Raw genomic sequence first — 63,132 nt, 5'->3', positions numbered from 1 at the left:
AAAAAAAAAAGATGTTATAACACATTCCCCCAAAAGGGAAAAAAAGAAAACAAAAATAAAAAAAAAAAGACCAGCCACTCCTTTTATCGTTAAGGAGGACCAACTAAGAGAGAGACAAAAAAAATGTCTACACTCAGAACAAAAATATGGCCATGGGTCCCAGGCGGGGCCCGATGCCGGGAGTGACCGTGCCGGCTGATTGTCGGGAGCGTCGGCAGTAAGCTTCTGCGCTGCTCTGCTCTGCGCAATCAGCAGTCAACACGCTCAATTCAGAGCGGTTCAGAGCCTTCAGAGCAGTTCTTCCTCGATCTTCGTCGATGTTCGTCGATCGTCCTCACCGGCCTCACTACGGCAAAGACAGCTAACGCAGCTACTCTGACGTCACGAAGCAGCAACATCTCTCCAGCAACCGCACCGAGGCAACGGCTCTGTGATCGCAAGTATATAGGCAGCTATTATAGTTTTACGTGGTTGTCTCTTAGAACATCGACATACCACAGGTATTATAAAACGAAGTGATCCAATTTTCTTCTTCTAGAAAAATATTTAAAATTTGTCTTTGAACAATGGAAAATTATTGAAGTTATTATGGTAGAGCAATATATATTTCCCAGACTTCTGGATTCTCTTCCAGCAGTATGATAACGAATGAGATTAGCAACTGTTTTCATTCTCCACACCAAGTCCTAATTTAAGTGGTATTAAGGTATAACTTAATATTTCATTAACAGAATCAACGAATGTGTGAACATTTTTATCCATACTATTCAGTACTACAGAAGATTTTGTGTAATTCTTCAGAAGGTTACCATCAAAAATGTAAGAGAATTAAGTGGGTAGGCAGGAAAGGACTCTTTGACACCAGCCTTCTTTGACCTATTGCATATCTTGTTTCTAAGACCTAGCCCTGAAGCAGTTATGCACCACAAATGTAGTATAGTATTTTGCTTAATAAAGCCTTGTGATAGTCATTTGGTCTCATGAAGTGAGTTCCTAGCAGAAGAAATTCCATTCCGCTAGAATGTCCCAGTCACATAGGACATGTATTTTTTTTCCTTCTTTGTCACGAAACCTTCCAGAAGTGGGACTATTTACCAGTCCCATTTGATTTTTTTACTGCCTAGCAATTTGATATAGAAGTATCCTTGCTGTTGCCATTTTCCCCTCCAAGTATGATCACAGCATCCCTTATTTTGGGATGTTCTCTGATCTGTATCAAATTTGATTTCACTTCATGCAGCAGTTTCAGTATGTGCCAGTATGTCTACCAGCTACGGCCGCACCATAGCTCAAGTGGTTAGTCACTGGCTTCCCACTGCAGAGGCCCGGGTTCAATCCCAGATCTTGTCAAGTGGGATTTGTGGTGGACAATGTGGTGCTGGTGTAGGTTTTCTCCGAGTACTTCGGTTTCCCCTGCCAATCATCATTGCACCAAATTCTCCATCATCATAATCACCCGGGGCAGGTACAATAGACCAATCAGTGGCCGCCGTGCTGAGTGAACCCAACTGGACTCCACCCCCCACTATGCAAAATGTCTAGCAGCTGGAAGAAAGAACAGCTGAGTTACCCATAGAGCATATAAATGACAGTGCAACTGGCAAATACATGGTAATCAGCCAATGCTATTGCAAGGTAGACAGCACTAAACATTTGTATAAGGGATAATAAAATAATGGTGACCAAAAGTGAAAGAATAACTGTGCATATAGAAGCATATGTAGTCTCTTATGTTTTACAGAAATTCATTTTTCTCCCCTGCATCTGATACTGTCTTGTAAAAGAACTGTGTCTGTCTGTTCTTCAGCAATGATGAAAAAAAAATCTCGGCTTTGGTGTCGAAGCCAAAGATGAATTCCACCAGTTCATTCTCTAATTAGGGTACTGATAGAGCATTCAGTCATTCTGTGCTTATAGCGTTCCTCAGTTATGTCTTCACACATTTCAAAGTAGAAAAAACATTGCACCAGTTGTAATGTTTTCAGGGGGGTTGTGATAATTTTGAGGAGTCTTGTTTTTTTACTTAAAATTTGTTTCACACTGTTTTGTCCCAATGAAAATAACAGCAGTTAAACAGATTATGTATCTCTTATAAGAGCTGCATGTCCATACAAATTCTGATCACATTCCTTACTTATTTTCTTCCCCCCTAGAATTAGGTACTTACTTACTTACTTACTTACAGAGCTGAGCCCTTCTTGAGAAGCCAAATCTGCAGCTACTCATGAATTTCCCAGCATTTTATGGAACCCGAAGGTTTATTACCATGTTCACAAGAGCCCTCCACTGGTCCCTATCCTGAGCCAGATCAATCCAATCCATACCATCCCATCGTATCTCTCTAATATATTGTCCACCCACCTATGCCTTGGTCTTCCCAGTGGTTCTTTCCTTCTGACTTTCCCACCAATATCCTATATGCATTCATCTTCTTACCCATTCGTGCTACATGCCCTGCCCTGCCCACCTCATCTTCCTATATACTGCCATATTTAACTCATTATCAGGGAAGTAACACATATTCTCTAAATGGTTTAACATCATCCAACTTAGTAGAAATCAGGTAACCACCATGTGAAAAACTTGTCCAGAATGTACAGCAGGTGTGTCGTAGCTTCCTCCATACCCTGACCCTAATCATTCTAAGTAACTTTTCTTGGTTTAAGAGCAGGTTGTGTTGTCCTTGTTAAGAGCCACTAATTCATCAGTCCACTCCGAAATATTTGCAATGACAGTGTGGAAAGCAGTGATTGACTTCATAGTTGTACCTACTACAGTTATCTTTGTAGATTTTAGTATGGAATATCTACTCCTTGCAAAATACACATGATTCATTACTGGTTATGGAATTTAAATTAACGCTTCAGCAAGCCTCAGTGCTCTGGTGGCTACAGGTAAGGAACATTGCTTTGTAGTATTATGTTAGTAAGGAAATAGTTCATGACAAAAATTAGGCCAATATTCAAGGGGAGATAACAAAGCCGGGTCTCAGGTATTTATATTGCTGTAGTTATACTGACATGAGTTCTCCATGAGAGACCCAACAGAGTAGGTGTCACCCCCTCACCTGAAGATGGAAACAGATTCAGTTTCTGAAATGTTGTCTCTAGTTTTTAGAATACTGGACAATGGCCAAAACACAAAAAGCCAGTAATTCTGACAGTCAGTACCTCTGTAGCTCTACTTGAGACTGTTGGTGGCAGAGGTGGCCTACTTGAATTCAGTTGGAAAAAGCATACCAGAGTTGCCATTTAACAAGACTGACTTTGAATGGAGTAGGTCTACTGGTAGTTCACTTCAGCACTGATGACTATTAGATTGCACTGCAAATGTTATCACAAAAATATTCCTTGGTGGTGTGAGCAAAGAAGCAGGTTGATGAATGAAGCAGCCATGCAGAGGGGCAGAGAGGAAGATGGAAATTCTGGCATATCAGTAAGTCATTAAGAAAGTAATGCCTCTTTATTTTTGTATCTTGATGTCCTGTCCATTCAAAGTTTACTGTAAATGTGATCAGGCACATAACATAATATCATAACTGTTATACTGGCTCCTGAATTTCAGCAGAGAGGAGATACTGAATTACTGGAAGAATATTTGTGGTAACCATTCATGTGAGCATCATTAGACATCAGATGACATGACAAAAGTGACATTGGTGACAAGCATCTGCATTGTAACAACAAAAAGTACCATACAACCACATGCACATGCTCAAAACTTTTATATTCAGAACTTTATACTCATGTTAACAAGATTAATATTGAATTTAACGACAACAATAATTGAAGTAGTATGAACAGTTGAATTTGTTGGTCTACAGACTGATAACAGTTTCAATTACATAACACAGTGAATACTGAGGTTGATTCTAAAAATGAGTAGTTGGATGCTGAAGTAGTTGTCCTGAACATTTCAAGTCAGTTAAAATGTACTGTCATTCTTACCTATGAACAAACAATTTATTTTATATTGTTGTTATCATTGTCATTCTAAAGGGTTCTGACGATGGTGGATGACACACAGAATTACTGGGGTTTTTTACTTTTTCCATCGTTCAGAAATCTAGGTAAAAAGGACATGACGTTTCGGAAACTGGATCTGTTTATGTCTTCAGGTGAGAATCACTGGGAAACTCCTGTCAGATTTACCCAGCTATTTCAACATATAGGCCTAGGCTAGTTCAGTGGGCAATAACAAGAAATCATAAAATAAAATATGTGATAGAGCATGCACATGCGTGGAACTAGGATAGAAAAGTGTTTGGTCAATATCAATACTTACATACATCAACATCATAATGTCATGAATATAAAATCTGATCCTTTAACATTTACAACAATGTGGATGAATACATTAAAATATTTATAAATTATTACAATTAATCTGTTTACAAATGTGGTTTAAAAAGACTTTGTTAAAATTTAGAACCAATTTGATTTGTGTCCTTTATACTGCTTCTCTTTAAAGGAAGTTGTGTGTCTTCCATCTCGTGGTTCCGTTGTTTGATAAATAGGACTCTTTTATGTCGTGTTGTTTGGGCCACCACAGACTGTAATGCCTCTTGAAGAGGTTGACAGATACCATGTTTGTGTTAGATGTTCTATATGCAATGAAGTTGAGATCCTTTTCAGCTGAATGATAGTTTATATCCAGGTAGTTTCCTGGTCCTCCCACTATAATAATATGATGTTGAACGGTAAGGCCTTTACCAAGGTTCCCAGGTCAACAACCTTTGCAAGAGTAGCACTTGGTTTCATATGCTACATATGTCAAATTGAGTGTCCATGTTTTCTTGATGCTTGGATTCAGTTCTCCTCTTATGACTGCTTCCCAGGAATAAGAGTTTCTTTCATATTTCTTTCTTTCTGACTTCCCTATGTTTACTTTTACTTTCATGTCAGACCTCCTTGTATCCATCTAGGCATGAAATTCCACATTGAGGTTCATAAAATTTATTAACTCTAGATGCTTTAGACATTTCTTTTCAGTCTCAAATATATCATATCATATATAGGGAAATTTGAAAACTGTTTGAACTGTCAAAATTTTCAACATTCAAGATTTTGATTTTTTGAAGAATATTCAAGATCAGTAATAAGTTTTGATTTCTGTAATTTTTCGAATATTTGAAGCTAATTAGGTTTTGATATTTTTTTTAAATATGCAAATTCGTTAATTTTGTAAGTTCTAAATTTTCTTAATTTATAAGAAACTCCTGAGTTTTTATATTTCCAATATAGTATGTTTCGAAGTTCCAAAATTTGTCTAATTTATTGTATTTTTAAATAAATCAACTCACATATCACAGCACAGCTGATCTCACACAAGTCAGTTTGTTTGAATCATATTAAACATTGACCTTGTCTTCTCCAGTCAGGAATAGTTCACAAGAGGCTGTGCTGATTTAGTTGGTTGAGTATTTTAAAAATTGATATTAGTGGATAGATTTACTCTCTTTCAGCTATTCCTCACATTTGTTGAGAGGTCACCAGGAGCAGATACCATGATTTTGATCAAGTGTGTTTTCAATTCACTAATTTGATTATGAAATGCTCACCTGCATTTTAGTATGCATGTATAAACTCCATATACAGTACAAACTTGTATATGCCCATAATGTTGTGTGAGGCAATATCAATTGTGTTGAAGGTCAGAAATACTTTACATATATAAAATCAAATCAGAGGAATGCATTCAGGGTTTTGGTGGGAAAGCCAGGAGGAAAGAGACCACTCGGAAGACCCAGATGTAGGTGGGAGAGTAATATTGTCTCAATTGAGGGGTGTGACTATAGATGGAGTATGGATGGGATATTGGATTTACTGACCACTCAGAACTATACTTTAAAGATCACTGACACGCAGATTGGTGTGCTCAGTCTATTACAGTTCCCCCTAGTTGTTTCCTGGCAACAGATTTAACACAGTAGAAATTCTGCTGTGCTCAGGTCCTCTTATCACAGTCGCCTATGGAGAACTGTCAAGTGACAACTCAACTAACAGGGTCCCAAGATGGCAGTCATTTCACATCAACCTTCTCTTCTCTTCACAGGCTGACTTTCAGCTGACTTGGGGTCCTCACTATATAGCCTCGGGGTGGCCCCAACAGAAAACACCACCTCCAGCAATCCTTCTATTGTCATGGGCAGGTGCCTAGTGATGGACTGGATATCATTTCTGCAGGAACACATTTACTGAACTATTATCAAGCAACACATGTTCCTTCTCACTGTCGTTGCAATGGTACAGCATGTTACAATATTAAAATGTATCTTAGACAAACAGGAGAGGGTGGTATGGACTAGAGTCATTGGGCTGAGTATAGGTACCAGTGGTGGGCTCCTGTGAAGATGGTAATGAACCTTCGGGTTCCATAAAATATGTACAGTTTGCAGATTTTGATGAAACTGATGAAGTGAGCTCCAGCTGGTCTTTGTTGTCAAATACATGTAGTCAGTTTGTACATGCTAACTCCTCCATACTGGAATAATGAACTTGCTGTGCCAGCTATATAATAGACATGTAATTGAGAGTTACTGATCGAGAATTTATTTACACATAATTACTTAAGATTTAACATATGGTTTCTCTTGTGATCAGAACACACAGGAAAGTAAGTTGAAAGGACTATGTTATATAGGATTTGAGTTTCTTGTGGTGGAAGTTATGAAGCAGTCTATCTTCTGGGATCTAATGCCATGTAGTTTGGTGAAAGCTGGCTGATGTTTCAGAGGAACCTGTTCGTTGGCTTTCGTTGGATTACATGGCGTTATATCCTAGAAGACAGAATTTGACCATGTTATTTTGAACAGCATTTCCATACAATCAATACATCACAGTTTCAAGCAACATTTAATTTCAAACTACAAAATGTACCCACATATTTTTAAATATCTTGAGTTTAACATCAGCATATACAATCATCTGTCATTCAGAGCACTTGTTAACGTATCATTTAAGTGCAAATGGTTTCACCAAGTTGACAGAGAATTCCTTCACTTGCTCTACACCTCGCACCTCATGATCCAGAAGTGGTAGCTTAGTAATATGGAAATCTTCATATAGATCTGAAATCTGTAAATACAAATATTTATGAATTTGTAATTATTTAATGATGCTGTCAATGACTGAGACTATATAGCATAGAATGATTGGATGACAGTGAACTGGATTGTATAGGAGGATGGACAAAATAATGGAAACATTAAAAAACCAAGGAATAGAATTTGTCTGTTAGCTACATTGAAAGAACTTCAAATGGCAACACTGAGTGTTCTTCCATTTGTTTACACTCTGTAGTGATTGTGTTGAGGGAAATGGAAGACTTGTCTAATTTTGAAAGAGGACAGACAATTTGTCCACATTTAGCTGGAGTATCTGTGACAAAAACTGACAGATTATTAGGTGTTTCAAGAGTGACAGTTTCTAATGTTATGTTGACATACACAAATCATGGGAAGACAACATAAGTGAAGAGGAACAGTGGGCGAAAATCAACACTGACGGAAAGAGACCTTCATACATTGAGAAGGACTGTTTCGAAAAATCACAGAACTACTGCAGCACAGGTGACAGCAGAACAGAATATTTATCTTGAGGAGCATTTCCACAAAAACTGTCTGACGTGAGCTTCCCAAATCCAACTTCCACAATAGGGCTGCAATTGCTAAACTCCCATTTACCGAAGTAATGCTCAGATGCGTAAACGATGGTGTCACAACCATAAAGCAGGGACATCAGACAACTGTAAATGTGTGTGATGTGGTCAGATGAGTCGTCCTTCAAGCTGTTCCCTACATCAGGGAGAGTTTATGCTTGGAGAACACCAGGAAGTCTACAGTGTGGAATGCCTGGTTCCAACAGTGAAACACAGGAGAGATTATGTGATGGTTGGGGAATATCATGGTATGCTGTTGGTCCTATTATTTACCCTTCATGGATGAATTCGTTCGTTCATTCATTTCATTTCTATTAATCCAGGCTGGTACAACCGTTGGAAATAGAGGAAGTCAAAAAACATGCAGTCATAAAAAGATTTTGTCAAAATTAAATATAAGATTAACAAGCAAATATAAATACTACAAGGTAATAATTTTAAAAAATTATAAATATAGATAATATTTTGAATTACTAAACAGATAAAACAATTCAAATTACAACAAGGGAGTATAAACAGGTTGGGTAATAAGCGCATTCCCATGATCTGGACATTATTTCCAAACAACACTGCAGTTTTCCAGGATGACAATCCCCCACTCACACAGCTGGAACTGTTCAGTCATGGTATGAAGAGCATGAGAGTGAACTTCAACATCTTCCCTGGCCAACATAATCACCAGATTTGAATATCACTGAACTACTCTGGTCACTTTTGGAGATTAGACTGAGGAACAGATTCCCACCTTCAACATCTCTAAAGCAACTTGAAGATGTTCTTCAAGAAAAATGGTATAAAATTCCACTAGAGACTGTTCAAAACTTGTATGGACCAGTCCAAGAAGGATTACAGCTGTATTCATTCATTCATTCATTTACATTCCATGGATCCTTATATGGCTGAAAGACCAGTGGATATAGAAATAGTCAAAGACAACAAGACAAGTCCCATGAATTATATAGATAAAAATTAAATATACTTAATCCATAACAATTACACATGTTATCCAAGACAGATCACAATGAGTAAATCATTAAACAGATATAAAATATATATGTAAAAGCAAGCAATATACTAACGTGAAACAAGACTACAATAATCAAGCATAAAAACATACTACTAGGGATCCAGCGTACAACAGACAAAGATCATTAATTAATATTGAAGTTAAAATATTCTTCCAATGAGTAAAATGAATTTAAAAGTAGAAATATTTTTAAGATAAATCTATATCGTTTCATGTCATGAGCTAAGTTCTTTATGATAGAAGGCAGATTATTAAAAACCTTGATTCCAAAACAGTATGTTCCGTCTTGAAATACTGTTAAATTACATATTGGATAATGAAAACTGTTAAACAGTTTTGTTTTTAACCATAAATAACAAGAGAGAAAATATGTACCGTGATTGAAGAGGCAAAATTTTCAGTTTCATAAATAATTTCCTGCTAGAGTCTCCACTTCTAGAATTAGTAATAATACTAATTACCCTTTTCTGTAGCCTAAAAATATGAATTCTATATTGAGATTTGCCCCAGAATTGTATACCATAAGTCATAACAAAATGGAAATATGAGAAATAAATCATTCTTATTGTTTTTTTGTGACATACATACATACTTGTATAAGGTTTAACAGCCCTTACTGCATAACAGGCCAAACCTAATTTACACATAAGCCAGTCAGCATGTCCTTTCCACGACAATATATTGTTGATAACTAATCTAAGAAATTTGGTATTAGTAGATTTAGCAATCTTATTGTTACCACAGTCAATATGCATGTCCATTGGACATTCTGAGTAAAAAATTGTATAAAATATGTTTTATCAAAATTTAGTGTCAATAAATTAGCTTTAATCCAGTCACTTATGTTTTTAAATATTTGCATTATGTTATTTTCATAATCTAAAGGGTTGGAATTCATAATATTTATGCTCGTGTCATCTGCAAAAAGAACAGGTTTGGATTTACTAATTATAATGTTTGCCAAGTCATCTATATATAAAAGAAACAATAAAGGTCCTAGAATCGATCCCTGGGGAACACCATTATTAACTTTCCACCATCCAGAATGAATGTGCCAGTTATCGATTACAATCCTTTGGTATCTGTCTTTGAGATAGGATTTTACCAATGCATTGGCCTTACCAACTATTTCATAAAATTGTAGTTAGTAAAATATCATGATTGACACAGTCAAAAGCTTTCGTCAGATCACAGAAAATGCCACTGACTAATATTTTGTTATTCAATACATTTCGTATAACATTAATTAATATATATGCGGCCATTTCTGTAGATGAATTACTCCTAAAACCATATTGTTCATTTGCTAATATGTTGGTGCAGTCTTGCATATATAACCTTTTCAAAAACTTTTGAAAATGATGTCAGTAATGATATAGGTCTGTAGTTAGTCATAGTTAGTCGTAGTTTTATCTCTGTTTTTAAATAATGGTTTTATTTCTGAATATTTCAACTGAGTGTGGAAGAGATCTGTTACAAATATAAGTTAATGGGGAGCTAATGAAAGGCACGCTGATTTTTAAAATTCTAACCAGGATTTCATCATAGCCCTTAGAATTGTTTGGTTATAAAGACTTAATTATATTTGCAACTTCTTTAGTAGAGGTATGGCTGAGTTTAATTTTAGGGAAGGAAGTCATGAAAGCTTGAGACAGGTAATTTAAATATTTGTCAGTATCAGACTCTATAATGTGGCCAATGTTTGCATTATTGGTATTAATTTTGTCAGCTATAGCTAGAAAATAATTATTCAAGAATCTGTAATCATATGATAATTATCAGTTATTTCCCATCACGGTTTAAAAACTGTATACCCGCATTATTAATTTTTCCACCTGTGATTGATTTTATAATGCTCCAGGTGCTTTCCATTTTGTTACTAGAATTATAAATTAATCTATTGTAATGAGGACTTATAGCTGCTTGAACAACATTGGCCAAAAATTTGCAGTATGTTTTATAATAATATTTTAGATTTGGATCATTACTATTCCTAAGAGTTAAACAGAGCTCTCTTTTGTGCTAACATGAAATCTCTATACCACCTGTCATCTAGGGATTATATTTTTTTTAATCTTAACTTTTTGGGTGGGCAGAAGTTGGAGTAGAATATTCATAGGTAAGTACTGAGAAAGGAGTTGAATACTGTATCAACATCCTGATCAATGAAAATATTGTCCCAAGTTTCATAATTTCATTGAATCAAAAACTCATTCATAGAGGACTTATTAAATTTCCTGACTAATTGGGTGCAACTGTTATGTTTCTGTAAGTTAATATTATTTATGCATATAATCTGGCCATCAACATCCATAAATTTACTTGGACATCTCCTGATGGGAAGATACACAATCAAATCGACCATATTTTGATAGATAGGAGACAGCATTCAAGTATACTTGATGTCCAATCATTCAGGGCAGCAGATTGTAATACTAACCACTACCTGGTGGTGGCAAAGTTTAGGGAAAGACTGGCAGTGAGCAAACAACGCACAGAGTTCATGTGGAGAGGTTCAATCTAAAGAAATTAAATGAGGTAGAGGGTAAAGAGCGGTATCATGTTGAAATCTCAAATAGGTTTGCGGCCTTGGAAAACTTGGACCCTGAGATGGATGTTAATAAAGCTTGGGATACTATTAGAGAAAATATCAAAATTTCTGCCAAGAAGAGTCTAGGTTATTATGAACTGAAGCATAAGCCAAGGTTCGATAAAGGATGCTCAAAATTACTAGACCAAAGAAAACAAGCCAAACTGCAATGGTTACAGGATCCAAGCAAAATACATAGGGATAATAAGATGTGAAACCAGCAGTCATTTCAGGAATAAAAAGAGGGAATATCTGAAATACAAAACTGATAAGCTTGAAATGAACAGTAAGAACAAGAACATTAGAGACTTGTATAGAGGAATAAATGACTTTAAGAGGGGTCACCAACCAAGAAGTAACATAGTGAAGGATGCAAATGGTGATCTGCTTGCAGATTCCCACAACATTTTGAATAGGTAGAAGAACTACTTCTCTCATTTATTGAAATGTACATAGGATCAGTGATGTTAGGCAGACAGAAATCCATACAGTGAGCCATTAGTACCTGATCCTAGGCTTCTTAAGGTTGAAAGTGCTATTACAAAATTTAAATGGTATAAATTGCCAGGTAGTGATCAAATTCCGGCAGAACTTGATCAAGCAGGAGGCGAAATATTACATTCTAAAATCCATAAGCTAGTTAATTGTATTTGGCATAAGGAAAAATTTCTTGATCAGTGGAAAGAGTATTTTATTGTACCAGTTCACAAGAAGGGTGATAAAACTGACTGTAGTAATTATCGGGGGATATCACTGCTAATGTTTTAAATATTTGGGTAGCTTGTTAACAGATGATGGAAGGTGTACTAGTGAAATTAAATCCAGGATTTGTCCAAAAACATAAAAATTAGAATAAACAAAAACTATAATTTTGCCTGTGGTTCTGTATGGGTGTGAAACTTGGTCTCTCACATTAAGGGAGGAACATAGACTGAGGATATTTGAGAACAGGGCATTGAGGAGAATATCTGGACTGAAGAGGGATGAAGTGACAGGAGGTTGGAGAAAACTGCATAAAGAGGAGCTTCATAACTTGTAATCTTCTCTAAGTATAATTAGAATGATCAAGTCAAGGAGGATGAGGTGGGCAGGGCATGTAGCACGAATGGGGGAGACGCGGAATACATATAAAATATTGGCGGGAAAGCCAGAAGGAAAGAGACCACTGGGAAGACCAAGGTGTAGGTGGTTGGACAATATTAAAATGGATCTTGGAGAGACAGGATGGGATAGTGTGGATTGGACTGATCTCGCTCAGGATAGAGACGAGTGGAGGGCTCTCGTAAACACGGTAATTAACCTTCAGGTTCCATAAAATGCTGGGAAATTCTTGTGTGGCTGCACAATTGGCAGCTTCTCAAGAAGGGCTCAGTTCCATAAGTAAGTAATCTGGCCATCATGATCAGACAGACCATTAGCAAGCAGACTTACAATATAATTTCCACTTCTGTTGATATCAGTAAAAATGTTATCTGTTGTAGAGATCAAATTATTTTGGATTCTAATAGGAAAGTGCATTGTACTAAAAAGGTTAAAAGAAGATAACAAGGTGTCTAATTGTTTTTACTCTTATTGTCAACAAGATAATTTATGTTTATATCGCCACAGATAATGAATTCTAAATTAGTACTATATAGGGATTTTAGAATGGCATCTAAGCCATTTAGGAAATATGAAAACTTACCAGATGAACAGAATACAGACACTGCCAAATGGAAATTTAAGTTTAACTGCACATACTTCTAACCCTTGCTTGCTCTTTGCAAAATTCATTCAACATTTGAGAATTTAAATTTTATATGTACAAAAATACATACTCCACCTTGTCTAAGAGCTTGTCTATAATACTGAGTACCATGATTATAATGCTCTGGGTAATCTAGGTGATGTTCCATTAAACATTACAAATGTGGCAGTTATGGATACCAGGAACTTATAAGCTCATTTGTTTTGCCTTGTGAGCCCCTAATATTCTGATGATATATATTGAGTGACTTACTATCAGAAGAATATAGTAAAAATCTGTTGTTAGCATAGGATTGAGTGTTAATTCTCAAATGATCTTGGTTTGATTCAGTATTTGGTAAGTATTATTCAATCTGTCTAAATTATTATAAGCCGAGCCAGAAGTCCATTTCACCATAAAAAATCCTCATTTCTTGTTTACAGGTGTTCTCCTTTGTCTAGAGGACATTCTATTTTCTACCTCTTTTTGTTGAGTTTGGGTCAGGATTCTGTGAAAGATGAATCAATTTAAATTTATTGGACTTATTACGTCTATGCTGCTTTCCGTTGGAACACAAGTTCATGAGTGGGTCACGATTGCTGGCAATTAACTTATTGTTGGCTGAAGACAATATTCCATCCCCAGCTCCTGTAATAGTTACACTGCTGACCACGGTTGGAATACGGTAAGTTGACTCCTCTTCAGCACACAGCAACTTCACGTGTCCAGCAGCAAATTGTGTTGGATGCACATTTTTGTGTTCATTGTGTTGCTGGTTTGGTGACGTTTCATATTTAGCAACTTTCTTTGATTGAATATGGCAGATCTTAGCTGATGAGGAATAGTTTATGTTTGGAATTACTTGGCTTGGTGAGTTTGCCATTCATGACATCACCATTATTAAGATTTTGAGAATAAATAAATTATAGTGATTAGAAGTTTTAACTGGAACTGGTATATGCCTCAAGGTATTAGCTGTTTTAGTTCCATGCTTTGAATTTACCAAGTTCCAATTGCCATGAATATTTTCTCCTGAAGGCAAAAGATGTCCATTCCATGGATTGCAGCTGTACTGAAGGGAAAAGGTAGTTGAACACCGTATTAATAAAGAAATGTACACAGTATCTGTAGTCTCAGAATTACTGGGTTTTTGGACCTTTTCCATCGTCCTGTATTCTACAGACTAGAAAAGAAGACATTTTGGAAACTGGATCTGTTTCCATCCTCAGATGGGGGGGGGGGAAGACACCCACTCAGTTGGGTCCCTTAGAAAGAGCTAACTTCAATCACTGGACAGCCCTTGTCAGATTCACACATCTATTAATCATCTGATAACCAGGCTAATTCAGCAAGATATAACAAGAAAATATACAATAAAAATTGTGGTAAGCATACACATGTGGAACTAGGATAGAAAATGAGGTATAAATTTGTGCTACAACCCCAACCAACAAAACAAAGTGCATGAGCACCAATGCAAAGAAATGGAAAAAAAAAAATCTGTGAAGACATGTATCTACTGCTAGTGCCACCTGTGGAGTAAAACCTGAACACTCGAGACTGGAACCTTATGGAAACCCATGAAGAATCTGTCATGTCATACATTCTTCTCTGTGAATTAGAAACCTCATTCCTGATGAAGGGGATCCAGATAGGAGAAATGGATTCGTTAAGCATGCCATATGGGCTGATTCCTTGTATTCTCTATACATGTTGTTTCTTTCAATTTTCAAAATCCTAGCATCATCCAGTCTACTCTATGACCCTCTTCATATGCATGTTGGATTATTCTGATTTTTCTAGAACACCCTGTTGGGGATTGTGCCTATGTTCATGGAGCCGCACAGCTATAGGTCTGCCTGTTTCACCAATGTAGCTTCCTCCACACTCACAGGGAATATTGTAGATGCACTGTGCCATCTCTTGCAATCTCTGGCCTTGTTCTCATGAGTGAACTCCTAAGTGTGTGCTTAGTTCTGAAGATCATCCTGATGTTGTATTGAATCCCTATACATTTGAACTTCTCAGAAACACCATTCACATTTGGGATATACACAGAGCCCATGGGCCTTTGTTCTTTATTCAACAACTGCTACCCTTGGAATAAATAACTGACTCAATGAAACCTTGGGCATAACCACTGAGCTGGAGATCACTTCTCAGGAGATGAGGGCCTGGCAAGAAAAGATAGATGCAGAAATGAAAGCCATGCGAGACAGGGGGATGGGAACCGATATGAATGCCTGGAGGGAAGAGATGATGACCTGCCAAGAAATGATGGAGGCCAATCCAGAGAAGACAGAGACAAATCCATGAATGATGCGGTTCACAGGGCAGCATCATGAGGTCTCCAAGGGTGAGGCCATAAGATCTTCTGGAACACTGAAGAAGCAGCACAGGGACTGGCATTTAGCTGCAAGGTGACATGGGAAGCCAAAGGAACTGATCCGAGGAGACTGTGGATCCTTGAGGAATTTGGCTTCTGCCTGCACTGTGCAAAAATGGCATAGCGCAAGGAACGTGGGCTCCAGGGACGCAGTTATGAAGGACCGTCAATCGAACAGGGATGGTGGAAGAATCAGGCCAGGAATAAATTTGCAAGAGGAACGTGGAAAGGGCAGATGCTCGGAAGGAGACACCTGATGCACCCAGAAGGCACTCATGGAACCAGGAACCGAGAATTCAAGGAGCAGCTATGGCTTGGAAGTGAGAGGACATTGAGCAGGATGTACAGGAAGACCATTGGGCTGGAGATCGTGAAGGAAGCAGTAGGGATTTCCAGCCAGTTGTGGAAAATGAGGAACTGGACCTTGTGGAGGATCAGTCCCCTCCAGAGTGGAAAATCAAGGCCTAGGCATGGTAGAGTGGTTGACACCCTCCAAAACGGAAGAACATTCTACTAGCAGCATTAGCATAAGAGAAGCCAGACATATAGGAGCACCGGCCACTCCAGGGGTTATGGCCCACTGTAGGAAAGAGGAAAAAAAATAAGAAAACCTTTGGATGATGGTGATAAATCTGGATCTACTAGCAAATTAGCAGTGATTCACTCAGGGCGAGCAGCCTTGAGGAGGGAGCAATGGGAGTGCTCAGAGAATGAACATCACAGAAAAAAAGAAAAGAACAACTTGCAGGAAGATGTTGTAAGCACAGTCCCCAGAGAGGAAGGAAAGGTGACGCACCATTAGGCTATTTGGGATGAACAGTCTTAAGGAGGTAGCAATGTAACAGATTTGCTCAAAGCGTTTCTAGGTAATGGCTCAGTAAACACTGTTAACGTGCAACAATGGAAGATGTGTCTCAGTGGACAAATGTTATTGCTGTTTGCTAGGCAACAGTCAGCACACCAATGAAGTCACTGGCTAGGAATCACATGATTTGTTTTCTATGTGGTCCATGTGGAGGCTATAATGAAGACCTGTTGCAGCTTAGATTAGAATAGTGCAGAATGCAGTGCAGTGTAGTTAAGAGTTAGTTGCAAGAGTGCAGATATGAAGAGAAGACTTTACATGCAATATTTAGAGTGTGTAATTCAGTGAGACTATTATGGTTCCTGCGTTGAGATTCGATGCCAGAAGACGACTAGTGAAGATGGAGAATCCTAGTATGTGTGCAACGATGAACTGTAACTTGTGTAAATCAGCAATAGTGCTGTATTAAGTGTGATTAAGAGAACTTTTAACTGAAGTGCCAGTAAATCCAATCATCCAAACTAGAATCCATTATTTTCACCACGTGCCACTCTACATGTGACAATACTATTAGAAGTGCATAAAATTAAACAGAACTTAAACATCATAAATCATGGCTGATCGGCTGCATAACAGGAACTACCGTGACTGAAAAAATAAAAGGAAAAATCATTAATTTATGAAGGTTTTAGAAGGCAGATTATTGTAATTTGGCTAAACATGGTACCTTGTATGGCACGGAATGAATATGCTAAAGCCACAGTTGTTTTCTATTGTAATTCGTATACATTTCAAAATGGCATACCATGGAAAATGTTTGATTTTCAAGACTTTCCTTCTCCTTATTTCAGCACAGATCTATATCTCATATGCTAAGGGTGACTACATTTATGAAACAGCAGACAATTCTTACACACATTTGCAACAGGATGAAGGAAGTACCTCTCTGTTTCCGCTTCAGAAGCAAAACACGATATTCTAAAATGCTGACCTGATCCAAATATTTCTCCTGCACACGATGTCTTGCAGCACACATTCGACAAGGCCGTTCATCTTTTCCAGGAAACAGCAGCTGGTTCACAACAATGTTGTGTGTGTCAATACCACATTTTGTGAGTTCTTGTACTAATCTTTCTGTCTCATACAGAGATAGAAATTCAGCAATACAGACACAAACAAATGTTGTCTGCTCCTGTAAAGCAAAGAACCTCCTGTTAGTATCCACATCTCTTAGTTTCAATTCTAACGCATTACACCATTAATAATGGATCTAAACAACTTCCAACATAATCCTGAATTCATACATTCTTGGGTTAGGGAACACCTTCCTTCCAGATTCATATTTATAGAAACCTTCCATGGTAACATATGAGGTCTGCAATAAACATACCAATTCTGCAATAAAATACATAGTCAATGGCCTTTGTTGAGAGTGTACATCTTCAAAGTACTTACCTTCTGACTTTATGCATGCAATCAAATGTCACTATCATGGCTCAAAACATTGCTGAAAATAATTATTCAAATACTCTTTCAGTACTTTCATCACATGATTTCAAATGTCTTCTTCAACCAATTCAAAATGGGACCCTTGCAAGATGACTTTCACTTGTGGGAACATGAAAAGCCACAAAGAAACAAATAAGGTGAGTATGGTAGACATTCCAACTCTGTTATTTGTTTTCTGGCCAAAAATTTCTTCACTGTTAAATAGTATGTGGGATGGTGCATTGTTGTGATACCAAATCTATTTATCTGGCTGAGGATATGGTGTGTTTTTTATGGATGCACTACCATAAGATACAAAAACTTGAAGGTAGAATGTTTGTTTGACTGTTTGTTTTGAAGGAACACATTTTTAAGGATAATTCTTCTGTTATCACAAAATGATGTGCACTGATTTCACCTTTGTTTTCAGCACTTATAACTTTTCCAGGCCTGAGACTCTGTACCTTCATATTAGGGACTATGGCGTTCTGTTTCTGGGTGGGTCATTCTAGAATACCCTGGTCTCATCACAAGTTACTGTTTTTTCCAAAAAATCAGGCTTCCCCAAGACCCATCTGAAAGGTTTGGGCAAATTTTCTCATTATCAGCTAGCCATTGGTATCACTTGGGAACTGATCTTCATGTTCAGACACTTCATCAAAATCAGATCTCTATTCTGCTCCTATGAGTGGTTGGGCAGTCAGTCATATCTCACCATTTCTTATCTTTTTCATATTTTTCCCAGATTTGAAGCTGTTGGATGGAAGGATTGTTCATCTTCTGTCCTGTCTGTCTTCAAATCACTTAACTGTCACAAAATCTTGTGCTTTAATCAATTCCCACTTTACGAACTTTCTATAACATTTTGGTGGCATATCCAATTTCACAAAAAATTTAATGCTAATTTTCTTTTTTAACCATTTGTCACCCATGTACAGGATGGGGCGCAGAAACTTCCTTTTTTGAATGTGAATAAAAGAAAAATTATTGCTGATAAAATTTGTTTAGCTAATGAAAGAACATACTTTAAAGTTTTAAATCATGTAGTTTTGAACAAAATATCTTGAAGGTGGTGGCCACCATTCTCTATGCACTGATGCAACAGTTTTCTGAAGTTCCCCTCTGCACGTTCCAACATGTGCACCGGAATTTGGGCTACTTCCTGCAGAATAATATTCTTCAGCTGAAGCAGGTTTGTGGGGCAACATTTAAAAACTTCTGCCTTGAGGTATCCCCATAAAAAAATCATAGGGTATTAGATCAGGTGAGTGCGCTGCCCTCAGGATGTCACCTCGAAGCGAGCTGAGCCGTCCAGGGAACTTTGCCCTCAAAACTGTCATTGAAGCTTGGGCTTTGTGGGCCATGGCACCATCCTGTTGGAACCAGACATTTCCTAGATGCATTTCTTCAAGAGCTGGTTCGAAAAAGTTTTTAATCATGTCGACATACCACTGTGAATTGACAGTAACTGCATGATTGTCTTCTTCAAAAAAAATAGGGGCCAATGACTCCAATTCTCGACAACGCACACCATATTGTCACCTTATCACTGTGAAGTAGCCTCTCATGGAGCTCTCTGGGATTGTTACCACTCCAATAGCACATATTCTGCTTGTTGACATATCTGGATAGGAGAAAATGTGCCTCATCACTAAAGAAAACAAGTGCGTCAGGGGGTAAAATCTCCAATAATGTTTCGCACACCATTCAGTTCTGGAAATCACGTGGTGACAATTCTTGCAAAACAACCATCTTATAGGGATGGAAATGAAGATGTTTGTGAAGAATTCGGTGCATTGAACAACTGGATATGTCTAGGGCGACTGCATGTTTGCAAGCGGAGCGTCTTGGAGATCTCAAAATCAACTGTCAAACTGCCTCCACATTTTCTGGCGTCGTAACGGTCCGCTGTCGTCCTGATGATTTTTTTACCACTCCCGGTTGTCCTAAAGTTCTCTACCCACAAAACAATCGATTTCTGGTCAGGAACCAGACCTCCGAAGCGAGTACGGAACGCAAACTGCACCGCCACATAGGAATGGTTGTTCGAAAAATAGGCTTCAACAGCAAACACACGCTGCTCACTCGTCCACCTCATGTTTCCTACTGAGGGGTATTTGACAGAAACTTCCGTGACTGCTGCATTTGCCGAGCCTATCCCCACTTTTCTGTGACCTCCCCTCTCTTCACAATGTGTCTTCACAAAAAGAAAGATTCTGTGCCCCACCCTGTCTTTGACAAACCATACAATATGCTATATATAAACACATACTGCAGTTACAAAACAAATTGTCCCTGTAACTGTTTGACACTAAACTGGTGAATAATGTGGTCACATGTTCCAACAAGAGTCAATTCACCAGTGCTGACAGCTGATGCATTACAACATCAGCTCCATAATTTCATTATCAAAGCTAAATTTTCTGCTGTCAAGAAGCCCTGAACAGTTAGAGAAATTATGGTACCATACATGTTTCTTTCATCGTATGAAAAAACCAACCGGACCAAATGGCCTACTTTTGCATGCAGCAGAGATAGAGATTTCAACTGTACAGATTATATAAACATAAACAATTATCAGCCATAAAGCTATCAACGTATCGCCTCCATCTTCAGGGTAGAAGGAAAAATAAAAAAATCTGCAAGCGAAGAGACAGTGAGAACAGGTGCAAACAGACTAATGTCAGAAATAAACTCAGCTATATGAGAGCAGGAGAGGAAGGGGACAAGTCTACGTGAGAAAGCAGTGGAGAGGGAGAGGGGAAGGGTCTGGGGAGCCATAGCAAGTTTAGAGCAGGTATAGGATATTGTGTCGGGGGAGAAAGGCAAGGTTAATGGGAGGGCATTAACCCTTAATCTGGGGGGTTGCTATGCGAGTCGGTCATGGACTGTGTGGCCTTGTGGATCTGGCGGCATGTCCCTGGGGGGTTTCTTAGGGAACAGATGAGAGGCTTCCATGACTTGCTGAGACAGTATCCCATGTGAGTGCGGAAAGGTCTATATAGGGCAGAGAGGCTGCTCTGTGGACATGAGGTTGAAGGGGCATCAGCGGCACATCCGTCTCAAACATCCAGACAAGTCAGCTGTAGCTGAACACAGCATCGATTTCGGACACTGCATTCAGCTTCAGAATACCTCCATCCTCGCCGGATTGCATCATTAGGGAAGTCATTGAGATTGAACTCCATCCCGACAATATGAACAGAGAAGGGGGGTTTTCTCTCAGCAAGTCATCGAGGCCTCTCATCTGTTCCCTAAGAAACCCCCCTGGGAAATGACGCCAGGTCCACAAGGCCACGTAGTCCATGACCGACTCACATAGCAACACCCAAGATTAAATGTTAATGCCCTCCCATTAACCTTACCTTTCTCCCCCCTGACACAATACCCTATACCTGCCCTAACCTTGCTCCTGTCCCAGGCCCTTCCCCCTCTCCCTCTCCACTGTTTTTCCATATAGACTTGTCCCCTTCCTTCCCTGCTCTCATATAGCTGAGTTTATTTCCAACATTAGTCCGCTTGCACCTGTTCTCACCGTCTCTTCACTTGCGGATTTTCTTATTTTTCCTTCTACCTTGAAGATGGAGGCGATACGTTCATCCGTAACATCGGTTAACACATCTACACAGCGCCACATCCCAGAAGACTGCTTTCTTCACTAAAGAACATATCAACAACTGATTTCCGAGCAATGCAGCTGCCCCTCTAGGAAAACAGCCCAAAAGTAGGAACACCACCACCTAAGATAACAGCTTCTAATTATAATAATACATATATAACAATATTTTAGACAATAAATATAAACTATAACAATGAAAAAGTACACGACAAATACTAGAAATATAGAAGAAAATAAATTTTAATTAATTGGTTAAGCACCATAATACAACATAATGTAATGTATTTTACGATATTTAAATCCTGTTTATACACACACACACACACACACATATATTGTTGAGCATTTTTAAATTTCAGACTTTTACTTCAATTTTAATGTATATTTTATAGATGACTTAAAATAATTTTAGATATATGACTGCATAAATTAACTAAATAGGAAAATAGACACATATAGTAACAAGTATTTAAGTTATATGGGACCATATACAGGGTGCAATTCAGTGTCTGTTAAACTGTACCGCCTGATGATGGCTTTAATAGCTGAAACATGTAGCGCGTTGCAATACTATAAGACCAATACACTCACTGTTGCACTGTGAAGTGTCAGTGAATTCTGATAGTTGCTGTGTTGAGAGAGGAACATTTAAAAGTAATTCACAGAATAACACAAGATGCATTCCATGAAGATGTACAGACTTACTACAGGTTTCATTTAAATATATTTTACTTTGCCTAACTAGTTTCATGGATATATCAAACTCGGTGAGAATAATGGACAATACTTCCCTTCTGAATGAATCATACGCTTTCTTGAAGTCTAAAAATGGCTGATGTACTGTCCCACTTTCCTGCCATTCTCTGATGAATGCAAAATAAAATGACCTCTAGTTCATCTGTCCACACTAATAAGCCTCAGTATTTTTTCTTACATATGGCTTTAGCCTTGAGAGTATCCTGGATAAAATTATGTATGAAATTGTTTAACAGTGGTACGCCTCTATAATTATTACCACCAGTTTTATGGCCCTTCTTGTAAAAGGTAAAATAATACACTCCTACCACCACTGAGGCAATTCTTCCTTATTTCTAACAGAATTAATGAGATTATGGACATTGGAACATAAAGACTCTCCTCCTGCTTCAATCACTTCTGCCAGAATTTGATCAGTACCTGGTGATTCATATCTTTTCAACTTTTCAATAGCAATCTCACCCTCAGAAGCACTCAGCTGTGTGTGTATTTCAATCTGCCTGGCTTCACTGAACCCATGGGCATTCAATAGCTGTGACAGAAGCAATTCTTCCACTTATTCAAAATGTTGGAAACTGCAAGCAGATTACTCCTTGCCCGAGACTATAAAAAGTGACCCTATGATCAAACAAACCCCCAAATCAATGAACCTTAAAACTAATATCCCAAGCTAATAATACTTACTGGATCACGAAATTGCTCATTCACTTGACGAATTATGGCAAGCATCTCCTCCAGTTTAGTAGAAAAGGAATCAGGATTAATGTCTGCCAAACCCATTATAGAACATATCTAAGGAAGGAAAGTAAAACATTAAAATAAAATTACAAAATATTATAGAAGACCAAAAGTTACTAGAAACTAAAACCTAAAAAACAAAAAATGCTTCATAGTACATACAGAATGAATTCTTGATAAGTCTACAACCTGAGTAATGAATGGACTAATCTTCAATTTCAGTCGTAGCAACTTCCCAAGGCCTTTCTCCACCACTTGAGGAAACGAGAGTAGTCTGAGAGTATGACCAGTTGGGGCTGTATCGAACACCACAGTTGAGAAGTTCATGCCCTTCACAAGTCTGAAAATAAGGTAAACATAGAAGATAAATAAATATTATATTTGAGCAATCACCTCTATCTTGAATGCAACTTAAAATGTTCACAGTCTCTCTTCAATTTTAAATAACATAAAATCACATCAACTGCTACATGTTTTGGCCTTACTCAGCCATCTTCAGGCAACTGTACATATGCCCAACTAGTGAGTACATACAAAGTGGGCACAAACATGGATGCCACAGAAGGAAAATATTGCAGAATGGAGAGAGAAATTTCATTCTCGAACAAATGTGTTTTAGTGTAAACAACAAAAATGCAATAGAATGGAAATAAATTGACTTAAGATTTAGCACAGTGTGATGGTATCAAAAAGTGAACAATTGCTTGAAGATGGCCAAGTAAGGCTGAAACATGTAGCAGTTGATGTGATTTTAATGTTATTTTAAATTAAAGAGAGACTGTGAACATTTTTAAGTTGCATTAAAGATAGAGGTAAATGAGTGAGTGCTAGATGCTAAAGTTGCCACTATAGTTAACAGTATAATGGATTCAGCAGAGGTCCTCAATGGAGTGACTGGAGATTGTTCCTGAAGTCAGTACAATAAAATGGAATGTAGTACCTAAGGGTACAGGGAGAGGAAGGGGGGGGGGGTTAAAGAAGAACACATTCTTAATCTCAGCATTGGAAGGAGGTGAAAGGTCAGTTTCATGCTTTGCCTACTTACCTGTAGGACAAGGGATCCAATTGTATAGGAGACTTGTGAACCTTGGTACACTAGCAGATGCTGGAGCAAATATACCCCTAAACCCCTGCCAGAAATCTAACCCCAGCCTACGAGTATTTGGGGGTCTTGGTATGCGACCACAAGGTATCAGGCGTGCAGTGAACTTTTATAATTAACTGCATATGTGTATATTGCATATCACAACTAGAAAAAGACAATATGTTACATTAAACTGTTAAATCTTAAAACATTAATTATTCTGAGGCATGCCACCCTGTGTTTGACAAATAAGGGTGTGTCATGGGTGAAGAAAGGTTGTGGTACACTAGTCTAGGGGTAATTCTTTTAACTTTTGTGTCAAAGACCCAAAGTTTGAGACTTTCCAAGGCTAGTACAGATTTTTCTGCATGCATTTATCTTCCTCTTACAAAAGTAAACATGACACTGTGAAGTTTGAAACATCAGGCCCTTCATTCTTGTTCAGAAGCAACATTATGATCATCCTCATCAGCACCAACCTGCCACAAGAGGCAGTAAAACTGCTGCATGACTTTAAAAGGCAGTGTGTCATACCTCCTGCTCTTTCTGTAATATTTCAGCAATACTTACTTCATGACTTCTGCATAACTCATGGCCTCGTCTATTCCTGGAAATGCTCCAAAAATCTCTTGCATTACTCCTTTACTGAGTTTCATAGCTTCATTTTCTCCTTCAAAATATTCTTCTGGCAGTTCATTGAAACCAACATTTGGATCTATTTCCTGTAACAAAATTTGTCAAAAAAATAGTGTTTTTTTTGCACATGTAAAGACTTTCTGCATATAACTGAAAGGGACCTCAAAATACCAAGTTCCATGTCTGAAGGCAGCAGGAAAATATAACCTACCTCAGAGATATCTTGCTTTGAATACCACTTACATTAAACCTTTTGCTTTGCCATTTAAATAACTGCATCCCGCAATTATCAGTCCAGTAATTTAAATGTCCTTTATGCATTCTGTTTCAGTATGTTAAACATGGCTGGAAACATTTAACTCTGTAACGCAACTATTTTCAATCAATGTGCCACAGGAGTTTGGGGGAAGATCGAAAAGAAGCAAGGAAAAAATTGAGGAATAAACAAATTGTCAAAATCCATGGTCAGCATTATTTTTAAAAATAACAGAATGATTAGAATTTCAGCTATTCAACTTTTAAGCACAATCTTATTGTTCTTTTAATGATAAAATCTCTCCTTAAAAATGATGATGTGCCTTGACAATTTTAAGCACCTTGTTTGGTGTGCTGAGTTGAAAAAGGTTGAAAAAGTCTGCTGTAATGTCTACTGTCTTAGGTATGCCAGAAGTTAAGAATTTGCTTCCTCCTGACAGTTTATTAATCTAAATTCCCAGCATGAAGCAAGAGAACTAATGTAAAGGCATAAACGTGAATGGGTTTACTTATGGAGATTATGGTCAGCTAATATTTAACAGGAATAGGCAAAACAAGAAATAAGCACTAATTTCGTGCTGAAATCAAATGGGTGGTCACTATGAAAGTCATGGCACAGGTAGAAAATTTAAAGCTGAATTTTGTGAAACAGACTAGTGATGTGAAATAGTGACCTGAATGGGTTTCATTATATTAATAAGTGGCATGACAAAGGAAAACCAAGCAAAACCAGAGGTAAAATAAATAGTATGACAGATTTTCCATGAAAATCAGAAGACTGATACCTATTTAATTTAATTTAATTTATTTGTAAAATTCCGTCGATCCAATCTAGGCTACAAATACACCCGATGTATATAGAACCTGTCACAGACAAGCAACTAACTAAACATTTGGAAAAAGAAAAGAAGATTTATAGACATTTTAATTTGAATTGAAGTTTTAAAAAAGTGCAAATTTTAGAAATCAAATTGACGCGTGTAGGTTAACAAAGATTTTATACATACATACAATAGGAAAGACTGGTGATTTTAAATTTTAAACTACGAGCAGTGTAGCAGCTACGTAAGAATACACACCTGATGATGGCCATTTAGGGCCGAAACATGTAGTGTGGAGGAAGGGAAGAAGAAAGGAATACAATAAAATTGTTGCACTTAAGACGGAGTTTGTCTCATATATATTGTAAAGCTATCCCTTCAACAGGCTGTGAAGGCCCATATGGTTGTGAGATGTCAAAGTTCCCACGTTTTCTAGACAATCAGCTCATAGATGGCAGTGAGGTTGTCAGCCTTATGTGCCAGCCACCCTTTGCCCCACAGGAAGATTCCTGGTACTCATTTCTATTGGAGGCTGAGTTGACCCCAGGGTCATGGTGAGGCTGCAAGGATTAGGTCAACTGAAAAATCTAGTGACCTCATCAGGATTCAAATCAGCGACCTTCTGGCTTGTAGCATAGTGTCAACTAACTACGCTACCACATGGCTCCCTTATAACACAAGTATAATTGTAAATTTAAGGCCAGTGACTGACTAAAAGTTTCTACTCTGAATGAAAATGAAATCTCTTTGACTTACCATAGCATAAAGATTTTCAAATCCTTTAACTTTTGTTGGTACTTTGGAAAATTTCTGATCAAAAGCATCTGAGATATTATGTGCTGGATCCGTGGATATTATCAAAACACTTTCACGCACTCTGGATAGTTGCACTGCTAAACTACAACTAAAACAATAGTAACATGTTAACAAACAACCTCAGCATAAAGAACATGCACTATGAACAGCTTAAAAACAAAATTTTAAAACTTTATAAAATGCAAGGAGAATGAAGAAAATTACTGACAATTACTGACTTCGGCAGCTAGTGATTAAGATCACTGTGAAAACAGAAGTAACTAATTAATCAACTGTTTCTCAATTTCATGGCACTGAATGGGATGACGACTATAGGTAATACCTGTAATAACAGGAAGAAAGAGGCTCTTTTACTTTATTTATGGTTTATCTGATGATGCTGTCAGTGGCGCAGACTATATAGTACCAAATCAAGGAATGATTAATGAGTAATGAATGGAGAAGAAAGCAGTTATGACATACTTTGATGTGCCATTTGCATGCCGGGGCAGGAGAACACCTTAGGACAGCCGGTGTTCAGCCATGGTTTGAACTGAGTCCAGAGCTTTACTGCTACCTGAACCTGCCTGGTCATAGATGATGGTGGTGGTGGTGGTGGTGGTAGTGTCATATGCAGCCTTCTTTATATCATGATATTCCACTCATGCAAAATGGCACAAAAACAACCTTTCCCTACAAAAATACTAATTTCGCTTGAAGACACTATGTAATTAAAAAATGTCAAAAGAAATGGCTCGCTGGCCTAACTCACCTGTGGAACATAAGCCAGCATGTTAGCACTAGGCTACCGAAATTTTGGATTCAAAGAACACGGGGTATTGTTAATTACATTATTTTAAAATTTTTAACCGCGGGACTTTACTAGTATTATATTAATCACGTCCACAAAATAATGGAATTTCATACTTGCGAGAGATTCTGTATATCCTGCATACGATGTGTCAATTACGTCGATTATATTTGCAGATAGGCATTACAAATCCTAAACCAAATTAGAATTTTATTAAACTGAAAGGGAGTTTAAGTTCAGTAAGAAACCTACAATGAGGGAACTGGTCGACCTTCACAACAATGGCAGCTCCAATCTTGCGCTAGTGGGGAACACGGCTTCGTATAATACAAACCTGCAAGTTGTTTTTCCTACACCACCCTTTCCCCCAACAAATATCCAGCGAAGTGACCACTGGTCGATAATATTTTTGAGAGACGGTTCTAATGGCGCAAAATCTCCGCTCATATTCACATCAGCTGTTGTTACTGACATCTTTCCTCATTCACTGTCAATTGTTAACGGGATGCATTCCCTCTGGTACCTGGTAACAGATATAAGGCAAATAGAAATATGCGGAGTCGTCAATGGCGCATACCGGTGCTGCCGTCTACATTCGGACTGTAGCAGTCACATCATATTTGTCAGCACCAATCAGGAAGTCCACAACAAATTTGATTTCAAGTTAGTGATAAATTGTGCACATGGTTCTTGTTTATCTGTAGGTAAGAGTGAAGTGGCTTTACTTTATAATTGACGTGAGACGTTCAGGTTATCTAATTCAGCATAAAACACCCAGAAGCAGAAAGAATATCAGAATTCACTGTGTATTTTTTAATTAAGTGTATTAACTATTTCTTGGATGTGAAGGTGTGATTCATAGTATTTAAAGATGTTACTAATTTGGGTGTATTATTTAGCTATTTTAGTATAATGGTATTTAGTATTTAGTATTATGCCTTCAGTTATTTTATTATTTTTTTTGCCACATTATTATGTTCAGTATTGAACTTGTGAACGTGTACATATTTAAGGTTTTCAAGGTTTCATCTTCCTTCAGTTATTTTATTATTTGGCTACATTATTATGTTCAGTATTGAACTTGGGGAAGGTATATTTATTTCAGATTTTCAAGGTTCATTCTATGTATTCCTCCGGTTGTGTTATTGTTGAGGTGAGTCAAGTCAAAGTCACATTGCGACTGACGATCAGTCAGTCAGTGAGTCTTGGTGGCGAGCCCAATCTGGGGCTCATGACCAGATATTAATTATTACCGTTTGACAGTTACGGTCTTGCTTCTGTGAGGCGCCTTCTCTGACGAGAGGACGGGTCTGTCTTTTGTATATGCTGTTGGCTCTTGCCAGCACAGTCTTTCTCGGGTCCAAGTCCCTTGGGACTCACGACCATATTTTACTGTCTCAGAATTGAGACTTGAGAGAGAGAGAGAGAAAGAGAGAGAGACACACACACACTTACGGATCATCTTCAGAGGAACATCAATATTTATTCGGAAACCACCATCACAATAGGTGTTCTGATTGCTAAATTACATACACATGTTGTATATGGAGGCAATTAAGAAGGAAATTTGATTAATAGAAAGATCAAGTCAAAATTTAAGACATAGACTGTACAAAAAGGAAAATAGTGTGGCGCCTGGACTTTCACGGATGTATTTACACTTATTTCCAAATTTATTTAGTTCCCCTAGCCAGAAGGCAAACTTTCGAGGGAGTACGTGACTGATTTCGAATAACATCCTATCACCACATCGTTAAAAGTCCAAGAACAAGGCCAGTGTACAAAGTAAGGAATACCCATATCCTCAAACAGAGATGTGTTGTCACGAGGGGAAAGTTCTGCCAGAGGCTTCTGGAGAAACTACCCCTAAGAAACGTATATAAACTCACTAAAATAAACTGACGACAGCTTTCTGATCAGTTATTCAGAGTCGGGGACTCTGTGCTGTTTAGAGACTCGGCCGTGCCATTGGCCTTAGGCAATAACCTGTTTCTCTATTGTACTTATGTATTCTGTGTAATAAACACCTTGTTTCAAGCTAATTCTTTGACAGTCAACTTCATCACCACAAGGCAACGGAACTACGGCTCCCGCTCGGCCAAGCACTCCATCGTCCAACCTTAGGGATACGACACACACATAATGCCTGGAATATACAATGTACACAATATTCAACTTTTCACAATCACAGCAGCCTTCCTGGTATTAAAACTTTTAAAGTGATTAAAAAAATTAGCTTACCTGGACTTAAATATATTTAATAGACATGGACAAATAGAAATGGAAATATTGAGGTGAGCCTCTCCAGTTACTCTTATAAACCCTCAGTCGGACAGCGGAAAATGCACCTCGCTTCAGTGTTGCGTACTCTCCGTGCTTACAGAGGCATTGCTGGGCAACGCTACTGAGAGATGATTACTGCAACGCTGCATAGCAACCAGTGCACTTCTTCTGCACCGCAAGACAAACACCGCTTTCCTTACTGTTGGGTAACCTCGTTCCATATCCCGTTGCCCAAAAACGGTTTGTCATGTCACAATTTTGTAGCGTGGATGACCAGATTGCTGCTAGGTAACGAACCGTTAAACACCCCGCGACCGAATACACGCAAGACAACAGTAAAAGAATGGCCGTTTATATGCAACGACCTGTAAACAACCTCTCTTTAAAGGAAGTAGGTAGTATAAAAGACACGAACCAAATTGGTTCTAAATTTAAACAAAGTTTTATAAACCACATTTGTAATAAACTAATTATAATAATTTATAAATATTTTAATATATTCATGCACATCGTTGTGGTTGTTAAAGGCTCAGTTTTATATTCATGACATAATGGCTCGGTTCGGCTCGGAGAAAACACCACTTTTCTTATTGTTGCGTAATAGTTGTGTTTACAGATGTCTGTTGCTCGAAGATTCCTGCATGGCGTAAATATACCACAATATTGTATGTATGTCCTGATATTGAACAATCACATTGTAATAGTAGTCTCCGCTTCTGTTGATATGACGTTCTGAAGATGGTCTCCCAGACCGAAACATGTCAAGGATGAAAGATTAAAATGTAGGAAAAGGACACATATCAATCACACTGGATGGAGTTGGTAACCTTTCAAGATATTGCTAGTGTATACCTTCAATATTGGCCATATTATTCTGTTCAGAATTGAACTTGTGAACATGTATATATTTCAGCTTTTCAAGATTTATTACATTGCTTCAGTTATTTCGTTGTTTTGGGTACATTATTTATTTTTTTATTATGTGCATATTCCTTCAGTCATTTTATTATGTTGGCTTTTGCTTTTCATATATTTTTAAATGCAATCCTGTTAGCAAGAGTGTATTTCATATTGCCAAGTTTTGTCATACTGCAGATATAAATAATAAATGGGAAATTCAGTATTATTTCTTGCTATACATTAGAGGTACATTAATGTAACCGAAAAACTATGTTCTGCATAGCTTTCAAGTGTAAATTGTGAGCAAAATTATGAAGTTGAATACAGGTATTTCTGATGGAAACAATTGTTTTCCAAGTCTACCCACCTTCAACTTCGCTAAAGACAAGTATTCTGTGTATGATGTAGTGTCCATTGCCTTTCAGTAGGGAGATGTGGGATTGACGTAAATTAAATGTTCATACTTTAACAGCTACTGGTGAGAAAAATTCGAGGGACATGAGCAAAGTGATATTAAAGTTACTTAAGAAAACGACGGAATAAGAATCTATGCAGTAAAAGCATTAAGGTTGGAAAATTATTTATTTCAATGCACGTAGACAGGTGCTATGATAGCATACCTCCTTACCGATCGTGCTCTCGGCGCTGGTGGCTGCCACTTTGTATCGATGAACATCGATGAACTTGGAGCTGAGTACAGCACTAACGTCTTCGTGACGTCATGTGACCATGTTTCCTACCAATAATATTGAGTAGGACTGCTTGTCATTCGTGGAATATGCAGACTGACGCAAGTTTGAACGTATTTCTCACGAAGGCTACAGTAAGCGTTAAAGGTCGTAATTTTTTGCTCATGTTTCGAGATTATATAAGCAATATTTAATGTTTGGTTGGTGTGTGTGTTATGTGTATGCTTTTTAATTTGTTTCTTGCATCACTCCAAAACCCAGTACTCTTACATGCCAGTAGTTTGTTCGTGCATTTTGAGATAGGTGTGTTTTCATTTTAATGACCAATCATCGATCTGTAATTCATTATTACAGCTCTTACGCACAGTACGCAGCATATGAAGGTAATGCGATAATCGTCAATTTTGAGAGCATTTGAAGTTCAACGCATGAGGTGGAACGGTAAAGGTGCGTAATGGCGGGGCTGGTGACGGATATAGATGGCGGCATGCTTGAAGGTGTAAGTATGTATTTCGTGCATAGTGCGTACCAAGTTTTAATAGTATATTTCAGCATCCTGTCTTCTATCTATAGTGCAACAATATCAGTATAGATTTAGATGACGGAAATCCATATTTAATTCTCTAAAATGTTTTAAATATCATGAATTTATATATAGATATATACATATTCTGTGTATGCCCTGCGTGTTTCGGCCACATAGGACCATCTTCAGGCAACGTATTTTTAAGGAATCCACTGCACTGTGAACTTTGTCAATAATACCCATAAAGTATGTCATTATTATTATTATTAATTTTTGTGTTGTAGGATGTCTGTTATTCCTGTCTTTTTCCCTCTGTCCTTATGCCTTGCTATTCCTGCCTTTTCCCTCTGTCCTTATGCCTAAGCTGTGGAGGTAAAGGTCCTCAATATCTTAATCTCTTTACTATATGAGAGGTCAGCTTCATGATCTGAGCACAGAAGTTCCAGGTTAATTGTGGATTTGCTGGGGAAAGAGATGAATTACAGCACAACCTGGCCAGCCAGCCCATAGGTATTCACTGTACCAATAAAGCTACAGTGTGAGCATTAGATTTAGTTTTCTACACACAGAAAATGGGGAAATGACAAAATGAAATAGATAAAGATGTAGAAATCTGTCTTGTATTGTGAGAGAATAATAAGAGAATGTTTTATAACAGTTATGACTGGACAAAATGTTTGTTACATTTGTAATTAATCTTGTATTGCTTGTAACAGGGAGGCCAGATCCTTAGGATGGCATTAGCATTTAGTGTCCTTAAGAAGAAACCAGTTCGAGTATTTAACATTCGTGCTGGGCGGAGTAACCCTGGATTAAGAGCCCAACATCTGAAAGGTATTTTTCATACAATGACAGCTAATAATATTTGAGCTTATGTAAAGAAAAAGATTTTGAAATGTCCATAGTGGAATTAGTGGATTATAAAGGAGTTACTGCGTGTATTTATAGATCACCTGATGGTGACTTTTGAATATTTCTAAAAAATTTGGAAATAGTAATTCAAAAAGTGCTATCAATATATATATAAATATATATACATGTTATGGAATATAAATGTTATGGAAGATAGTGCAAGATCACGTGAATTAAAAAAGTTCCTGCTGCTGTACAATTTGGTCAGTACAATAACATCTCCAACTAGAATCACAGTGGAAGTGTCAGGACTGATAGACGTTATTGTAACAAACAAGCAGGCTTTCGAATGCTCACCAGTGCTTTTGGATCTGGGTTATTCAGATCACTTGGCACAAATGCTAAAGATACATGTTAATATTCCAAATAGAGGACTCATAAAAGATCAGGAAAAGACAGTCTACCAAAGGAAATATTTATGAGTTTAATTATTTATCTAAAAAAAGAATTATGGCAGGAGAGTCTTTCTATCTCAGACGTTAATACATGCTTTTATGGACATGATCCTTTATCATTATAATACAGCATTTCCACTAAAAACTGTTTATAGAAGTAACTTAAGGAAAAATAATTGGATTACACAAGGAATATGAATTTCGTGTAAAAGGATGAGATTGCTAAATAGTTTTAAAAAAACATAATTTTTTTAGGGATATGCAGGACTACATAAATAGATACCATGTAATTTATAAGAGAGTCAGCAAAGAAGCTAAAAGAATAGATAATGATAAGTATATTTTAAGGGCTAAAAATAAAATGAAAGCTATGTGGCATGTAATAAATAAAGGAGTTGGAAAATCTTTGAAACATGATAAAAAAATGAATTACACTTTGGAACTAATATAATATCAGATCCCCAAGAAGGGGCAGATATGTTAAACAAATTCTTTGTCAAAATAATTGATGATCTTGTGAATCGAAATATTAGTAAAAATGGGAATTATGCACAGGTGCTGAAACAGAGGATAAATAGTTGTCCAAAAACAGTGTTGCCTTATCCAGTTACTGAAGATGAAATAGAATGTGTAACGTTTAAAAGGCAAACTTTCAGCAGATTATGATGAAATTCCAGAATATTTAGTGAAACAGTGTATAAAATATATACAAAACCACTTGTTCACATTTACAGTGCCTCATTAAGTTCAGGCATTTTCCCAGACAGATTAAAAAAATAGCAAAGGTAAACCTATGTATAAAAAGGACATTCATGATGTAAAAAATTATAGACCTATATCCATTCTATCAGTATTTCACAAAATACTAGAAAAAATAATGTATAATACCTTCTTTAGTGGAAAATAACCTAATAACAGAAGCCCAGAATGTCTTTAGAAACAATAAATCAACAGACACAGCAAGTCAGACGTTTACTGAAAGTATATAGGAGGCATTAGATGTAGGAATTCATGCTATAGGACTATTCTTTGATTTAACAAAAGCATATGATGTGGTAAATCAAGATATATTATTAGATAAATTATATTCATATGGCATAAGAGGTGTGCCAAACCTGTGATTCAAGTCTTATTTGTCAAAGCGATTGTTGAGGTTGGGGACACAGTTTGTAGAAATCCCCTTAGACAAAGTTACACTTGGTCATGTACATACATACTACGCTGTACGAGTACATACTTGAAGTGATATGTTTTATTAAAAAAATATAAAGACTTGATGAAAAAAAAATGTGGACATCCATAATTACAATACACGAGAACTAAATTTACATGTAAATCATTGCAAGCAGTTCTTTAAAAAAAAGGCGTTATAAATATGGGTATCGCCTTGTATAATAAGGTCCCTAAGCAGATAAAATTAAAAAAGAATTTTAACTCTTTTTAGAGGGGCTTAAAATCCTTTCTGTTGAAACATTCCATTTATTCCGTTGATGAATTTATGTCCCTTTAATTCTGAAGTGAGTGAGTTATGGTTTTATGTTATGACAAATATCTTGTCCTCACTTAATAAAAAGAAATGTTGGATGTTGGCTTTCTTTTGGTATTGAACTGTTGCAAGTGGGACGATGTATTGTATGATTGATGTGTATGAAGTCTGTAGGTAATTAAGTTTCATAGTATAGTTGACTCATGTATGACTCATATGTATGTTATATTAATATGTAGTTATTGACTTGTTCTGTATCCGGAGGTTGTATCACCAGAATGGATTCTTGGAACAAATAAGTTGATAGAATGATTGATTAATTGGAAGGAATGTGGAGAGAAGTGGTCATAGTGTGATGTAAGGTACTATTTGGCATTTTATGGAGTGACTAAGGAATACCATGAGAAACCTAAATCAGGATACACAGTGTCTTGGCTGAAATTTGAACTAGTTATCTGCCCAATAGAAGCCAGAAACACTTCCGTTTCAGCCAACATGCTCATTGCATTATGTTTCTTTTGCATTTTCTGTATTTGTCTGGTGTCTTGTTGGGTAGATTCTAAGACTACATGACTGGACCCCTTTATATCCTGGTATTTTTACCTATTTAATATTCAGCAACTGATTATACACTGCTACTGTAACATGATTTTATTATTTGACCACGCAAGGAGGATCTGTTATTAATTTTGATTTACTGTACCATGGGGCTGTTCAGTTTGGTGTTCTATACAGGTTCAGATAGCCATGGTAGCTACATAGCATATGCATGCACACGTGGATGCCCACACACACATTGTTAAGACAGTGCATGTGAATTGGAAACAATGGATGACTTGATAGATTGCTTTGAATACAGTTTTTCAAATATTAATGAAAGAATGATGATTAAATTAATTACTTGTAAGTAAGTGATGTTTTAATGTATTTAGGTGTGGAGGTTGTTCGTGATATAAGTGAAGGGAAGCTGAAAGGAGGAGAAATTGGCTCCACAGAAATTGTTTTGCATCCAGGAAAAGTAAAATGTGGAGAATACTCAGCTGATACAGGGACAGCTGGGTGAGTGCTTCTATTCACGTAACAAAGTATGTTTGTACACAGGTGCAGCAGGGAAGAACAAGTCATGTAACTGCCCCCCCCCCTCCTTCTTTTTTTTAAATAAAAATAGGCAGAAATATAAAATATATTAATACAAAAAATTGGGCTGCACCATAGCTCAAGCGGTTAGTTGCTGGCTTCCCACTGTGGCGGTCGGGTTTGATCCCGGGTCTGGTCAAGTGGGATTTGTGGTGGACAAAGTGGCGCTGGGGCAGGTTTTCTCCTAGTACTTGGGTTTTCCCTGCCAATCTTCATTCCACCAATTGCTCCACAATCACACTCACCTATCATCTGGGGCTGGTACAATAGGCCAGAAGTGGCCGCAGTACAAGGGACATAGTCCCACCCCACTATCAATAAAAAATACAAAAAATGAAATCTATTTTTAAGAGCAATTTTGTTAGTTTATCATGAAACTTTTTCACCAGTCACTGCACTTATCCTCCCATCATCTCTCTGTATTCCATGTTTTTGAGCATACCAGCCTTCCTCACATCATGTTAGATCACTTCATATTTAACATAGTGTTGTTAACTCCATTCATGATGCCTAATCATGGCATCACTGTGAACTTGCAGAGTGAGAGCAAGATGTGTGAAAGCACAGCAAACTATATCATGACTCTTAATTCCACCTTAACAGCTATTAAGAGTATGTGCCCAGCATTTTATATTCCAGGGGAGCCAGCATGGGTTAGTTGGTAGAGCAACAGGATTGTGGATTGGATGACTAAGGAATGAGGTTTCAATTCCCAGCAGAGGGGTAAGAGATTTTCCTCTCCCACATAATGTCCAGACTGTTCCGGGGGCCTGGGGTAAAGTTGACCACTCAACTCCATCTAATGACAAAGTCAAAAATGGCAGAGCTATTTCTCCACCCCCTCATGGGACTTAATGTTGCTTAATTAATTAAGCTCACATGTGACTTTACCTCTACTTTGATGGTGCTCTTAATTTCCTGGATTATATAGCATTGAATGATAAGGTGACTAGTGAAGGAGGAAGTGGATGGGATGTGGAAGGAAGTAGTCATGGCTTTGTTAAAGCTGCTGTCCCAGCAGTTGCCTGGAAGGGGTTAGGTAAGTCACAAAAGTTGTCACTCAGGATAGCAGGTCTTTGGGCCAAGACCTTCAGACCTTCCAATACAAAGCAGGAGCTTGACTATGACAGTACAGAGCATGGTGGAAACTGGAGTAGGTCATTTGAAGTGATGGATGCATTCCTGAAGACCTCTCATAATTCAAGAGAAGTTTTCTCATGGGAATAAATGTATTGCTGAATTTTTTGGGATTCACAGTATTTCAAACTATGCGTGTAAAATGAGACTTATTAGCATTTTTTATATGTCACTATTTCAAATTTGCATAAAATTGACTGCACTATATTACAATTTTATTCCATTTGTTAGGTGATTGCTATAAGGTTTTAGTTTTGAGGGTTGAAGGATCTCAGCTTCTTGTTGGGACCAGTTGTATATCAAGGCAGTTTGCTGCTTTCTTATGACACAGTGTACTGTAGTCTGTTAAACAGGGTCCTAACAGAAAGTTCCTGGATTAGGTCAGAAAAGAAATGCTGGCTTAACTTAATTTTGGCTGCCATCTCCTTCAAAATGGCTTTGCGATTCCTTTTTGATGTCAGACACCATTTCAAATTATTATCCTTTCAGTTTGGGAAACAAAGTGAAGTAAAATCTAAGAATGGCAAGTATGGAGGCTGGGGAATGATAACTATGTTGTTAGTCACAGACTGTGGTTTTCAAGGATGTGTGGGTGGGCACGTAGTCGTGATGAAGGAGCCAGTTGAGGTTGCACCATTTTTTTTTTAATTCACATAGTGGGGGTCCAGCTGGGTCCACTTGACATATCAGACACTGATTGGCGTATTGTACCTGCCCCTGGTGATTATGATGATGGAGAATTTGGTGGAATGAAAACTGGCAGGGGAAACCAAAGTACTTCGAGAAAACCTGCCCCAGTGCCACTCTGTATGCAACAAATCCCACTTGACCAGACCCGGGCTGTCGTGGTGGGAAGCCAGAGACTAACTGCTTGAGCTATGGCGTGGCCTTGGTTGCGCCATAGTTCTAGAATTTTTTGTAGTACATTTTCTCTCAGGCGTCTCAGAACATCACAGTGAAAGTCAGAGATGACTGTAGTGTTAGGAGGAAGAAATTCACGGTGAAGAAAAGAATGAGCATGCTTTTTGTTGAACTGCGGATCTGCTGCGCCTTTTTTGCTCTTGGCGATTTTTTACACTGCCGCTGTAATGATTGTTACTCTGTTTCTGGATCACAACTGTAAATCCAACTTTTTTCACCCGTTATGATCCTAGATATAAAAGTTGGATCCTCATTAGCCTTCTCTCATAAATCAAGACACGTGTTCACGTGCCGCTGAGTCTGATCATTTGTCAAAAGTCGGGAAACAAAACTTCATGGCAGTTTAGCTCTTGTTCAAATTTTTTGTTAAGATCTCCTAGCAGACCCCATAACTGATCCCAGTGGTGACTGCGAGCTCATGGATTGTTCAGTGATGGGCTTCATGGATGAGATCTCAAAATTTTTCAACATTTTCTGGCGTTTGGCTGGTGCTTGGCTGCCCTGAACATTTGTCTTCTTCAACTGGCACTCAACCAGCCTGGAAACTTGAATGCCATTCAAAAACCGCTGCCCAGCTTAAAGAATGTTCTCCAAAAGCCTTACAAAGCATTTCAAGGGTTTCCGTAGCGGATTTACGGAGCTTCATGCAAAACCCGATGCAGACACATTGCTAAATTTTGCCATCCATCGCAGACAAGATGAAACAAAAGAAGCACTCATGTAAAAACGTGTGTTCATAGCGCAGTGTCACGTGGCCGACTGATGCAATAGGCTTGGGGAAGTGTGACGTTGGTCTCCCCTCTCATCTTCTTTCACCGAGGCAGTTACAACAATAACAGTCCAGGAACTTTCCGATACCACCCAGTAGAGTATTCACAGATTCTTCAGTGCATAGTTGGATTACTAAAAAACAATAATGGTATTAAGTTGTTGTAGTTTATTATTAATGTTTAATAAATTTATTATAAAATACATAATTTATTAATACACTTAATTTTAATCTAATCTTATTATCCTTTGTTTTTGAGGGAATCCATGGCTACCACAATTCCTTCCATACCCTTATGGAAATAATTTAAGCCACATACTATGAAACTACCATTACATTATTTTCTTCAGATTCCTACCTGTTTAGCATCCATGATCTTTTTTCCATTTTATTCAGCACTCTTTTCAATTCAAATAATGTAATGAATTAATTGAAAGAAACAACATTGGAAGTTTCTGCCAGTTGTAGTTGTGGTTAAGTGGTTAGAATCGAGCTTTATATTTAAGAATTTAGAAGTTTGATTCTTGGCCTATAGGTCACTTATCCTGAGTGAGGTTTTGTGGCTTTCTAATTCTTCACAGTTATCCTTTCAGTTAACTGCTTGTAACATTTGTAATTGAGAAATAAGCCATTGATCGCAGGCCATATCATCACCTGAGCAACAGATTTTACGAAACTGGGTTTGAAGTTAGGGAATCACTTGCAGTTTGAATATGATGAACCAAGACATATTCTGAAATCTCACCCATGCTGTTGAGGCAAACCTGTGGTATTTGTGGAGATGGCACAACAAAATATGGAAAATCATAAAACTACACTGTGTCAATGTCACCAAAAGTGAAGTTAGAACACAGTGCTGGGAAGTCAATATGTATTCTGTTGTGACTACTTCTGGCCCACATAATCAGCAATAACATATATTTTTTTTTTTAGATCTGTACACAAACTGTCCTGGTAGCAAGGATGGCTAAGTAGTTTGAATACAGAACACATGTTGTATATCTGCATATTTTATGTATTGAAATATGACACTGAAGCAACATGGACAGACTTCCTCTGTAGTATTGGTTGAAACAGTCTAGCTTCAGCAAGGCACGGAAGTAAACACTTTTGCTCCTAGCCTCCAATGAATTGGTTCAGTCACTTGACTGTACTTTGCTTAGGTGATAGGTTGGTGATATTTTGAAGAGGACTGCACTATTTTCTTGGGTGTCATGATGTATGTTCTGGTAAATGTTGACAGAAGTTTCTGCAAAACTTTAGTAAACTTCTGTTGGACCATGTTATCACATCCCAGAAGATAGTACTTTTCAGTCACTGCTGTGAAAACTTCAGTCTCACATGATTGTACTTTGTTCAGGAGCATCTGTTTGCTGATCCAAGTTGCTCTTCCATGTATTCTGTTCAGCAGTGGAGTGACCATACTCAAACTGAGAGGAGGAACTAATGCAGAGATGGCTCCTCAAATTGACTATATGACTGAGGTAAAGTGAGCTTGGTGTTTGTAACACCGTTTCAGTAACCCATAACAAGTACAAATTTATATTTACATTTAAATAAAGTAAGACTGATTACAATACAGGTGTAGCAGAAAATTCCTGAACTAGGTGAAAAAACAACTACTGGCTTANAAGACTGCTTTCTTCATAGTCACCGCCGTGAAAGCCTCAAATCTTACATACTGGCTTAACTGACTCAATTTTGGCTGCCATCACCTTCAAAATAGTCTCCTTGGGAATGTATACAGCAATGCCATTGTTTCTTTCATGCTTCAAAAGCACCATGGAAGTCATTTTCCTTATTGCTGTCAAGTACCACTTGTGATTCCCTTTGGATGTCAGACACTGTTTCAAAACATCGTCCCTTCAGTTTTGTTTTAAATTTGAGAAACAAAGCGAAATCACGGGGCTAAGTTCAGTGATTAGGGAGGCTGGTGAATGATAACCATGTTGTTATTAGTCACAGACTCTGCGGTTTTCAGGGACATTTGGGCAGGCATGTTGTCTTGATGAAGGAGCCACTTGTGGTTGCACCAAAGTTCTGGTCTTTTTTGTCACATTTTCTCTCGTGTGTCTCAAAATGTCACAGTGAAAGTCAGAGTTGATCATAGTGTTAGGAGGAAGAAAGTCAGGTGAAAAAAAGAACTCCTGACCTGCCATGCGTTTTTTGCTCTTGGTGATTGTGGGCTCTTCCATTGCGATAATTGTTGCTTTGTTTCAGGGTTATAACCGTAAATCCAACTTTTGTCACCCATTATGATCCTAGAGATAAAACTTGGGTCCTTGTTAGCCTTCTCTCATATCTCAAGACACACATTTATGTGTCACTGCGTTTGATCATTTGTCAAGAGTGGGGGGGGGGGGAACAAAATTCGTGGCAGTGAAGTGCATGTTTAGATTTTCTGTTAAGATCTCCTGACAAACTCCATAACTGATCCCAGTGGTGTCTGTGAGCTCATGGATTGTTAAGCCATGAACTTCATGGATGAATTCTCAAATTTTTGCAACATTTTCTGTCATTTTGCTGTTGCTTGGTCACCCTGAAAATTCATCATCTTCAATTGACACTCAACCAACCTTCAAACGTGAGTGCTATTGAAAAACCAGTCCCGCTTAAAGAATGTTCTCCGAAAGCCTCACAAAGCATTTGAAGGGTTTCAGTAGCAGATTTACTGAGCTTCATGCAAAACTTGATGCAGACACATTGGTTGATTTTACCATCCATCACGGACAAAATGAAACACGAAGTCAAAAAGGCACTTGTGTAAAAACAGTGTGTGTTCACAGAACAGTGTCACATGGCAGACAGATGCAATAGGCTTGAGGGAGTGTGTTCTGAATTGTTGTATCACCTGGTACATTATACGAGGGCAAACCAAAAAGTCTTTGGCCTTATTTTTTTTTCGGCCACAATAATACAGATACAGGGAAATCAAAATACAGGGAGTGTCCTAAGTACCTTTGACTATTTTTCCACATAGTCACCACCCCGGTTCAAGCATATGTCCCTTCGCACTAATAGTTTGGAGATGCCGCTGTTGTAGAATTCAGCCGGTTGAGCACGGAACCACTGCTGGACAGCGGTTTTCATGTTGTCGGAAGTGAACCTCTGACCTGCCAGGAACTCCTTCAGTGGACTGAACACGTAATCACTGGGGGCAAGGTCTGGACTATACGGTGCATGCTCCATAATCTCCCATCTGAATGACTGCAGTCGGGCGGTGGTCCTGTTTGCCACATGAGGCCTGCCGTCATGGAGGGGAGAACCACATTGTCCATGAGAGTCCCCGGGCGCTTTTTCCTGATGGCAGCTAGCAGACATGCGAGTGTGTCACAATAGCTGTCAGCGTTGATGGTGGCACCTTGTGGCATGAAATCCAGCAGGAGTGGTCCTCTGTGATCCCAGAAGACCATGCCCATCAGCTTCTCGATGGATGGCATTCTGCAGAATTTCTTCATGACAGGTGAACTGGGATGTTTCCACACCATGCTCTGCTGCTTGGATTCTGGAGTGAAATGCAATACCCACATTTCATCTCCAATGACAATGAGATCCAGGAACCTTTCACCCTCCTCGGAGTAATGCTGCAAATGTTGCAGTGACATCATTCTCTTGGCCTTGTTCAGATCATCCAATAGCTTAGGCACCCACTGACATGAAACCTTGCGATACCCCAAGGAATTGTAAACAGTATTGTAAACACTGCCATACGAAATGCCAAGCTTCTTGGAAATGACTTTCAAGTGCACATGCCGATCTGCTTTCACCATTGCATCCACGTGGCAATGTTGTCCGTTGTGAGCGAGGTGCGAGGCCGCCCTGACCGCTCATTGTCATTAAGGTCTTCCCAGCAATTAGTGAATTCACAACATCACCACTGCACACTTCTCAGAGCGAGACATTTGTTTCCATATGTTGGCTGCATTTCCCTATGGATCTCGATGGGTGTTCGTCCCTTGCTCCATAGAAAACGAATAACAGTTTGCTGCTCATACGGCATGGACATGTTGAGCACACCAGCTATCTTCGCTGACTGACAGCGGTGCAGTGCTGCAGAGCAGCTGAAGTTAATGCTGGGCCGATCCAAGCATACCCTGTTGCATCAAATGTATAACCCGGTTACTCAATCACACTAGTATTTTGGCTGAAAAAAGTAAGGGTAAAGACTTTTCGATTTGCCTTTGTACTTGCATCTGCTTTATGTATTGTGACATTTGTCGTATGGTTTCAGTCTTTGATTATGCCTTGAAACAAATTTTAGAATGTATACCCTTAGAATTTTCTCTTTATGAAGTAAATATAAGACTATTCCTAATGGGTGGTACATACAAGACATGCATTTTTAAAATCCCTCCCAAACGTTTCTGAAGGTAAATTGAATATATACATATAATTTTCAGTTGTATGTCACTAAAACGTGAAATTCCTATATAGTGTGACTTAGAAAGGACTGTGAACTTTTGAAATGAAAGAAAATCAGCTTTTAGTACTTACTGTAGCCATTTGACTGCAAATAAAACACTGAAATCCTACTGCTGAAAATTTCATGAAATTTACCTATTTGGAGGAGAGATTAAATGCTATGTTATGAACCACATTTGATTGTTTTTTTTTCTGCAAATATGATGATGTAAAGAATGTCACTTCCTAACAGTGGTGTGAAAGGAGGGGTTAAAAATTACTTAGGTGTGTGCGTGATTTTGTAAGGTCTTCTTCAGTTTTTGGTTATGATATATCATGAACATTACTGACTCCATGGATGAGGCTTTGGTCTACTCCAACTCCAGGATTGAAATTTGTTCTTCCATTATTAGGCCTTCCTATGTTTCATCTTCTGTCTGTTTGTAATCTATGTGGTCATATGGTATTCAGTCCATATCCATTCCGAAAACATGCTCATACCAATTGACTATAAGTTCCAGTAGTTTTAATGGTATTTTTGAGCCATTGTCTTATATTTTTTAGGACTATAGCCATATTTTTTTGAATATAGTTTGTTGTAGTGTTTCTAATAGTTGCTGGAATATATGTAACTTAGTTTCGGCATCCTTTGTTTGGGTATAAGAAACTGTGCATCCTAAATAAAAAGAGTTGACATGTTCTGTTATTTGGTTATTTATCACAGTTTTAAGCCTTAGATGTTCTGTTGCTTAAAACCCAACTTGAAAACAGGATGGAAACTCATGAAGCTTATCTGGAGATGTTTAATATGTGCTCCATTAGTTATTGTACATTTTATTGAGTACTTTTTGTGGGTCTGTAAGCCATATTATTGTCGTACAAAATTATTTACTTATAGGAAGCTCCTTCTGCTTCCCAGATGTAAAATAAATAAGACAGTTTACAGTATATATAATCATGAGGATGGATGAGCTAGTAGAAACCAATAGCTATGCACAAATAAGTGTAAGTTCACAATGTTATGTCAGGTATAACGGTTATGACCAGTAGCTCTATTACATTTTTAATTTTGTACAAATCTCTGTTATTTCTTTCCAGGTATTTAGACCACTCCTGGAGAGATTTGGAGGTACCTTTGATTACAAAATTATCACAAGGTTAGTAAATAGATTTTGTGGAAGTTTTAGGTATGTGGAGAGAACAAGAGAGTTAGGAAAGGCCCTACTATATGTTTTAAGCTTTTTTACTTTTGACCTGTGATTTAAAAGTTTAAGAGAAACCTGCATACCATTCCATTGTTAATATTCATATGGCTTATTCTGATTGGTATATGACAGTATAGTCATGTGAATTAATGCATTATGTGGGAAACTATGTCCATTATGCATTGACTCTTGAAGAACTTATTAAGTGTTAAAAATGCATATGTTGTAAACATTTGGATTGAAGTGAAAGAATATTGTTGCATTTTACTTATGGCTGTGTACCTTTATGTAGTTAGTTAGTCAGTTATTAGAGGGGGTGGGTTTCCCCATGCACTGAGACCAGTATTGGTCCATTGTGCTTCCCTCTATGATATTCTACCAGTCTCTATACCCTACCGATATTGGTGCTTACCATCAGTCCCGCCCAGCCAGCGAGACCGGCTCTACTAGCTGAGAGGTATCTATAATGCTTCCCCCATCTACCAGAGGTATTAGAGACTGCTGTTGGGCGGGAAACGTCCGTAATTTGGCTCAGTGACCCCCTTTGGAGATATGAGGTTCTTTTACGTGCCGTAAAGCTACGACATGGGACCCACGGCTTAAAGTCCCTCCCGGAGGACTTGTTCCCTGAATTTTTCCGCCCTTAAAAATTCCATGACCTCCGCCGGGTTTTTGAACCCGCGTACCACGAGTCATGAGGTGGGAACTTTACCTCTAGACTACGGAGGCCGCTTACCTTTATGTAAAACAAAGAACAAACTCCGTGGCCTGTAGTCCACAACTGAACTATACCGACTGAGTGACTGCCACTTGTGGGCAAAGTTGGTGCCAACTTTGGTGCATAGAGGGTGTTGTGTGGTCAGTGCAATGGATCCCCAAGGTTTTCTAGACTGGAGCCACTATTTCCTTGAAATAGCTCCTCAGTTATCCTCAGGAGGCTGAGTGGACCCTGTTCCATATCCACTACTTCTAAGAAAATCTGGTGTACCTTTGTGACAGCATGCTAAAAAGTAATATAATTGGAATAGATATTTCACTGAAACGAAAACAAGTTCTTTTCTTGAACTCTGTTCCCTAATTAATTTACACACTTACTTCACACATACTTGTGCAGTCCATACACTTCCACCAAAGTAGAGGTAGTGTCATAAGTCTAGTTGCAGTGGTGGTAGCAGCGGCGGCGGCCATGGTAAACATTGTGATTATTGTGATGGTTGGGATGGTGGTGATGGGCGTGGTGGTGGGTATCAATTCGAATGTTTTCTAAAGTCTGTAATTATATCGCTCTCCTCTTCTTAGTTCCATACTGTTTGCTAATTGTTAATCCTTTCACTTCTGTGTTATAGTGGTAAGAAGGGTATGTTTCGCTTAGTGGGGTGTGGCGTCCAACTGGGTCCACTTGGCACAGCGGCCACTGATTGGCCTATTGTAGCCTGCCCCGGGTGATTATGATGACGGGGAATTTGGTGGAATGAAGATTGGCAGGGGAAACCGAAGTACTCGGAGAAAACTCGCCCCAGTGCCACTTTGTCCACCACAAATTCCACTTGACCAGACCTGGGATCAAACCCAGGCCACCACGGTGGGAAGCCAGTGACTAACTGCTTGAGCTATGGTGCAGCCAAGGAGGATATGTTACTAGAGGATTGCCAATGATGGTCTAGTAAAGTGTAAAGGCCAATGACTGTTTAGCAATCAAAGCTCACAAATCATTAAGCTGTGTTAATTAATTTCTATTAAGTTAAATTTCTTTCTTTTAGAGGTTACTATCCAAGAGGTGGAGGAGAGGTGCATATAAGAGTGAAACCTGTGAAACAGTTGAAGGCCATCGATCTGGTCGAGAGTGGCGACGTTGTACGAATATGGGGATGGGCATTTGTGGCTGGTTCTCTTCCCATTAAGGTAAAATCAAAGAAATAAGTTTTCTTGGAGAAGAACCAGATGAATTTAGAATATTGTTGATTGGGCCCAACTGAGTAGGTTTTGTATGAAGGAGACAGAATCCAGTCTCAGAAAGGTTGTTTTTTGAAAAATAAACAGGACTGTTTTTAGATGAAGATGATGATGGATATGCCCAAAAACATAACATATTGTAATGTGTTTTGCCACTGAAGACGCCGTTCAGATTGTTAATTGGTTTATTTAACAACCTACAAATTGTAACTACAATCACAACACAGTTGCGGGTTTACACAATTTATAAACCCTACACAATAATCTGTTAACTCTATCTTCACTAGTCTTCACTTATTCACAGTACAATATGGGAGCTATACCAGGGTCACTGTATTTCACACTCCCAATACCTTCTCACACTATCACTTCTAATCACACGTTCTGGTATTCTTCTTTCCGCGTTCATGATTTGCTTGCTACAACTGAACTCGGCGACTGTTACAGTTCAACTGACTTCTTAGGCCGTGTGGTTCTCTTATAAACCCTCAGCCAGACAACGGAAAACGCCTCGCTTCCCTGTTGCCTAGTCGCCTTGTTTACTGGTGTTGCTGGGCAATGCTGTTGAGAGTTGTTTACTGCTGTGTAGTAACCAGCGTGCTTTGGCTTGGCTCGGCTCACTTTGGCTCTACTCGGCACGGCATGAAGAAACACCGCAGGGAAGGGATGTTTACCGATGGAAGGAGTGGGGGTATGTGACGTCACTCGTGAAACCGCAGAGCTCACACGACCCTCACTTCCTGTTACGCCATCCATGTCACAATATGTACTAATGTACCATCATTCCTCTGTTGCTGTTAATGGGCCGTTGTCTGGTTGGTTGGTTGTTTTGCAGGCATTTCCTAGCAATGGGTCTACATGCCACAGTATGATGTAATGAAATCAGAAGTGTTTAGAAGGAAAATCCAGTTTTGTATTAGGAAAAAAAATTATGAACATCATAAATGTGGGTTTTACATTATATGCAGTTGTCCTGTGTCACATCATGAAGGCATATAGAGTGAGTTAAGGTACAGCTTTGTACATTCTTAAACCTGGTACTAACTGGAGGTGAGTGATCGGCAACATCATGCTTCAGTCTCTTTATCCCTAGGAAAAGAGCCACTGGCCTACATTAGACAGGACACTGAGGATACAGAACAGCCTGCCAGCAAATAGCAGTGAAGAAAGTAAACCCACTGTTTTCAGGAACTGAACCTTTGTCATCCAGACTGTAACCATTTACTGAATTATCTTGATCTGTGTTATATACAAAGCTGGATTTCCAATCAAAAATAATTTTAAATTACTTTATTTCAGCTTTTATTGTAATGCCATTTCAGTGTGTAGAATAAGGGATATACTGCTGAAAGTAAATTAATCTGGAGCCAGATTAATTATAATTAAGGTGACTCATATATTTTGTTTCCTCTTAGTAGCTCTTTACTTAGTTACTAAGGAGATAAATAGGTTTAGTATGAAACTCTTTAAGTTTAATGATATTAAAATGTACTGAAGACAGTTGTTAAACTGTTGCAGTTAGCTCATCTAATGGCTGATTCTGCCATCCAGACTCTGAGGAAGGCCTTGAAGAATGTGGACGTGAAAATCGAAAGATACGTTGAACATCCAGATGTAGCAGTTGGGACTGGGTCAGGAATCAAGTAAGTTTATATTCTGAGAACTGTTTTGATACTAATTTCTGATTCTGTAAGTCACATAACATTGTAGCAGTGCTACATTGCTTCATGAAACACCATATCTTCTTCACACTCACTGATGTGGAGAGTAATCTTTTGTGGTTCACACTGTGTGGTTTATCTCATCACATTCCTGTTCAGGGGGTTCTTTGTTCAGTCTTCAGTTAGATATGTGTTCAGGCTCTTCTACCCATACATTGAAACCTTCTCTTCTGCCAAGCATCACACTTATGCTCTCCCTTTCATTGGGGTAATAGAATCCACCCTGTAGGTGCTACCATCTCATAAATGTATTCTACATCTAAGCATAAGTGGGCAGAAGGCAGGGAAATCAACGCAACTCATATCTGGAGGCACTATACAGATAACAACAGCAAACTTCTGGATATGCATGTAACTTGTGTATAGCACTTATTTATGTTCCAGTGCACTTAGAGCAATTGAACAGATTAACCTCAATGGTAACAATCCTGGAATGCATTTTTAGGTACCTGGATTGTGAGTCATGACTGTGGGAACTGTTTTCTTTTCTCTCTTTGTTTCCATGGTTCTTTCCAGTGTATGTATATGTGGATTCTGGTATGGTATCTTGAAGCAGACGGCATCTGCTTCCTTTCAGATTTTTTCCAGTTCGTTGTTTAAATCATCCTGCCTCATTTGACACCAATTATCTCTTTAAGTCCTGAAGAATCTAGTACTTGTCTTTGATCCACCAGCTGATCAACTACTTCTACATATATTTCTTTTTTATCCTCTTCCTCCCTCCTCCTCCTCCTCGACCTCCTGCTCCCCCCCCCCCTGCATAAAGCTTTGTTACTTTTGCATCCATTCAGTCTTCATGACTCTATCCTTCCACCTCATTTTCGTTCGTCCTAAGTGCCTTCTCCTGTTATCCACCATTTCTCACTTTTTCCACTAGTCTGTTGTCCTTCATTCAGTCAGTATGTACATTCCATTTTGTTCTTTTGTTATTAACCAGTCAGGTGGTTATGATGTCCATAGATGTCATGTGGTGTCATAGATGTTTATCATAGTGGCCATGACGTCTATAGACATCACACATGTTTGTAAGTACTCTCTTGTAGATATAATGCCAGTCAGCAAAGCATACTTGTATGTTGTGCTTGCAAGATATTCTGGTTACTTCAGAGTGTGACAGGAAGTTGTTGATTGCTTGATGGCTGTCCAGGGTTTGAGTTGTTCTGACTAAACATGGCAGGTCCTAGCAAGAAGATAAGTGTAAGTGATGAGGTGTTTTATGAACTATTATAAGAGAATGAATACAGTGATATTCCAGAGTGTGACTGTAGTAATGATAGTGAAATAAATGGGAAAATTTCGTTAGGTGGAGAACAAAGTGTCAGTGACAGCAGTAGCATGCAACCTGACACATGATTACATAGTCCGTACAATTTAATGCTTTTGCAGTTGATGTTGGAAGAACAGATAGCTTTTGTTGCACAGTTCATTCACCCCTACTAGCCTTGAGCTTGCAAAGAAGTAAATTTCAGCCCACATGGCTGTAAGAAACTCTGTTTATCAATGAGGCATCCACAGTGTCGCAATAAGCCAAGCTGGGAATGTGTGTTTTCAACAGACAGTTTTGTCAGCCAACTACTATAATTGTGTTTCATTTCTAAACACCAGATGCCGGTCAAGATGGCATATACTGAATATGCACAACTCAGGCATACATATGAGATCACTTAGTCTGAATGGAAATGAAAGTTAGTGGCGACAGTATATTTCAAGAATAAAGCCAAAATATGCAATTTTACTAAAAGAAATTTATTAAAAAAACTTTATTTTAATGGCTATAGAAATGAAAATACAGCTATGTGAAGTCTGATAAATGGTCTTTCAGAGGCTTTTTGTTCCATAATTTTATAATAACACACAACTGAGATAATGTAGCTTAAAAAGGGAGCAAAAAGTATGAAATTAAACACTTCAGTGACAAATTTAAATGTCCATGGGAAATTTAATGTGCCCCTGCGGGAGAGAAAAAGAACTATGGGCCTTACTACTGATTTATATATTCACATAATGGTTTCTTTCTGTTGGTTCTTATTATTCCATATAATGCAGTTTAAGCATCCTGATAAGCTGGCTTGCTTGTTTAATTTGTAGTAACATAACTCATCTATTGCTGCTGTTGATTGGTTTTAATATGTATTTGAATTTCATTACCTGTTGAATTGGATTGCCTTCTATTTCCCCTTCTAAATTTCCCATATAGCCTGAAGTGCTTTCAGTAACTACACGAACAAGTAGGCCATACTTTGTAAGTTTCCCAGGATTATATGTTCGCATACGAAGCCTTCCCCTCCAAGGAATCACAGATTCGTCCAAAGACAGTTGTTGGTTTGGCTTATAAACCGTCTGAAATTTTTGAACGAAAAAAGTTTAATAAGGGCTGAATTTTGAAAAGCCTGCTTGTTGATTGTGGTTGCAGTTCATTATTATTGAAATGCAAACACCACCGAATTTGTTCAAATCTCTTATGGCTCATTAGTTTGCCAAAAATGGGAATTTCTAAAAATCGATCTGTTGACCAATACTCTTTTAGATTATCGCTCTTTGTATGCCCCATAGAATGATTATTGCAAAAAAAATTGTCATTTCTGCTGAAGTGACATCCACCCACTTCAACACCTTTTAACTTCTGTCATACTCTTCACGGTGTTGGAGATAGTATCTGTTAGTTTCCTGACATAGCATGTCAAAGAAACTGTCTCCAAAAAACAGTTCTGCTACTTCAGACACTTGCGTTGGGTCTGATGGAATTTGTTTCACCCCCGGATTTCCAGCAAACTGTCCCAAAGTAGGCGTTTTGTCTACTTTTCCCCATGTGGCTGTCCCCACAATGTTACTACCCACATTTTCGTTGGAGCTACTTTCACTTTTATTGTCTGTGGCCACAATTCTTTGTTGTCCCCTGTCACTGCCACCATCTGAGTCACTGTCACTACTCTCACAAGGCATGTCAGATAGCTCATCGGAGAACAAGTCAGACATTTCTTGTTCTCCGAGAGATCGCTTGGTCTTCAACCGCTTTCGTCCTTGATCTATATTGCACTGCTAACTTACTGCCTGGTACATAACGCTCAAAGGGACAAAGATCATTTTCCTTTGGAGTGGGGAACCAAAACAGCGAGGTCAAGTTACTGACTACTAAGCAAACTTCCAGGGTTTTATTACCCAGTAGTCATCCAGCTGCGTGGCGCCAGAGCAAGGTATGGGGTGTTACAACCTAATGTGTCCTAAAATCATGATATCATGCGACCGGTCCCCCATGTTTAAAAGCGAAAAGCATGATACCATGTGACTGGTCCTTTATGTGTTAATTTATTTTGCTACTTAGAACCATAACAAGAGTAAAGAAATTTTGGCTTAGAGAGTGCCCCCTGTCATATGCCTTGTTTAAATGGTATTTCTCTGGATACACTACTTTCAGTTTAGTGTTTCATTTTTGGTAACAATTTCTTAGGCAGATTTCTCTTTTCTGTTATGTTCAGTACATTGTCCAATCAAAAGCTTTTTCCAGACCTACAGAACATAAAAATACTTGTATCTTAAATTCAGTTGACTTCTATATCCTTGTTGCTCATCTTTAAGTTGCAAATTATTGGTTAGATATTCTGATATTATCTTTGTGTATGTAATTTCAGTGCTTTACACAGTAAATTTCCTGGTTTGTTTTCCTTCTTTCTTAATAATTATATTGTATTGCTTTTTTTTATCATTTGCTGGATATTTTTTCTGTACCATGTATATTTGCAAAAGGACTGACTATTTCTTCCATTAATTTAGGACTCCCATATTTCAGAATTTCTTTGTAGATATTGTTGACAGCAGATGTCTTCATGTTTTTCAATTGTGCCATTTGATTTTGTGTTTCTCTTCTACTTAACGTTAAAAATTTCATAATTTTTGCTTTTTTGTACTTATTGTGCTGCATTTCTGTCTATAGAATACAGAGTTTTCAAATGTGTTTCCCACACTGATATTGATATTTTGGTTGCATTGATGTATTCTACCACTTGGAGCACTTTATTGCTTTCAGTCTTGTTGCAGAAACCAGTACAGGTTGCCTCCTGGGTGGCTCTGCTCTAGGCAAGCGAGAACTGAAGCCTGAACAAGTGGGACACAAAGCTGCAGATGAACTGCTTCAGTCCATTAATACAAAGGCTTGTGTAGACTCCTATTCTCAAGATCAGGTAATACTTCAAACTCTTTCTTTTGAACATTACTGAGCATCAGAGCATAACAGCACTCCTGCTTTTGTGGTTGTTAAGCACCCAGCTGAAGTCTAGCTAGGTGACTGGTACCTGATTCAAGTGTTTTGTCATTTTCCTCAGTCTCTTCATGAATATTGTGGGACTGTGCCATGAAGTGTATCATATCTTGTCTGGTGCTTTATAACCAGGTCAGTTAGTGAAGTGTGATCATGATGTCTTGTATTAGTCACGAGATCTGCTGCGTGGCTGGTGGTTGGTCACTCCTTGTCAGGGCGAGCATCAAATAGCAGGTTACAGGGCAGACCGAGTTCTCTCCCAAACAGTAGGTTAGCTGGGATGAAGCCCAGTATGTCATTGGTGGATGCCCTGTAGGTAAGGAGGGAGATGGGCAGCCTTATGCCGCAGTCCCTCTGGTGTGACATGACAATTTTTCGCTGGTGCTATTTGATCATTTTTATGTACCATTCCAGCATGTCATCTGAGTGCAGTTGCAGGGGGATGGTGCAGTTGTTGCTCACACCCAGGCATTGTAATATCTCCTGCCTAAAGCAGGACTTGAAGTTATGGCCCTGGTCAGTGTGTAGCTCTCATGGTGCTCTGAAGTGGTAGGAGAAGTTGGTAACCAGGTCTTCTGCCATTGTTCATGATATAACTATCCAGTTTGTTATATTGTCACCTGTTAATGACTAGACATGGGGTTTGGTTTGGTTAGGTAATTGGTTTTGTTGAATATTTCTAACTTGTAACTACAAATATTTATAATGCTGCCGTTGTTGTACACGCTTTACACTTTACTACAGCATACTCTGAGTCTTCTCAGTTTGCTATGCCTTTACCAGTTGTTCCCTGGTAACGGTTCCTAAATATAGATATTCTTCTGCTTTCATGTTCATGCCCATACCAGCTGGTGACTGTCTCATCCCTTTGTTTCAACTGTGTTCTTCATATATAACTTCGGCATGGACCGCATAGAAATCACCACTTCCAACAATTTCTCCGTTGTTGCATGCATATTCGTTGCCACGGAAGTATGTATACCCAGCCATATTTTAATCATTTAGGAGCCGGGATAGCTTAGTTGGTGTAGCAGCTAGGCTATGGGCTGGACACCTGTGGAGCTACAGTTTGATTTCTCATGGGATGAGAGATTTTTCTTGTCTTTGTAGTGTCCAGACGCAGTTTCCTATACAGTGGATACCAGGAACTATTTCCCTGGGTGTGAAGCAGCAGCTAACCATTTAGTGCCCTCTAGTGCTGACGTTAAGAATGATAGATTTGTGCTTCCACTTCACCATATGCCTGTATGGAGTGGTGCTTAGTTAATGAAGCTCAATAATAGTGTTACTCTTAATAGTTTATCATGTAAAATGCCCAAAAATTGTTTGTAATTTACACGTATACATACAGTTACAGAAGTGATGTATTCTCATGTCTCATCACATTCCATAATGCAAACCCTATGTTTCCATTGACTCCCATATTACCAAAAACTTTTCCTTATGCATATAAATAACAGTGTGCTTTTTGTGCCCATCTAGGTGTCACACTTGCACTTGATCTCAGTGGGCTTGTTTCAGACATGTTAAATAAGGGTACTAGACTGCACTGTCAAAAATAAGGGATTACTAATAATTTTATATATCATAAATATGTTTAATTAATGTATAATTACATTACTTAATTATGTCTTATAAAAAGTAGTTTTTGTATTTTAAAAAATGTCCATATTTAGCACAAATATCTGTAGGGGCAGATTTATGGCCCATGCTGTGGATTTTATGGTTGTGCTTTATAATTTTCATAAGGCTGAATTCCATATGCCGAACATTTTGTAACACAAGGACCACTGTACTTTGAAAAAGATTCAGTGACTTAATTTGACATTTTTGTATGAAAATGTTGTGACATACCGCCTAAAAGCGGATATTGGAGTCAGTGGGCGTCCATTGCTAGGCAACAGCTCAGTAGTCACGTTTCTGCTACAGTAGGAGCAATAAACACATCACTGTCTGGGTGACAAACATGTCCACTCTACACCTCATACATAACAGACCATTACCACAGAAATGAAAACCAGAACTAGTTCAGTTCCCGCGATAACCAATATGCTAGCTGCCATTAAATCGAAAGACACGAAACTGAACCCTTGAATAAGGCGTCTTCTAGACCGTCTGACTGTCGAATAAGACAGACTGATCGGACAACAGAACAGAACAGAACAGAGGCAAACAGAGCAGAGCTAAGAAGTAAGGAAGAAACGGCAAAGACACACTAACAGGAATAACAGTGGAAGAGAGAAAAGGAGCTGAATACAGAGTAACAGAGTGAAGACAAAATTCGAGAGATGACAGACTAGTCAGCTTGCATCGTGTGGAAGACATTTTTGGGTAATTGTAATTGTAAACAGCATCCAATAAATTGATTCATCTAATCTGGAACCAATTAACTTCTTGTCGTATTAAATGGATTAGTTACAAGAAACAGTAAATTTTAGATGTTTATTATAATATTGGATGGTGTGATTTATTGTCGTTGATTCTACACATTGCATTAAAATGAAGTTTTATGTTCAGGAAGCAATGATGTTGGCCATATCAGTGAAGTTCTTAACAGCATTAATGGATAAATTGAAACAAGTGTGGGCCCCACCCCGTGTAGCCCTTCTGCGAAAATACGTTTCCCATTTTAGGTTCAAGTCACATCTAACATGTTCCTGTTTATCTTTTGGGCTCACCCAGTCTCATCCAGTGGACACTGGGGCCTGTTCCCTAAATTTAGTGCTGCCAGGGCATGAAGATGACTGCTGACCATCTAGTGCTAACCTCCACTCTTATGTATTTATGTGGCATGGTACTTAATTAAGCATGGACATCTTTTCCCCTTAGCTCAACAGGGACATGGTATAGTCCAAGAAAGTTTTGCTGAATTACATTATTGAAAAATTGTTGTCTCATATTTACAGTGATATCCACCTATAAGGCATAGTGGGCTGTTAGAGGGGACATGCTGCTTAGTATGGTTTGCAGATTGCCATTCTTCGCATTCATAATGTTTTTCCTCAGACATAGAATTCTCAGATCTTACCACACATCTGCCAGGTTTTGATCTAATTTCAGAAATGTATGACTGGCTTTTGAAGGTTTTCCATTTTGGCAAACATTGCTGTTGCCATCTGGGGTTGATTTGAAAGCTCTGATGCAGGTCTCACCTTGGGCAGCAAGTCAGAGGTGAAGGCCATTATTCGATGAAACAGAAAAGTGGGTGCTCTCCAGTAAAGAGTGAATGAAAAGGGGTGTTGAAACATGTTTTAGTGACAGGGTAGTTGCGAAGGGAGGTGGTGAAGAATGTTGGAAAAACTTCTAACATTCTACCTGTCATATTCATGAAAGCCAAAGCCGTACATCAAATTTGAGTGACAAGAACCCAAGTACAGGTATTAACTTGAAAAGTGTTACACACTGCTTGGCGGTTCAGTGGTTTATGTTATTTTGTTCGTAGGATCATAGCTCATGTCTACTTTCAGATTATCTTATTCATGGCCATTGCACATGGAAAGTCCCGTGTAAAGTGTGGGCCAGTGACTTTACATACTGAAACAGCTATTCACGTAGCACGTCAGTTAACAGAGGTGAGACTGATTACATATATGTAAGTATATGACATAATTTCTTACATTCAGTAACTGCTGGGAAACTCATGATCTCTAATCAGTGAGCAAAATCTAATTTAACATCTGATCATCTTAGTTCCTGTCTGCCAGCTGGCCACTTTGCAACCTACACATCCCAGTGCATATTTATGAAAGTAATTGCAATGTGTGACAGATTTTGTTCAAAGTTTCAGTGATTGTCTTACAGCATGTCTGGCAGTGTGTATGATAGTACAGTGAAAACCTCATTTGAGGTTTTGTTTGGGAGCAGCAGAGTAGAACACCAAACTGAGGAAAATTTTAAATGGAGGGAATTTAGCACTAAATTGTCAGTTTGATATTAAAGTTGAACATTAAGTAAGGGAAAACCTTAAATTGAAGAACATTAATTGATGATTCAGCTGCATGATCTTATGTTTAGATGAACCTGCTGTCCTAGCCATAATGCTCAGAAAGGTGAAGAAGCTTTATATTTTCCTTCCCCCCGCCTCCACATGTTTTTATTTATAGTTTGTTTGTTTGTCATGTTGCCTAAAAGCCAGATTATTGTATATAGAATCATCTATCAATGAGTAAATTAACTTTAATCTTTCAAATATGTTGTGCGGCAAAAGCAGCTTTCTGTTCTGTTGGCTAGTGTGAAGAACCACAGAAGGACAGAACTCTTTCCCTCCATAAGTGGGTTATGTTGTAACATTTTATACCCACTTTTTTATAGTCATGATTCAGAGCATATCAGGTCATTGCAATGAGTGTAAAAGTTAGTTTCTGTGTGTCATAACCATGAAGTATGTGATTTCAGATCTTGATTATTGGATAATATTAGGAGTTGCTGGGGTGAGTTTTATGGATTCAACCAAACCAAAATTGCACAAGTTCAGCAGAACCAGTACGTGAAAATTAAAAAGCAGATAGAAGCAGGCTTGGTCTAAGTGAGGCACTCCAAAGCAAATACACCACTCAGGTTGTTGACCTTTGTTGGTCAGGCTTGTCAATTGTTGCCAAGTCATCTTAACTGACAGTCCATTTTATCCTGTCACCAGCAATGATGTTTCTTATGTCATTTTTTAACATTGACTCCAGTGATTGCAGTCCAGTATTCTGTCTTTTACATTGTACTGAAACCAGTGCTACTTAATAATGCAACTATCGCAAAATACTGTTTCTAGTTCCTATGAATTTGTTTTTATTTTGTTAAAAGAAACAACAATTTTGTATGAATAGTTTGACTGGAGACCACTGTTCAAACCCTGTTGTGTGCATTCATTGCCGCAGGAACGTGTTTACTGAGCTGTTGCCTAGCAATGAAGGAAGGGATACACTTCACTGAGCCTTTGGCTAGCAGTGATAGGAGGGATTCACGTGTAGACACCGACTGATCAGAGGGATTTATGAAGTATGCTCTTGAGATGGGGTCAGGCACCATGGTATACATACCAGGTTTCATAAAGATTGGTTCAAGCATTCAGAAGTTAATGGTGGGTGGATTCAATGGCACAGAGATGACATGGAGATGACATAAGCTTACTTTCATTTTTGCAGAATAAGTAGAGTGGGCAAAGAGTAAGCAAAGACCAACATGTACAGTCAAAGGATCAGAGTAAAAAGAAAATGACCCAAATATGACTTAGGTATCTGCTTTCCAATATACAGGGTGCGGCAGAATAATTTGCTGATTTGAAGGGTCAATAAAACAAAAGATGTTATAGGTATCATAATTATTTTTTTTCCATATTCTACAACATTGGAAATTTATGTTTACTCTGTTTTAAAAATTGTATCCAACAAGTGCCCCCCCCCCCATTGGCGATACACTGACTTGCCTAAATTCTGAAGTGTCCGTCGACTCTTTCCAGCATAGCGATGGGTATGTTGGCTATGGCTTGGCGAATATTCTCCTTCAGTTGAGCAAGGGTCCTTGGACGATTGGTGTACATGAGAGATTTCAGATACCCCCATAAGAAATACTCACAAGGGGCTATGTCGGGTGAGCGCGCTGGCCACTGAAGATCGCCCCTCAAAGAAATCAGGCGCCTGGGGAAGTGTTCCCGCAAAACACGCATTGCAGTTTGCGCCGTGTGTGCCGTGGCTCCATCCTGCTGAAACCACACATCCCCAACATCCATTTCGTCAAGACTTGGCAAAAAAAATTCTTCGATCATTTTCACATAGCGAACAGAATTCACTGTAACTGCAACCTCATTCTCTTCAAAAAAGTGGGGGCCTCTCATGAAGTTCTCGGGGATTGTTATCACTCCAGTAGCGCACGTTTTGCTCGTTCACGCATCCAGAAAGATGGAAATGAGCCTCATCACTAAAGAACACAAGCACATCATCAGGCAAAGTTTCAAGGAACGCTTCACATGCATGTTGCCGAGCAGCAAAATCGCGTTCAGTGAGTTCTTGCACCACAGCCAACTTGTAAGGATGAAAGTGGAGGTCCTCATGAAGAATTTGCATCACAGAACGATCAGACATTCCAAGGGCAGCTGCATGCTTGCGTGCCGAGCGCCGAGGAGATCGCAAAAAAGACTGCCTTACTGCCTCAATGTTTTGGGGTGATCTGATGGCCGTTCCCCTGATCTTACCTTTTCCACACTGCCAGTTCTCCTGAATGTGTTTGCCCACGTAACAATTGATTGCCAACCAGGAACATGAGCTTGGGCAGAAATATTGAAGTGCACACAGAATGCTCGCTGCGTGGCGACGATTGAGCAACGGTTAGAAAAGTAAGCCTCTACGGCAAACGCGCGCTGCTCCTTCATCCAACGCATTCTTGGTACTAAAGTGGAAGGAAGAACAAACTTCCCGACCCACCCGTTCGAATGAGACCATCCGCACCCTCTAACGGCCAAACCTTGCTTCCTGGTGCCAAATTCAAATCAGCAAATTATGCTGCCGCACTCTGTACATCTTAAATTCATTGCTCAGTGTTGTTTAATAAATACATTTTCAGTTATGTGCAATTTGAATTATTTTGTTTTCATTCCAGTCTATAAATAATACTACTGCAGTGAATAATAATTGGCAACACAGTCTTTCTGTTTTTTTCTATTTCCAAATTCCTGATCCCATTAAGGGGGAGGGGGGACATAGAGAGACACACCCAACATAAAAATTATAAACCTCTTTTCATTCTTTAAAGTAAGCTAGTAAAACACTAGCAGTTAACAAAATAACATGTAAATTGGTAGTTAAATATCACACTCCTGGATAATACAGCAAGTATTCAAAACAACATTTCACAGATATGTCATTGATGAGTATGTTGTCTTCTGTAATTGAGCAAAACAGGTTTAATAGTGTTTTGTTTCATCACTTACAGGCTAAATTCACCGTGATAAATGTTGGAACAGATTCCAACATTATTGAATGCGAAGGTATTGGTCTTGAAAATAATGGCCTATGAAGGATGTCCTGAAGATGGCAGTTATAAAGTGATAGCAAAAGTGCAGGCATTGCATATTTTGAAATGTGGGAGACTTGCATTGTATAAAAACAGGAATGAATTGTTGATTTGTTTTAAACATCAGAAAGTTATTCATCAGTTGTTTGATTAGTATGGGTAATTGATATCATTGTCATACTCTCAGGAGTGAGACCTTAATATGCCTACAGTATCAATAAAGATGATCAAGTATTGTCAACACCACAATGTCTCATTGATTGCAATCATTGTCATCAATAGATTAGAAAGAATTCACAAACACTTCAGTAGTGCAGTTCGTGTGTTTTCTTTGTTACTGATGTGGCTGATGCCAGAAAATTCAAAGTGTACTGTTTCATAATTGCTTCATTGATAATCAGATAAGTGAGACCATGACTATCCTGTATTTAAATACAAGAAAATTAAATGTTCAGGTGTACTGTGTGAAACAGAGTTAATATTGAAGACTTCCATCTTCTGAGGTATAATACTGTGTAGTCTGCTAAAAGTCAACCAGAATTTTGGAGTAACGTGTTGGCTCCATCTTCAGGGTTGAAGAATAAGCCAAGCATGAAACCAACATGAAGAAGGTAAAAGAAAAAGTTAAAGTTGTCCCTCTGCTTAACTAATTAAGTACTATGTCATGAAGGTATATGTGGAGTGGATGTATAGATCCACATTTTCGAAGGTAACAAGCCTAATTTATTTATTTTTTTTTTGTCATTCTACAAAATAATACCTTCATAAAAGTTCCAAAGTTTTTTGAGGAATGTTACTGTGTATCCCTTCAGGACCCTAAATGAAGTAGTGGTATTGTCACTCTTACCTCAGAAGTTTGTTTGACCATTGTGTTATTACAGATTGTAGGATGTTAAAAACACAGTGCGTTTGAGTGGCTTCCAGGAGCATAACAGTCATACCAAGTTTTGTAAAAATTTGTCACCTGGTTCACAAGTGAAAAGTATACACACACACACACACAGAGACAGAGGAAGAGGAAGATAGAGGAAGAGTCTAAAGTGAACATGAGAGTACATACATAGGTGGTCAGCTTACTGGATAAGTATTTGAAGAATTGGAAGGAAAACAGAAATGACGGTGGACAGAAGGAAAGATATAAATGTAGGAATTGGAAAGAAAGTGGGTAAAATGATTGACATTTTTTAACTACAAAATATGGAACATACGAAAGTGGAAGAAGCAGAATTATGTGATAATTTTGATTTGTTTCATTCTGGTCCATCACACTAACAATTATAAATACAAACCACTCCGTCCAATGTGACATGTAAGTTTTCACTACGTTAAAACTTATCTCCCTTACATGTTTCGGTCCTTACGGGCCATCTTCAGAGGGAACATCATTACAAACTGGAAACTACCATCACAATAGGTGTTTTGATTTAAAATACATACACTTATTATATCCTATAATGCACAGTACGCATAAAGTCGAACATTTGACAATCACAGCAGCTTCCTGGTGTTGTAAAGTTTTAAAGTTTCTAGATGTTATTTAAAAAACCTTTATTGTCAATAGTTAAAATTTTTTAAACCACGTAGGTTCGTGTCCGTACTCCTATCGTCCTTGTATGGGGCAGATTTTGTGCTGCCTGTCTATCTTGATGGGGAGGTTCTTGATGTTGTCCAGGGTTTGTTCGTGGCTTACTGTGGCTATTCACTCGGCAATCACTACATTCAAACTCAACTCCTGAAGTCAAAGTCAAAGTCACATTGCGACTGACGGTCAGTCAATCTGTCTATCTTGGTGTCGAGCCCCGATTGGGACTCATGACCAGATTTTTTTTTCTTTGTATGAAAGTTACTGTCCTGTTCATTTGGGGCGCCCCCTCTGACGAGAGGTCGGGTCTGTCATTTGTCAGTCATAAACTTGGTGACTTGGATTATTGTGGGCCTGTGAGTTTCATTGGACTTCCCAAGCTCATAGATGCAAGGAGAATGACATGGAAACTATAAATTTACTGGAAACGCTTATTTAGTGGCATTCATTATGTCAGACAAGGTACAAAAGTCAAAACAAATAAACAGCATTTCACTCAAATGCCTATCTCCATGGTATCATGTCATGACTAGATGAGTTATTTTGGTGATAAATTATCTGCATTAATAGAATCCTGAAATTAATTACCATATTCAGGAAAACCCACCATGGTACCTTCTCCTGAGTCAGTTGAATCTAGTCCTGTGTTTATGAAGTATTTCTCTGAAATTCATTTTAGAATTATCCTTCCTGTACACTGGAGTCTTGGAAGGGTTCACTTCCATTGAGAGTTCCTAACAAAATATGGTACTCGTCCATCATTTCTCTGGTGTGTGTGTGTGTGTGCTACATATTTCATCCATCTCCTGCATCTTGATTAAGCAGTTTCATATAGAGGATGTGCTGTAGGCTTGTTTTCTGGAGGTGATCATTATAATCTTAGCAAGGACAGTGGCATTCAGTCCCCGTGGGCAAATTCCCAAATAATACCAGATGCCAACCTTTTGATCTGAGTCCTACTTTACACCTCACACCCCACCATCTCAGGGATAATGGGATAAAGGCTTAATAAATGAAATTTATTAACTGAGGTTAATTTGGCTCCAGTAAGTAAGTACTTAACAAATTTTAAGTAGGAAAGGCAGTAGAGGGTCTCAATAGGCAGCCAAGTGGGCCAGATGATGTGAAATGGCATGGGAATGTTGTCATACCCCAATGCCATGACAGCTTTTTTTTCCATTTTTTTTCTGGTTCACACTTTCATCAGTCATTTCACCATTTGACTTTACATAATCTGGTTGCTGAAAGCAGTGTAAAATAACCCAACCATTTTAGCAATATATGATTACAAAGTATGAAGCTCATTATATAATCTCCAAACCCTTATTACAAGGGAGAGTCAGTAAATAGGTCACGAGTGGTTGTGAAACGTAAAACCTGATATTCGAACCTGGAAGAAACATTTATTTCTTGACATCTCCACCAACATTGATACACTTGTCCCATTGCTTTACCACTGTGTCGAAACTCGCAGCATATATGTCTTTGGGCTGTTGTCTCATCCACTTCTGCACCTCCATTTCAACCTCTTCAACATCAGCAAAACGTTTGCCACCATTGCATTGAAGCATACTTTAATTAGGGTTGGTAGTGATGCACCCATGATTCATCCAGAGTAACAATCCTCTTAAGCATATCTTCTCGTTTCATCTGCATACCATAAGAGATGTTAAAGGAGAGACCCATTAGGTTCAGTTCTCTGGGCACTCACTGTGTGTACACTCTCACAAACTTCAAATGATCATGCATTATGCTGTATGCTAAGCCATGGGAACAACCTAGTGCACTTGCTACACTGTCTATCCTTATCAGCTCGAATCAACTCTTCTACAGGCTGCACAGTTGCTTCTGTTGCAATCTGAACAAAGTGACCTCATTGGATATCATCTATGACTTTCAAACTTCCTTGAGAGAATTTTTTGACCCAGTTGTGAACCGATTTCTGCAAGAAACACCACCGTAAACAGGAAAAATTTCTTTATGAATAGTCTTTCCATTGAGTCCTTTTGCCCCCCAAAAAACAGGCAACAGAACACTGCTCTTTGGTGGTATACCCCTAAATAGTTGCCATTTTGACTGCTGCTACCTACTGATAGACGTAGAAACTATATTACATCTGTTTTATGTCAATTTGTGACCTGTTTACTGACTCTCTCTCCTAACTTCACTTATCATATGTTCCTCCCTCAAAGTGAGAGGCCAGGTTTTCCACTCACACAAAACATGAAATCCTAGTAGCCGATTAAATGTCATTTCAAAGAGAATGCAGTTGTCTCCCCTTCATCATCATTGGTTGTTTACTTTCAGCAGTATGTTCATATCTAGGCCTGATTTTGTTTAAGAAAATCAGAATTCATATTACTTTGGTGTTTTTTAATTTCCATTTCGTGCATCCTGTTGTGTTAAAATATACAACTCTTTTATTGATCATCACAACACAACAAACAGATGATTCGATGTTATATAACATCAATTAAGTTTTATCTTGTTTTATACAATAACTTTTAGTTTTTATATAATCTCACATATTGTATTTTTAAGCAAAGTATTTTGAATGATTGATGACATTGTGTCCAATCTAATGTACAGCAGTTCAGTGGTATATGTTTGTTAATATGTGTTTGCCTGATGATGGCTGTTAGTGGCTGAAACGTAGCGAAACCAT

At 38.3% G+C, this 63,132-nt stretch overlaps 2 protein-coding genes across 5 annotated transcripts; one reads left to right on the top strand and one right to left on the bottom strand.

The window, feature by feature from the left end:
- Positions 1-6,528: 6,528 nt before the first annotated feature.
- LOC111866156 (ATPase ASNA1 homolog) lies at positions 6,529-27,718 on the bottom strand. Its single transcript, XM_023854823.2, has 7 exons — positions 27,531-27,718; positions 26,347-26,494; positions 24,449-24,600; positions 22,984-23,134; positions 22,741-22,848; positions 17,185-17,385; positions 6,529-7,076 (listed from the first exon to the last, which is right to left on the bottom strand). Exons 1-7 carry the CDS (start codon positions 27,668-27,670, stop codon positions 6,954-6,956), a joined length of 1,023 nt encoding a protein of 340 aa, XP_023710591.1. The 5' UTR covers positions 27,671-27,718; the 3' UTR covers positions 6,529-6,953.
- Positions 27,719-27,814: 96 nt separating this feature from the next.
- LOC111866155 (RNA 3'-terminal phosphate cyclase) lies at positions 27,815-59,131 on the top strand. 4 transcript variants are annotated; one of them, XM_023854821.2, is made up of 11 exons: positions 27,815-27,900; positions 31,423-31,567; positions 32,311-32,428; positions 35,320-35,446; positions 39,712-39,835; positions 43,851-43,909; positions 45,718-45,859; positions 47,429-47,553; positions 51,656-51,809; positions 55,354-55,458; positions 58,805-59,131. In XM_023854821.2, exons 2-11 carry the CDS (start codon positions 31,523-31,525, stop codon positions 58,886-58,888), a joined length of 1,083 nt encoding a protein of 360 aa, XP_023710589.1. In that variant the 5' UTR covers positions 27,815-27,900; positions 31,423-31,522; the 3' UTR covers positions 58,889-59,131. The 4 variants fall into 4 exon arrangements, with proteins under 4 accessions (XP_023710589.1, XP_023710588.1, XP_023710587.1 ...); XM_023854820.2 differs by lacking the exon at positions 27,815-27,900 and adding an exon at positions 31,104-31,202; XM_023854819.2 differs by lacking the exon at positions 27,815-27,900 and adding an exon at positions 31,112-31,215.
- The last annotated feature ends 4,001 nt before the right edge of the window (positions 59,132-63,132 follow it).

This window comes from Cryptotermes secundus, unplaced genomic scaffold (genome assembly GCF_002891405.2).
Source record: "Cryptotermes secundus unplaced genomic scaffold, Csec_1.0 scaffold318, whole genome shotgun sequence".
Classification (NCBI taxonomy): domain Eukaryota; kingdom Metazoa; phylum Arthropoda; class Insecta; order Blattodea; family Kalotermitidae; genus Cryptotermes; species Cryptotermes secundus.
The sequence above is the reverse complement of the archived record's forward strand: the minus strand, read 5'-3'. Positions and strand labels throughout refer to the sequence as shown.

What these genes read in the sequence shown, in the direction of transcription:
- LOC111866155 (XM_023854821.2), top strand. Translation starts at nt 31,523, where the DNA reads ATGGCGGGGCTGGTGACGGATATAGATGGCGGCATGCTTGAAGGT. An exon ending in GATTACAAAATTATCACAAG is followed by an intron (nt 43,910 to 45,717) that starts GTTAGTAAATAG and finishes TCTTTCTTTTAG; the next exon opens with AGGTTACTATCCAAGAGGTG. An exon ending in ACTCCTATTCTCAAGATCAG is followed by an intron (nt 51,810 to 55,353) that starts GTAATACTTCAA and finishes GTCTACTTTCAG; the next exon opens with ATTATCTTATTCATGGCCAT.
- LOC111866156 (XM_023854823.2), bottom strand. Translation starts at nt 27,670, where the DNA reads ATGTCAGTAACAACAGCTGATGTGAATATGAGCGGAGATTTTGCGCCA. An exon ending in AGTTATGCAGAAGTCATGAA is followed by an intron (nt 23,135 to 24,448) that starts GTAAGTATTGCT and finishes CCTTATTTTCAG; the next exon opens with ACTTGTGAAGGGCATGAACT. An exon ending in ATGAGCAATTTCGTGATCCA is followed by an intron (nt 17,386 to 22,740) that starts GTAAGTATTATT and finishes TTTGCTTTACAG; the next exon opens with GAGCAGACAACATTTGTTTG.